The sequence below is a fragment of the Hemiscyllium ocellatum genome, chromosome 28 (assembly GCF_020745735.1).
Source record: "Hemiscyllium ocellatum isolate sHemOce1 chromosome 28, sHemOce1.pat.X.cur, whole genome shotgun sequence".
NCBI classification, from domain to species: Eukaryota; Metazoa; Chordata; class Chondrichthyes; order Orectolobiformes; family Hemiscylliidae; genus Hemiscyllium; species Hemiscyllium ocellatum.
The window spans coordinates 41071890-41143978 of record NC_083428.1 but is presented as its reverse complement, the minus strand read 5'-3'; the positions used below and the strand labels follow the sequence as shown (position 1 = coordinate 41143978).

The 72089-nt window shown below is 42.7% G+C and overlaps 1 protein-coding gene across 1 annotated transcript; it reads left to right on the top strand.

The window, feature by feature from the left end:
* Nucleotides 1–23229: 23229 nt before the first annotated feature.
* On the top strand, nucleotides 23230–46320 carry LOC132828998 (procathepsin L-like). The gene is made up of 8 exons (XM_060846256.1): nucleotides 23230–23259; nucleotides 27667–27808; nucleotides 29301–29423; nucleotides 34877–35029; nucleotides 38257–38472; nucleotides 38598–38763; nucleotides 42075–42180; nucleotides 45329–46320. Exons 2-8 carry the CDS (start codon nucleotides 27668–27670, stop codon nucleotides 45447–45449), a joined length of 1026 nt encoding a protein of 341 aa, XP_060702239.1. The 5' UTR covers nucleotides 23230–23259; nucleotide 27667; the 3' UTR covers nucleotides 45450–46320.
* The last annotated feature ends 25769 nt before the right edge of the window (nucleotides 46321–72089 follow it).

Here is a 72089-nt window from a genome sequence, read left to right as displayed (position 1 = left end):
TTAATACAAGTCACGGGGGTTAAATGAATACTTTGCATCTGTCATTATCTCTGTGGGAGATGCTGCCCAAGGTGAGGGATGTGAAAATGCAGTCACTATACTGTTGTGAAATTAATCAGTGAGAGCATAAGCTGTTGGTATTTTAAGACCATAAGATATAGGAGCGGAGGTAAGCCCATTTCGCCCACTGAGACCACTCTGCCGTTTAATCATGGCCAATGGGTATTTAAACTCAATGTACCCGCACTCTCCCTGTAACCCTTATTTGCTTGTGAGATCAAGAATTTATCAATCTCTGCCTTGAAGGCAATTAGCATCCCAGCCTCCACTGTGCTCCATGGTGATGAATTCCACAGGCCCACCCCTCTCTGCCTGAAGAAATGTCTCCTCATTTCCGTTCTAAGTTGACCCCATTTAATTCTAAGGCTGTGCCCACAGATTCTAGTCTCTCTGCCTAAAGGAAACAATTTCCCAGCATCTGCGCATTCTAAGCCATGCATGATCTTGTAAGTTTCTATTAGATCTCCCCTCAACCTACTAAACTCTCATGAATACAATCCCAGGATCCTCAGCCATTCATCGTATGTTAGGCCTACCATTCCTGGGATCATCCATGTGATTCTCCTCTGGACACGTTCCAGTGCCAGTATGTCCTTCCTGAAATGTGGGGCCCAAAATTGGACACAGTATTCTATGTGGGGCATAACCAGAGATTTATAAAGTCTCAGAAGCACATCACTGCTTTTATTTTCCAATGCTCTTGAGATAAATGGCAACATTACATTTACTTTCTTCACCAAGGACTCAACCTGCAAGTCAACCTTTAGAGAATCCTGGACCAGCACTCCCAGATCCCTTTGTACTTTGATTAATGAACTTGCTCACCATTTAGAAAATCGTCCATGCCTATATTCTTTTTCCCAAAGTGCAAGACCTCACATTTGCTCACATTGAATTTCATCAGCCATTTCCTAGACCACTCTCCTAAACTGTCTAAATCTTTCTGCAGCCTCCCCACCTCCTCAGTACTACCTGCCTGTCCTCCTAACTTTGTTTCATCGACGAACTTCACCAGAATGTCCCAGTCCCTCTATCCAGATCATTAATATAGAAGGTGAACAACTGCAGCCCCAACACTGTACCCTGCGGGACACCATTTGTCATTCCAAAAAAGAGCCTTTTATCCCAACTTTCTGTCTTCTGTCAGACAGCCAATCCTCAATCCATGCCAGGAGCTCATTTCGAACACCATGGGCCCTCACCTTAACCAGCAGCATTCCATGAGGCAACTTCTCAAAGGCCTTTTGGAAGTTTGGATAGATAACATCCACTGGGTAACCTAGTTGTTACTTATTCAAAGAATGCTAACGACCTCCCCTTATTAAATCCATGATTTGGAGATGCCGGTGTTGGACTGGGGTGTACAAAGTTAAAAATCAATCCATGCTGACTTGTTTTAATGCGACCCTGCACTTCTAAGAATTTAGAAACCTCATCCTTAATGATGGATTCTAGTATTTTACTGACAACTGAAGTTAGGCTAATCGGCTGATAATTTTCCATCTTTTGTCTTGATCCTTTCTTGAACAAGGGGTTTACAACAGCGATTTTCCAACCATCTGGTGCTTTTCCTGACTCCGTGACTTTTGAAAGGTCACAACGAATGGTGTCTGCTATTGATAAGGCACTGAGACTGAATAAGATACATCCATGGATATTGATGGAAAAGGGAATAGATATTTCAGAGGAAGTTGCAATAATCTTCAACCTTCCATGGATCTGGGAGTGGTGGTGGAAGATTGGCAACCTGAAACATTATTCCTTTGTTCAAAAACAGTTGCAAAGGTCAATCCAGCAATTAGAGTGTAACTTCAGGAGTGGAAAACCCGCAATGCTGAGAAATGTGAGGTATTTGTTTTTGGCTAAACGGCAAGTGTATTACCGAGGATTATACCCTGAAGAACTACTGCAGAGATATCCTGGGCTGCAATAATTAGCCCACAACAAGAACAACTCTGTAATGTGTGCTGCAATTTCACTGGGTTGGCCTCTCATTTGTAAATGTGCCTAATGTGATTCCCGGCCTGCTCTCCCTGCTACAATTATAATTTAAATGGACTATTAATATTAGACTTATGTTTTGAATTTAATGAATTAAAATTGGTTTTAAAAAAGGACTGTTCTGACCAAAAATGGCTGCAATGATCACCTGACAAACGCAGACCAATCTCTACAATCTGCTGGTTAGGAATTATCATTTTAATCAAGAAGCATTGAAACTCAGTGAGGTGTCAAGAAATGTGCATTTCTTGTTACACTCACACTTGCACGATAAATATAAATAATTATATAATTCCCCAGATGGCATGAGAATCGCTTGCAAAACCTCTTTTGAAAATACCTTCCAAACCCCACAATATCTACCATTCAGAAAGTCAAAGGGTGCTAATGGATAGACCCAGAGCATAGAGACTGTGTGATTTGAAAAGGTGACTTACCCTCACATTCCCAAGGGCAATCTGGGATAGGCAATAATGTTCATATCTCTTGAATGAATTTTTAAAAATTCTCATATCGACTTCCAATCGCCCATCAAATTATTGACCAGCATTTGTTCCTGGTCAGTATAAAAACTCTCGCAATTGTTTTCAAAACTCCCCACAACCCCACCCTCATTATCTCTGGAACCTCCCATCGCCCACACCCACTGAATTATCCTCCACTTCTGGCCTTTCGCAAATTCCCCTTTCCTCATCTTGCTCCAGCTGCCTTGGAGCTCAGCAATGGGGATGTTGTCCCTCATCCTCTCCATCTCTTTATCATTCTCTTCCCCTCTTGGTTTCTTCTCCTTTAAGAAACCTCTTACAACCAGTCTCTTTGATCCGAACTGTACCAATGTTAAGAAGGTATTCAGTGTGTTTGGTTTTATTGTGGAGGGATTGTGTTTCAGCGCCATGAGGTCATGCTGCAGCTGTGCAAAACTCTGGTGCGGCCGCACTTGGAGTATCCCAAGTACAGTTCTGGTCACCGCATTATAGGAAGTGCACAGAAGCAGTGAAAAGGGTGCAGAGGACATTTACTAAGATGTTGCCTGGTATGGAGGGAAGGTTTTGTGAGGAAAGGCTGAGGGACTTGAGGCTGTTTTCGCGAGAGAGAAGAAGGATGAGAGGTTACTTTATAGAGACATACAAGATAATCAGAGGATTAGATAGGGTGGACAATGAGACCCTTTTTCATTGGATGGTGATGGATATCATGAGGGGACATAGCTTGAGATTGAGGGGTGATTGATATAGGATAGATGTTAGTGGTAGTTTCTTTACTCAGAGTATTACGGGCGTGGAACACCCTGCTTGTGACAGTAGTAGAATCGCCAGCTTTAAGGGAATTTTAAATGGTCATTAGAGAAACGTATGGAAGACAATGGAATAGTGTAGGTTAGATGGGCTTCAGATTGTTTTCATAGGTCAGTGCAACTTTGAGGGCTGAAGGGCCTGTACTGTGCTGTGATGATCTAAGTTCAATATTCAATATGGCTCAATGTCAAATGTTATTTGATTACATTCCTGTGGCAGCAGTTAGGATGTCTTGCCCAAATTGAAGGTGATGTGTAAATCAAAGTTGTTGGAGAAAACAGCGTAGTGATGGTGCTGTGGCTTGAAGAGGTTATTGTGTCCTGGTTCTTTTTGAAGAGAGGTTGTAAGGCAGAGGCACAGAGCAGCCTACCAAAACCACTGGAGCAAACAGTTTGTGAGGCCTTGGGGTTTTTTAAAAATTGGAACAAGAGAGGCAGCCTGGCTGGGTGTGGCCATCTCTCACAGACCAGGATTCCCAGGTTTTTTTTAGATTTTCAGTTTAGCTTTAAGCAGTTGCTGCTGTGGGCATCAGGAAGTAGAAGCTATCTTTTCCCTCTCTCCCGTTACAGCTAAAAGCTGGGGTAAGTGTAACCCCTGCACTTAAGATTAGAACAAACGATTGACATAAATAGTGGGGAAAACATCCAAGTCTGCTATAAATTTTATCATATTTGATATTAAAAGTCTAACAACCATCTAACTGCTGTGTAAAAGTTTATCTAGTTCACTGATGTCCTTTAGGGATTGATCGAGATGTAGAACAATGTGGTTGCGTCTTAAGTGCCCTCTAAAATGGTCTAACAAGCCACTCAGTTGTGATAAGCCATTACAAAATCTAAACAAAGAAATGGAGCCAGACATATTACCTGGCTATAATCTAGGCTCTAGAAACAACAATGGCAAACATGGCCTTATGGACCCTGCAAAACCCTCTCTAGCATCATCTAAGAGCTCTTGCCAATATTGGAATGGCTGCCCTCTGAACCAGCTGAGCAACACCCTGGTATGGTGGCAGTCACAGCAATGTCTCAAACACTACCATAACCATCCCGGGGCATCTCCTGTCCCATCACCAAGACAGATTCACCAGAAGTGACATCACAGTCATCTACAGTCAGGATGGAGGTGCCATGAGGTCCTCACTGACTTTGACTCTCACCCCACAAAAGATGATCAGATCGAGCAACTCAACAGGATGTTCATGAGGTTGTGAGCCATCAGCAGCAGATTGCTTCATGACCTATCATAGTCCCATTCTACCATTGCAGTCAAGCTTGGGTTATCAACCTTTGTTAAAGTCTGCAGGAGAGCCTCCCAGAACCAGCATCAATTACACCGAAAAATGAGGTGTCAACTTGGTGATGCTGCAGCACAGGGCCATATACATGTGAAACATTGGAAGCAATTTGCAGTCCTATCTTATCCAGTTGTGACTGGTGAAGGACATTTAAATAACTGACAGGAGGTGGGGGCTTCACAATATCCCATCCTTGATGCTGAGGAACCTCAGCACATCAGATCAAAAGATGAGGATAAAGTATTTGATCCAACTTCAGCCAGAAAGTCTGAGTTGATGATCCATCTTGGTCTCCTCCTGAGGTCCCCAGCATCACAGGGGCCAGTCTTCAACAAATTCAATTCGCTCCACGTGATGTCAAGAACCAACTGAAGGTATTGGATACTGTGAAGGGTTTGAGTCCTGACAGTATTCTGGTAACAGTGCTGAAGATTTCTGCTTCAGGACTCACCATGGTCCCAGCCACACTGTTCCACTTCAGTGACAGGCATTGGCATGTGGGAAAATGCCCAGGTATGTCCTGTGCAGAGAAGCAGCACAAATCCAACCTGACCAGTTGCCACCCTGAGTCTTTTCAGGGAACCAGGTAGACAGGGCAGTGAAGAAGGCTTTTGGCACACAGGCCTTCATCAGTCAGGGCATTGAGTATAGAAGTTGGGAAGTTATGTTGCAGTTGTACAGGACATTGGTGAGGCCGCACTTGCAATATCGTGTGCAGTTTTGATCACCTTGCTACAGGAAGGATATTATTAAATTGGAAAGAGTGCAGAAGACATTTACAAGCAAGTTGCCAGAACTCAAGAGTCTGATTATAGAGAGAGGTTGTCCAAGCTAGGACTTTTTTTTCTTTAGCGCATAAACCTAAACTTAGTCACAACACAGGTAGAAAGCAATCCAGGATGTTCCTTTTGTAACATTTTAATTTCTACATGCACTGGTTGTTCCACCATATAATCATGGAATCCCTTTGATCCATCAAGTCCATGCTGCCATTCTGAAGAGCATCCCCCACCCCACCCTATCCCTGTGACCCTGCATTCCTGATGGCTAATCCAACCAATTTGCACCTTATTAGACTGTGAGTTAGAAAGCAGAGCACCCAGAGAAAACCCACGAAGACATGGGGAAAATGTGCAAACTCCTCACACACAGTCGCCCGAGGCTGGAATTGAACCTGGATCCCTGGAGCAGTGAGGCAGCAGTGCTGCCAATAAGACACTCTTAGGTCAATATTCTTGAACCTGCCATGCAATTTCCAAAAATAAAACAAAATCTATCCATCGGAATTTGTTTCACTTCTCCCACTACAACTTCTCCACCTGCCCAGCCATTCCTTACTCTAACTCTGTATAATCAGACTGATTTGTAACCTTGTGTACCTCTAATTAACCTTCATTAACTCCCCTGGAAAAGGTGCTAGTAAAGCCAGCATCAGTGACCTGACTTGCTCCATTGTCTCTCAGTATCTTTACTGGTTTCCCTCCTTAATTCAGATCATAAGGAGCTGCCTCACTTTTTGAGATAAGATACATAGACCCTCCAGTTGTCTGATTCTCCTTGTCAATATTTAAAGAATTTTCATGACTGTGCTTTCTTAGTACATTCTAATTAAATGTGTTCTCTTTGTGTTACCATTACAGTTTTAATATCTAATTCATTTCTTGATGCACATTCGACATTCCTACTCCTGTAATCAGTCTTCCATTAATGTCCAGCAATGTGTTTTGAGATGTCAAGTCTTATTACAATGGGAAGCATATTCATTTATTTCTATGCTTTTGTTTCATTGTTTCGCCTTTATTACATTAACTTCCTTCTGTTTGTTTCTCTAAAATTAATGCCTCTTTCATCTATAGAGTTTCTGTTTCGCCTGTTTCCTTGTGGATTCTCATATGACCATCAGCCGGCCTGTAATGTTCTGCATGAGGTATCATAGATATCTGCCAGAACAACTGCTTCACTAATATTTAAAACTTAATACTTATCTGAGTAAGATTTTAAGTTTGCAGAAATGCTTTTTTTCTGAATACTGCAATGAATATTGTTATAGACCAGACCAGAGCACTCCAAAATACTTTTAAGAAAGGAGCTTAGACCTTAACGTTTTCTTATTTTAAAGACAAATGGGAAATATGTGTTCCCAATATGATGTGACTGGTCAAACAACTTGCCATTAAACCAAACACACTTTATTTAAAAACTGTAATTAAAATATGTACAAAAGAAAGTGGAATTTAGAATAACAACTATTGGCAAACTTAGCTGAATAATACAGTGGTTATTACTAATTAACTGTTCCAATGTAGGGTAGATGCTGGAGATTAGAGTCGGGAGTGTGGTGCTGGAAAAGCACAGCAGACCAGGCAGCATCTGAGGAGCAGGAGAATTGATGTTTTAGGCATAAGCCCTTCATAATCTTATGTCTGAAACATTGATTCTCCTGCTCCTCGGATGCTGCCTGACTGGCTATGCATTTCCAGCACCACACTCTACGACTCTGATCTCCAGCATCTGCAGTCCTCACTTTCTCCTGAACAAACATTCATCCCAGTGTCACTTCAGTGAAGTTGAAAATGGGCAATACTGAGAAGAACTTGATAATGACATTCAAAGGCACAGTGGCTCAGTGGTGAACACAGTTGCTCGTCTCTATTATTTGTGGATTGTGGTTACAAACATGTGTCCAAGAACTGCCTGCTCTTGACGAACAATAGTCATTAAGTTTCCTTTGTGGCTAATGGTTCGAAGTCTTTTCCAGTGTGAATTAGCTGATGAATATTAGCAACCAGAATCTTGTTGTGAGTCTCTGCAGAAATATGAAAGTATAGCAGTGCAATTACTCCACTTACTGAAAATATAGAACAAGCGTTTAAACTATTGCGAATGGCCAATGATCAAGAGTGATTTGATTTGGATCGTGCAGAGTAAAAATCTTTATTTTGTGAGCAATACAAGAAGGTCATTGCAAACAAGGACATATAGCCCATAGGAGAAAGTGAGGACTACAGATGCTGGAGATCAGAGTCAAAAAGTGTGGTGCTGGAAAAGTACAGCCAGTCAGGCAGCATCCGAGGGGCAGGAGAGTCAATGTTTCAGGCATAAACCCTTCATCAGGAATGTGGTGGGAGAAGGGTGCTGAGAGATAAATAGGAGGGGTGGGGCTGGGGGAGAGTGTAGCTTGGAAAGCAGTAGGTAGATGCAAGTGCAGGGTGATGATGATATGTTGGAGCGGAGGGTGTTTAGGAGAGGCGGGAAGGACAATGGACAGTTAGGACAGTTCAACAAGGTGGTGCTGAGTTGGAAATTTGGATCTGGGATGAGGTGGGGAAAGGGGAGATGAGGAAACTGGTGAATCAACATTGATGTCATGTGGTTAGAGTGGCCCAAGGTGGAAGACGAGGTGTTCTTCCTCCAGGTGTTGGGTAGTTAGGATTTGGCAGTGGAGGACGCGCAGGACTTGCACGTCCTTGGCAGGTGGGAGGGAGGGGGAGTTGAAGTGGTCAGACACAGGGCGGTGGGTTTGGTTGGTGTGTATGTCCAGAGATGTTCTCTGAAATGTTATGCAATTTGGTGTCCTATCACCTGAATGTAGAGTACCCTCCTGTAAAATCAGTATCCCTTAGTCCCAATTCCTTCACATCTGCCATATCTGCTCCCAAGAGGAGCAATTCCACTCCAGAACATTCCAGATGAGTCATACTTCAGCACTGTCATTTCCCCTCCCACGTGATCAATGATGCACTCCAGTGAATCTCCTTCACTTCCAGCGCCTTGATCCTTGAACCCCACCCCTCCAACGGCAACAAGGAAAGAGCTCCATGCCTTGTCCTCAACTTCCACCTCTCCAACCTCCAGGTACAACAATATTCCAGGTACAACATCCTCCAGTATTTCCACCTACAGTCAGACCCACTACCAGAGATATATTTCTCTCCTCACCCCTAGAATTAATTTAGGATATCTGGTCAGCATGGATGAGCTGGACTGAAGCACCTGTTTCCATGCTGTACAGCTCAATGACTCTATATGCACCAAACTAGTTTTCCAAACTACCATCAGTTCTGAGGAAGGGTCACTCAACCCGATACAATAACTTGTATTTCCCTCCACAGTTCCTGTCAGACCTGCTGAGCTTTTCCACAATTTCTGTTTCTGTGTCTGTAATATTGTTGAATTACACATTAATTTTGAAAATCTTGTAGTTCAGTCTGAAACTAGAGTCTTAAATCTAAAAAGAAACTACAATGGCATGAAAGGCAAGTTGGTTGAGGTAGATTGGGAAAATATGGATGACATGGTGACTCAGTGATACAGCGCCAGGGACCCAGGTTCGACTCACCCTCAAGGTGACTGTCTGTGTAGAGTTTGCACATTCTCCCTGTGTCTGCGTGGGTTTGCTCTGGTTTCATCCCACAGTCCAGAGCTGTGCATGTTAGGTGGATTGGCCATGCTAAATTACCCATAATGTCCAGGCCATGGATTAGCCATTGGAAATGCAGGCTTACAGGGATAAGGTAGGAGGGGATGGGCCTGGGTGGGGTTTTCTTTGGAGGGTGAGTGCAGACTCAATGATTGTGGGTTTGAATGTGGTATGTGTAATCGACTATAGAGAGAGAAAAATGATCTGTTAGCCTGACATCAGGAGGAGAGGAAACCTGAAAGAACTGTGGATGCTGTCAATCAGAAACAGAGCAAGAGTCACCAGACCCAAAATGTTAACTCTGATTTCTCTTCACAGATGCTGCCAGACCTGCTGAGGTTTGTCAGTAAGAGAGGAATTGCTAGAATCTAAATAAAGGGTGTGTTAACTGGACACTAAAAATAACGGCAGGGTTGGACATAATCAGCATGCACTTAAGAGAGGGAATTTATCTTTTAAAGACTGTTGGATTATTTTTAAGGATTTAACCACCAGAACAGGTAATGGGGAAGCAATGAATATGGTGCATTTAGATTTTCAGAAGGCTAGTAAGCAAAAATAGAGGGCTTGGGATTGGGGATAATATACAATGATTGAGAATTAGTTTCAGGACAGTAGTGGGAATAATTAGGTCATTATCAGATTGGCAGGCTGTGATCAGTGGAGTACTGGAATGCATTTGGATGAGTATATAAATAGGAAGAGTTTGGAAGGATATGGGCCAAATGCTGGCAGGTAGGACTAAATTGGGTTGGGATATCTGGTCGGCATGGATGGGTTGGACCGAAGGGTCTGTTTCCGTGCTGTACATCTTTATGACTCTGTGGATCTTCAGCTATTCACAATCTGACAATATTTGGATGTGGAGAACAAATGTATTATGACCAATCTTGGTGAACCACAACTAGGTTAGAATGTGAGTTCTGAGGAGCATGAAAAGATTCTTCAAGGGGATTTAGCCAGGTTGAGTGGGCATGAACATGGCTAATGAAACATGAGAAATGTTCAGGTTTGTCAGGAAAGCATTAGTGTAGAGTACTTCTTACATGGTGAGAGGTTAGGCAGTGTTGACATGCAAAGAGAAATCCTGGTTATCCATGTTCATAAATTACTGAATGTTAACATGCAAACCCAACAAGCAATTAGGAAGAGAAATGGTATCACCTTTATTGCAGGATATTTTGAGTAGAAGGGTAAAGATATTTTGTTGTAATTGTATAGATCCTAGATGGCACCACACATGGAAATGTTTGCACAGTTTTAACCTCCTTACTTGCCATAGAGGGAATGCAGTAACAAATGCTCACCATTTTGATCCCTGGGATATTGGGATGGTGCTTTAAGAACAGATGGACCAGATTGGGCCCATATTCTTCAGATTTTCAAAGAATACAATGAGATCTCACTGAAAGTTACAAAATTCTTAACAGGGTAGATGAAGGAAGGATGGTCTACTAGCTAGTGAGGCTATAACCAAGGTCTAATAATACAAGGTGGATCATTTTGGGTTGATAGGAGGAATTTCTTCACCCAGAGGTTGGCAAACAACATTCCTCAAAGTTATTACCATGCAGCATTCTGAGGGTCTGCGCACGCTACCACATAGGTCCTCAGACGTCCATACACAAGAAAGTAGTTGACAAATCTTTTGAATTCTCTAACCTTGGTGAGTGATTTTAAGATCAAGCCATTCTTGACCAGGGCCATCTTTAGGTAAGAGTGTCAAAAGTCACACTTGTTGCAAGCAAGGACACTAGTAGTGGGTTTTTAGATTACTTCAAACTTACAGAGGGAGGTAAGACATTTGACACCTGTCTGGGATGTGTTAAAATAGTCGAGAGATAATAAAGGGCCTCAGCAGATGAACTAAGACGTTCGTGAAGTTTGGGTGATGTTATGGAGGTGGAAATAAGCAATTACCCTATATGCTGAGGAGACTGCTTGGCCAATCACTAAGATCTGTCTTAGTTGTATCTGCCAAATAATGTGGAATTTATATTTTGTAATCAACCGTTGTTTGGCTGGTAATTCAATACAAACAAGTTGATTCGAGATTTGTGATGAAGGAAGTTACAGAAGACAATAATTAGTCTTTCTTTTGTTGGAGTCTTGTACAATGATTTTAAACCATGGAATTGTTTGACTTGGTTCTTTTAATAAAAAAAACTGGCGTTTCGGATTTCTTCTGCATTTTAAAAAATGAAGTTATACAGTCTCTACTGAGATTTTCATGAAGGGGAAATTGCTGGCCCCCAAACAGTGGAACCCAGAGGAGAAGTGGAATGGTGAGAATAGAGCCAAAGGGGCAGGCAGCAGATTTAATGCAAAAGATCACATTGAAAATGGCATGATGGTAAAAAGAAAAAAGCCAGAGAAGGATGTGGGTTCAGGGCTAACAAGAGAAGGACATTCAAAGACAGTTGTGGAATACTGGAAGGGAGGGATGGAGAAGAGGGACATCAGGGGAGCAAAAAGGGCCCAAGAGACAGTATTGGCAAATCGGCTTAAGGAGAATCCAAAGGGATTCTACAAATATGTTAAGGACAAAACGGTAACTAGGGAGTGAATAGGGCCCCTCAATGATCAACAAGGCAGCCTATGTGTGGAACTGCAAGAGATGATTGAGACACTAAATGGGTATTTTGCATCAATGTTTACTGTGGAGAAGGATATGGAAGATTAAAATTTTGTCCAATGGTAAAATTCTTGGCAGTGCAGATGAACAGGGAGATCCCAGTGTCCAGGTGCATAACTCCCTGAAATTTGCCACCCAGGTTGATAGGGTTGTTAAGAAGGTGTATGGTATGTTGGCATTTATTGGTAGGGGCAATTGAGTTTCAGAGCCAGGAGGTCATGCTTCAGCTGTACAAGACACTGGTAAGGCCACACCTGGAATATTGCGTACAGCTCTGGTCCATTCTAGGAAGGATGTGGAAGCTTTGGAAAGAGTTCAGAGGAGATTTACGAGGATGTTGCCTGATTTGGAAGAAAGGTCTTACAAGGAAAGGCTGAGGGGACTGAGGCTATTTTCGTTGGAGAGAAGAAGGTTGAGAGGTGACTTAATTGACATGTATACGATAATCTGAGGGTTAGATCAGGTGGACAGTGAGACCTTTTTTCCTCAGATGGCAAAGGCTAACACAAAGGGACATAACTTTAAATTGAGGAGTGATAGATTTAGGACTGATATTTAGGGTATCTTTTTTACTCAGAGAGAAGTAGGGGTGTGGAACGGCCTGCCTGCTGCAGTAGCAGACTTGCCGACATTAAGGGCATTTAAATGGCATTGGACATACATATGGATAATAGTGGAACGGTGTAGGTTAGACGTACTTTAGATTATTTCACAGATTGGTGCAACATCAAGGCCAAAGGGCCTGTACTGCGCTGTAACGTTCTGTGTTCTACATTTAGAGAACATGTGGAAATAAATAGCAACATCTTGAAAAATGTCCATATTACCGAGGAGGAGGGGCAAGGCGTCTTGAAATGCAGACAGGTGGATAAATTCCCAGGAGCTGGTCGGGTGTACCCTAGAACTGTGTGAGAAGCTAAGGAAATGATTGCTGGGCCCCTTGCTGAGATATTTGTATCATCAATAGCCCCAGGTAACGAAGACTGGAGGTTGGTGAATGTGGAGCCACGATTGAAGAAAGGTGGTATGGAAAAGCCAGGGAACCATAGACCGGTAAACCTGACATCGGTGGTGGGAAAGTTGTTGGAGGGGATCCTGAGGGACAGGATTTACATGAAAAGCAAGGATTGATTAGGGATACTCAACATGACTATGGGAGACTATGTCTCACAAACTTGATTTGTGAAGACTGAGAAGGGCAGAGTGGTGGATGTGATTTATCCGGACCTCAGTAAGGCATTCAAGAAGGCTCCTCATAGTAAACTGGATGGCAAGGTTATATCTCATGGAACACAGGGAGAAGTGGGAATTTGGATGCAGGTAGAGGTGGTGGTGGAGTACTGCTTTTCAGAGTGGAGGCCTACGACCAGTGGTGTGCCACAAGGACTGGTGCTGGGTCCGCTACTTTTCATCATTTACATAAATGATTCGGATGTGAACATAGTAAGTTTACAGATGACACCAAAATTGGAGGTGTAGTGGACAGCAAAGAAGGTTACCTCAGACAACAACGGGATCTTGGTCAGATGGGCCAATGAGCTGAGAAGTGGCAGATGGAGTTTAATTTAGTTAATTGTGAGGTGCTGCATTTTGGAAATACAAATCAGGACAGGATTTATAACTTAAAGGTAAAGTCCTAGGGAGTGTTGCTGGACAATAAAGGCTTTGGAGAACCTGCAGCAAGTTCATAGCTCCTTGAAAGTGATGTCACAGGTAGATAGGATGGTGAAGAAGACATTTGATATAGAGTAATTGAGTCAGAGAGATGTACAGCACAGAGACAGAACCTTCGGTCCAACTCGTCCTTGCCTAAACTAACCTCGTCGCATTTGTCAGCACTTGGCCCATATCCCTCTAAACCCTTCCTATTCATTTACCCATCCAGATGCTTTTTAATGTTGCAATTGTACCAGTCTCCACTACTTCCTCTGGCAGCTCATTCCACACATGCATCACCCTCCACGTGCAGAAGCTGCCCCTTAGGTCCCTTTTAAATCTATCTCCTCTCAACCTAAACCTTTGCCCTACCATTCTGGACTCCCCCACCCAAGGGAAAAGGCCTTGTCTGTTTATCCTATCCATGTCCTTCATGATTTTATAAACCTCTATAAGATTACCCCTCAACCTCCAACCCTCCAGGGAAAACAGCCCCAGCCTATTCAGCATCTCCCTGTAGCTCAAATTCTCTAACCCTGGCAACTTCCTTATAAATCGTTACTGAACCCTTTCAAGTTTCACAACATCTTTCCGATAGGAAGGAGACCAGAATTGCATGCAATATTCGAAGAGTGACCTAACCAATGTCCTGTACACCGCAACATGACCTCCCAACTCCTGTACTCAATACTCTCACCAATAAAGGAAAGCATACCAAACGCCTTCCTCACTATCCTGTCTATCCGTGACCCCACTTTCAAGAAACTATGAACCTGCACTCCAAGGTCTCTTTGTTCAGCAACGCTCCCTAGAACCTTACCATTAAGTGTATAAGTCCTGGTTTGATTTGCTTTACAAAAATACAGCACCTTGCATTTATCTAAATTAAACTGCATCTGCTACTTCTCAGCCCATTGGCCCATCTGATCAAGATCCCATTGTACTCTGAGTTAACCTTTTTCACTGTCCACTGCACCTCTAATTTTGATGTCATCTGCAAACTTACTAACTGTACCTGTTATGCTCACATCCAAATCATTTATATAAATGACAAAAAGTAGTGGACCCAGCACCGATCCTTGTGGCACTCCACTGGTCACAGGCCTCCAGTCTGAAAAACAACCCTCCACCACCACCCTCTGTCTTCTACCTTTGAGCCAGTTCTGTATCCAAATGGCTATATTCCATGAGATATAACCTTTCTAATCAGTTTCCATGGGGAACTTTATCAAACGCCTTACTGAAATCCATATATATCATGTCCACCACTCTGCCCTCATCAATCCTCTTTGTTACTTCTTTAAAAAACTCAATCAAGTTTGTGAGACATGATTTCCCACACACAAAACCAGGTTAACTATCCCTAGTCAGTCCTTGCCTTTCCAAATACATGTACTTCCTGTTCCTCAGGATTCCCTTCAACAACTTTCCCACCACTGACATCAGGCTCACTGGTCTATCGTTCCCTGGCTTGTCCTTACCGCCCTTCTTAAACAGTAGCACCACATTACCCAATCTCCAGTCTTCCAGCACCTCACCTGTGACTATCGATTATACAAATATCTCAGCAAGAGCCTAGCAATCACTTCCCTAGTGTCCCACAGAGTTCTAGGGTACATCTGATCAGGTCCTGGGGATTTATCCACTTTTATGTGTTTCAAGACATCTCATTTCTGAAAGCTTCCCATTTTCCAGCCGACCCTTTACCTGGGAACATCTGCCTCCAATCAGCTTTTGAAAGTTCTTGCTAATACCGTCAAAATTGGCCTTCCTCCAATTTAGAACTTCAACTTCTAGGTCTGGTCTATCTTTTTCCATCACTATTTTAAAACTAATAGATTCATGGTCACTGACCCCAAAGTACTCCCCCCACTGACACCTGCCCTGCCTTTTTTCCCAAGAGGAGGTCAAGTTTTGCACTTTCTTTGGTAGGTACGTCCACATATTGAATCAGAAAATGTTCTTGTACACATTTAACAAATTCCTCTCCATCTAAACCCTTAACACTAAGCTGTTCCAGTCTATATTTGAAAAGTTAAAATCCCCTACCATACCCATCCTGTTATTCTTACAGATAACTGAAGTCTCCTTATTAATTAGTTTCTCAATTTCCCGCTGACAATTAGAGAGTCTATAATCCCTTTTTCATTTCTCAGTTCTATCCAAATAACTTATTGGAGATGTATTCCCATGAATATCTTCCCTCAGTATGGCAGTAATGTTATCCCTTATCAAAAGCACCACGCCCCCTTCTCTCTTGCCCGCCCCCCCCCCCCGCCCCTCTACACTTGCTATAGCATTTGTATCCTGGAACATAAAGCTGCCAGTCCTGTCCATCCCTGATCCATGTAATTACTATAATAGCCCAGCCCCATGTTCCTCACCATGCCCTTAGTTCATCTGCCTTCCCTGTCAGGCTACTTGTATTGCAATAAATGCAGTTTAATTAGAACATAGAACATAGAACATAGAAAAATACAGCGCAGTACAGGCCCTTCGGCCCTCGATGTTGCGCCGATCCAAGCCCACCTAACCTACACTAGCCCACTTTCCTCCATATGCCTATCCAATGCCCGTTTAAATGCCCATAAAGAGGGAGAGTCCACCACTGTTACTGGCAGGGCATTCCATGAACTCACGACTCGCTGAGTAACGAATCTACCCCTAACATCAGTCCTATACCTACCACCCCTTAATTTAAAGCTATGCCCCCTTGTAATAGCTGACTCCATACGTGGAAAAAGGTTCCCATGGTCAACCCTATCTAAACCTCTAATCATCTTGTACACCTCTATCAAGTCACCCCTAAACCTTCTTTTCTCCAATGAAAACAGCCCCAAGTGCCTCAGCCTTTCCTCATACGATCTTCCTACCATACCAGGCAACATCCTGGTAAACCTCCTCTGCACCCGTTCCAGTGCCTCCACATCCTTCCTAGAGTATGGCGACCAAAACTGCACACAATACTCCAGATGCGGCCGCACCAGAGTCTTATACAACTGCAACATGACCTCAGGACTCTGGAACTCAATTCCTCTACCAATAAAAGCCAATATGCCATATGCCTTCTTCACAGCACTATTTACCTGGGTGGCAACTTTCAGAGATCTGTGTATGTGGACATCAAGATCCCTCTGCTTATCCACACTACCAAGTATCCGACCATTAGCCCTGTACTCCAACTTCTGGTTACTCTTACCAAAGTGAATAATTTCACACTTACCTATATTGAACTCCATTTGCCACCTTTCTGCCCAGCTCTGCAGCTTATCTATATCCCTCTGTAATCTGCCACATCCTTCCTCACTGTCAACAACTCCACTGACTTTCGTATCATCTGCAAAGTTGCTCACCCAACCTTCTAGCCCCTCCTCCAGGTCATTTATAAAAATGACAAACAGCAATGGTCCCAAAACAGATCCTTGCGGAACACTGCTGGTAACTGCACTCCAAGATGAACCTTTACCATCAACTCTGTCTTCTTCCAGCCAGCCAATTCCTAATCCAAACCTCCAACTCACCCTCAATGCCATACCTCCGTATTTTTTGCAGTAGCCTACCATGGGGAAACTTGTCAAATGCCTTACTAAAATCCATATACTCCACATCTACCGCTTTACCTTCGTCCACCTCCTTAGTCACCTTCTCAAAGAATTCAATAAGGTTTGTGAGGCACGACCTGCCCTTCACAAAACCATGCTGACTATCCTTGATCACATTATTCCTATCCAGATGTTCATAAATTCTATCCCTTACAATTCTCTCTAAGACTTTGCCCACAACAGAGGTAAGACTCACCGGCCTATAGTTACCAGGATTATTCCTACTCCCCTTCTTGACCAAGGGAACCACATTTGCTATCCTCCAGTCTTCTGGCACTATTCCTGTAGACAACGAGGACATAAAAATCAAGGCCATTAGCTCTGCAATCTCCTCTCTTGCTTCCCAGAGAATCCTAGGATAAATGCCATCAGGCCTAGGGGACTTATCTATATTCATCCTTTCCAGAATTTCCAACACCTCTTCCCTACATATCACAAAGCCATCCATTCTAATTAATTGTGACTCAATATTCACATCTGCAACAATGTCCTGTTCCTGAGTGAATACTGACGCAAAGTATTCATTCAGTGTCTCCCCAATCTCTTCAGCCTCCACACGCAACTTCCCACTACTATCCTTGACTGGACCTATTCCTACCCTAGTCATTCTTTTATTTCTGACATACCTACAGAAAGCCTTTGGGTTTTCCCTAATCCTACCAACCAAGGACTTTTCATGTCCACTCCTTGCTGCTCTTAGCTCTCTCTTTAGATCCTTCCTGGCTACCTTATAACTCTCAATCGCCCCAATTGAACCTTCACGCCTCATCTTTACATAGGCCGCCCTCTTCCCTTTAACAAGGGATTCCAATTCCTTATTAAACCACGGCTCCCTCACACGACCCTTTCCTCCCTGCCTTGATCAGTCCTACCTTTTTGTCCCTGACTGTTTGGCTCATTTCTTTTCTCAACTGTACCAGTCTCAGGATGATCTCTTTCCTCACTATTTCTCTGGCTCCCAACCCCCCACCTTACTAGTTTAAATCCTCCATAGCAGCTCTCGAAAATCTCCCTGTCAGTATATAAGTCGCCTTCCAATTTAGGTGCAATCTGTCCTTCTCGTACAGGTCATCTCTACCCCAGAAGGGATTCCAGTGATCCAGAAATGTGAACCCTTCTCCCCTGCACCAGCTCCTCAGCCACGCATTCATCTGCTCTGTCCTCCTATTCCTACCCTCACTAGCTCATAGCACTGGGAGTAATCCAGATATTACTACCTTCGAGGACCACCTTTTTAAATTCCTGCCCAACTTTCTATATTCTCCCTGCAGAATTTCATCCCTTTCCCTTCCTATGTTGTTTTTTTCCAATGTGTACAATGACCTCCTGCTGGTCCCTCTCCCCTTTGAGAACATTCTGCACCCTCTCTGAGATATACTCAATCTTGGCACCAGGGAGGCAACACACCATTCTGCTTTTTCACTGCTAGCCACAGAAACAGTTCTATGTGCCTCTGACTAGAGAGCCCCCTATCACAATCGATCGCTTGGAACCCGACATACACCACATTGCATTTGAACTACTTTCGACACCAGATCTACCTGACTGTATCAGCAGCTTTTCTCCCTTTCTATAACTGCCATCCATCACATCCCCTTGCTCTTGTAAATTCCTCATTGCCTCTTCCTGCTGCTCCAACCGATCTATGCGATCTGATTGGTTTCACTGCCAAAGACACTTCCTGTAGACATGATCATCAGTAAAATGGAAACTCTCCCTAAATCCCACATCTGACGGGAAGAGCACATCACTCTACTAAAGGCCATATTTGTTCCTTCACAATTTACAAACCCAGAAAATATCACTATCTTATTGCTCTAAAAAAAAGTGCTCCAGGCTAACTTAGTACTTATAGTTTATCGTTAAAAAATTTAATCAGGAAATAGATCTCAATGAAACATATAATCAAGAAAGAATCCACTCTACTCACTACTGTAGACTTACAGCAAGGTTACATGTAAAAACTTACCTGTTCCTATGCTGTGAGCTCTCCCACACAAGTTCCTCCAAGGTCAGCTGTGAATTTTGCTGTTTGTTCATTTTTCCTAGGCACACTCCGATGTACAGAGGCACATAAACTCAACAGTAAAGGCAGTAACTGGGCAAATTCACTGCTGTGTCAGTCAGCAGTGTAGGTTTCTTTCTCTCTTTCCCTCCCTGACCATGTAGTCACTGCCTTTTGTCTGTCTTCCTTCTTTTAAAAGTGCCGTTGTTTTGATTTTTTTCCCCAAAGTTCCAAAATAATACAGCAGCATTTAAAACAGTAATAGCTGTTCCTGGAATTCGAGGAAATCACCTCCAACTCCTAAAATACCTCAAAAAAGGAGCAGCTCTTACAGTCACAACTTTTTCCCATTCTCCATCTTGGATTCCCCAGATTCCTATATTGGTTTGCCTTTATTGGTCAGTGCATTGAGTATAAGAGTTGGGAGGTCACATGCAGCTGTACAGGACATTGGTTAGGCATCTTTTGGAACAATGTGTGTAATTCTGGTCCCCTTTCTATAGGAAGGATGTTGTGAAACTTGACAGAGTTCAGAAAAGATTTACAAGGACATTGCCAGAGTTGGAGGATTTGAGCAATAAGGAAAGGCTGAATAGAGTGGGACCGTTTTCCCTGGAGCATGAGAGGCTGAGGGTGACCTTATAGATGTTTTTAAAATCATGAGGGGATCATGAATCGGTTAAATAAACAAGGTTTTTTTTGCCGGGTGGGGGAGTCCAAAACCAAAGGGCATAGGTTTAAGGTGAAGGATTTAAAAGAGAGCTAAGGAGCAACGTTTTCACACAGAGGGTGGTACGTGTAAGGAATGAGATGCCAGAGGAAGTGGTGGAGGCTGGTACAATTACAGCATTTAAAAGGCATCTGGATGAGTATATGAACAGAAAGGGTTGGCCGGGATGTGGGCCAAATGCTGGCAAATGGAACTAGATTAAATTAGGACATCTGGTTTGCATGGGCAATCTGGACTGAAGGGTATGTTTCCATGCTGTATACCTCTATGATTAGAGGTAGCCATTTGAGCAGTCTCAATCTCATTGATAAGGAAACCCATGAGCTCTCTGAACACTCTGACCACTCTTGCCTCTTTGCTTCATGAACAAACTGACCACAGTGTGTACGTGTGAACAAACAATTGTTATATGTTTTTGCAGTAACTATTTATTTGACAAAAAAGCGCAAAGTAACCAAAGTAATTTCTGTGGTTTCATCACTACGTGTGAAACATATCTTATGGTTAAGACAATGTGCACTCACAAGCAGAATGTGCGATTGGTTAAAGGTTTCATCTCGTCCTTTACAGACCATAAGATAATCACAAAGGTTAATGGGACCACTTAATTCACCTTAACCTTCTCACTCCAATAGTTTCAAGGTTTTTGCCAATTCTACTACAACAACAAAAATGTAAGATTCGTCAACTTGATGCAATCATTGTGTTGCAAATGAGTATTGCTCAGTTCAACTAAGCTTAAAACACTGAGTAAAATTGAATGAGTGATCAGGTAGCAGAGTGTGGGATTCTGCCACTCTAAGGCCTGTTTCCATTCAAGTCCAGAAGAGCTTTCTGACAGTCTTCCTGCCCACTGACCAATTGATGGCTTCAGGGATGCACTTAAGGGCATAATTCTACTGCTGCTGATGATAACCAGTGCTGTGTTCTTCATCCACGGAGACTCCCCACCCCTAGCAAAACTATCATGTAATGAGATAGAATTTAGTAATGACCTCATACTAAAGGACCTAACTCATGATATTAATGAATCCTTTGAAAAATCCAGAATTGAATTTGCATATTTGTAAAAGACCAATGATTAAACCAGATCAGAATTTCCTCGGGTCATAACTCATGCGTGCCAAGTTTCATTGAAATCCATCCATTCATCATGTTGTTAATAAATAGACTAAAACAGGGATAAAAGTAATGGCTCCACCAGCCTCAAGTCTGATAGAAACCCCTCCCCACACAGAGCTGTCACCAAATCGAACATCAGCAGGGAGGTGTGGCCACTGTTGGTACGACAGTGGGATTGCTGATTGTTTCCCAGATATCAGTAAATGTTATTAGGGGTAAGGGGGAGTGTTATTGACAATGGAAATAGGGGCCAACAGAGAGGACTCTGAAGCAAGGGGGGGGAGGGGAAGTGCTTCCTGCTGAAACCTACCAAGTATAACATGATAAAATTGCCCATTCAGTTTGAGAGTGAGTATAGGTTTGAAACTAGTATTCTAAACCTAAATAATTACAAAGCGTATGAACATATAATTTGATAAGGATAACTGGAGAATGAGAGGAAACTAGAAAGAAACATGAAAATTATTAGTTAAAGCTTGACAAATGATATAGTGGGAAAGAATAAGTAAAGTGAGCACTGCTGTCTTGAGTTGAGATTGCAACATTAGTAATGGAAAATAAATGACAGAGACTGAATCAGTATTTTCGATCTATTTTCAAAGTAAAAGAAACATAGAAAAGTCAAGAGGGAGAGAGAAACTTACAATCAAGATCACCCAGGCTAATGCAATGAGAAACCTGGTCCCCCTGTTCATGGGCGTTTAATGCCTAATCAAGGGAGCAGACAACGGACATTGGCTCAGCAGGAAGCATTTCCCCTCCCCCACTCTTGCTTCAGAGTCCTCTCCTTCGCCCCCTAATTCCACTGCCAATGACACTTCTCCTTGCCCCTAATAACAAGCTGAAGCATTCAGCAAGCCCACTGTGGTCCCAACAGTGGCCTTATCTCCCTGCTGATGTTTGATTTAGTGACAGCTCTCTGTGGGGGTGGGGTTTCTATCAGACTAATGAACGTTAAGGATCCATTAGATACTACCAGCAAAACTAACGTCATCTACAAGATACCATGCAAGGACTGTAAAAAACACTCCATCGGACAAACTAGCAGGAAACTTGCCACCAGGATACATGAATATCAACTGACCACCAAAAGACACGACCCACTATCAATAGTTTCTATACATACAGACAAAGAAGGGCACCACTTTGCCTGGGACAGCGCACACATCCTAGGACAGGTGAAACAAAGACATGCACGAGAATTCGTAGAGGCGTGGCATTCTAACCAGAACTCCATCACCAGAACACATCGACTTAGATTCCATCTACCTTCCCTTGAAAAAAAGAACCAGAATTTACACAATCCACCTAAAGAAACCAAGACCAAAAATAGGGAGGCTTCACCGGAGACTCTCCCTGATGATGTTACCTAGTCTGGTGACGAAACATCTGAAAACCAACCTTCCAGTTCAGTGAGCTAACTTACAGATTTATCATCAACCTGAGCTACAAATCTTCTCAAAAATCACGAATATTTAATTGTCTCTTTCGACTCTGTTTTAATTAAATGGCACAAAATTTTTGAAGCTTCCATCATATTTATATGTCGAATTATTGTATCAAAGAGTTCAGTTATGTTTGAAAAGTGAACTCATGAATTTAAGTTCTACAGTTTTGAGAAAACCCAATGCATTGACTTTGTAAATTGCGAAGATGTGGAGATGCCAGTGTTGGAACGGGGTGTGGACAAAGTTAAAAATCACACAACACCAGGTTATAGTCCAACAGGTTTATTTAAAAGTACAAGCTTTCAGAAAGCTGCTTCTTTGTCAAGTAGCTTGTGGGGCAGGGTCATCAGACACAGAATTTATAGTAAAAGATCCAAGTGTTCGACAACTGATGTGATGTATTGAACAAACTTAGCTTGCTGTGAAGTCTTTAATCATTTCAAATGGCTTGCAGATTTTGATTCATTAATCTATAAAACTCAGAAGTTTTTAAAGTCACATTCCTGAGGTAACTTAAGGTTTTATAAAAGAAAGTGACATCTCAGCTCAGACAATTCATTAAAGGTGTGAGGCTAGATTCTGTCTGTATTCCAACCTTGAGTCAGACTGGTTCTATTTCCAAAATAGGAATTTATAAAATGTCACATGGACTGACTGCCTACAGATTGTGTGCTTTTTGAACAAAATAGAATGTATCTGCAAATACAAATCTGCAAATTCACCCCATATATGTATTTGCTACAAATATAAGAATGGTTAATCCCATTATCTATATCCAAGATATTGCTTTATTGTAAGAAAGCATTGTGACTTTAATGTTATTGCTGACAAAACAGTCTTTTACATTAAAGTAGTCCTTCTTGAACCTGTCAATCACATTCAAAAGGGGATGGTCCAAAACATTAAGGTATGGTATAAAATCACAGATCAGCTCACTCTGAGTACACTTCTTGAGGAAGACCAGACTAGAAGACGACAAACTGTTGAGGTAGGATGGCAATTGGGTGAATATATTCACCTCCTGTATTTTAAGACAAATAACATGCATGCTGACAGTAGAAGCAATTGGGAAGGTTTACTACTAGTTTAACAGAGAATGTAATGCACACAGTATAATGAGTGGGAACCATTCACTGATTTTTGGGGATGGTGAACTACCATGTGAATTAACTTGTTCGATGTTTTGTGCCACTCTGCTGATGGCTCTGTATAAACAGCTCATTATGACCTCCCTTTCGAGTTTCACAAAATTACTGCATTTTTTGCTGTAAGTTAAAGCTCGCGCTTACCAGGGGAAGGGCTGTTTTTAATGAGATGCGGGTTCTTATAATGGCATTCAATATCACTGGGCCAAAAAGAGGACAACTGAAACTGATAATTCTCCTTCTTTGCAGAAAGTAAATTGTTCTTTACTGATTTTTTGAACTGAATACGTTTGCACTTGCTATTATTCTGGACCTGACTTGACTCTTACTCACTTTCCTTCCTTTTCCATTGTCCCTCTGTTGTTTGGAGATCCTTAAATCTAATTGATTGAGGGGAGTTAAAATTGACCCAGATATTCCTATTTCCAACAAATAGTTTTTGAGCTGAAAAATAACTGGGAGACGTTAAGGAAAACAACCTATCCCCGCACACCCAACCATCTCCTGTAAGAAAAGAGAAACCTGGAAGAGCTATGAATACTGGAAGTCAGAAACAAAACCAAAATTGTTGGAAAACGTCAGCAGGTCTGGCAGCATCTGTGGAGAGAAAGCAAAGTTAATGTTTCGGATCCAGTGACCCTTCTTCCATTCAAGCACATTAACTCTGATCTCTCTCTACTGATGCTGCCAAATCTGCTGAGTTTTTCCAGTCATTTCTGGTTTAGTTTATGCCTTGTTTGATAAGTTTTGATGCGATCACAACAGCTGAAGCCCTGAGTGAGCACACTTGCTCCTGAGATATGGAATAACATCTGTAAGCAGGTTAATTTTAAAAATATCCAGAATGTACCAGTGAAACTTGAAAAGGAAATTAGAAGATCAAAAGGAGCCATGAACGAATAGTGGCAGGTGATAGAGTCAGAGAGATGTACAGCTCAGAAACAGACCCTTCGGTCCAACCCGTCCATGCCGACCAAATATCCCAACCCTGTCTAGCCAGCACCTGGCCCATTTCCATCCAAACCCTTCCTATTCTTATACCCATCCAAATGACTCTTAAGTTTGCAATTGTACCAGCCTCCACCACTTCCTTTGGAAGCTTATTCCATACACGCACCACCCTCTGTGTGAAAAAGTTGCCCCTTAGGTCTCTTTCATATCTTTCCCCTCTCACCCTTAACCTATACCCTCTATTCCTGGACTCCCCCACCTGAGGGAAAAGACTTTGTCTATTACCCTCTCCATGCCTCTCATAATTTTGTAAAGCTCTACAAGGTCACCCCTCAGCCTCCGATGCTCCAAGGAAAATAGCCCCAGCCTGTTCAGCCTCTCCCTATAGCTCAAATCCTCCAATCCTGGCAACATCCATGTAAATCTTTTCTGAACCCTTTCAAGTTTCACAACATCTTTCCGATAGGAAGGAGACCAGAATTGTATGCAATTTTCCAACAGTGGTCTAACCAATGTCCTGTACGGCCGCAACATGACCTCCCAACTCCTGTACTCAGTACTCTGGCCAATAAAGGAAAGCATACCAAACGCCTTCTTCACTCTCCTATCTACCTGTGACTCCACTTTCAAGGAGTTATGAACCTACACTCCAAGATCTCTTTGCTGAGCAACACTCCCTAGGACCTTACCATTAATCCTAAGTCATTTCACATGTATAGTAAAGATAAAAGGATAACTAGGAAAAGAGTGGGACCACAGTGGTAATTTGTGCATGGAACCAGAGAATGTTGGGAGCGTTCTAAATTAATACTTTTTGTCAATGTTCACTATCGAGAGGGACAATGGGATATAGAAATCATGGAGCAGGACTGTGATACACAAAGAAATTAGCACAGGGAGCAAGGAGGCTATCAATGGTCCAGCAGGCTTAAAAGCAGATCAATCTCCAGGATTGGGCTCAATGTATCCTAGTCTCTTGGGTGAGACAGTAGAGGAAAGAACAGGGTTATTGGCAGTAACTTTCAATTCCTCTTTAGCTACAAGAGAAATGCCAGAAGATTAGAGGAGAACCAATCCTGGTCCCATTATTTAAGAAGAATGCCAGCAATAAACCGGGAAACTTCAGGCTAGTTAGTGTTACCTCAGTGGTGGGGAAACTATTGGAAGTGATACAGAGGGACAGAATTAATTTGCTTTTGGAGAGACAAGGATTAATGAAGAACAGTCAGTATGGTTTTGTCGAGGGAGGTCATATCCAACCAAATTGAATTTTTGGAAGGGTAATCAGGTGTGTAGATGAGGGCAATGCTTTTGATGTTGTCTACCTGGAATTCAGCAAGGTTTTTGATAATGTCCCATGTGGGAGACTGATAGCCAAGGCAAAAGCTTACGGCATCCAAGCATCCATCATTGGCTGAGTGGCAGAAAGCAGAGGGTAATAGTCAAGGGGTGTTTTTGTGACTGGAAGCCTGTGTCCAATGGGCTACCTCAAGGGTCAGTGCTGGGGCCCTTAATATTTTGACATATATAAACAGATTAGATGTGAACGTAGGAGAGTTCATCAATAAGTTTGCAAATGATACTAGAGTGTGTGTGGTGATAGATTGGAGGACAGCCTGAGATTACAAGATGATATAGGTGGCTGGTCAGATGGGCTGATCAGCTGAAAATAGAATTCAATTCGGGTAAGTGTGAGGTTATGGGTAGGACAAATAAAGCCATGGAATAATTGACAAAGAGTAGAAGCCTGGGAACCACTGAGGATCAGAGAGACCTTGGCGCAAATGGTCCTTTATGGTAGTGGGACAGGTGGATAAAATAGTTAAAAGGCTCTTTATGATACTTACCTTTATTAGACAAGGCATAGAGTTTAAGAGCAGGGAGGTTATATTGGAACATAAAACATTAGCTATACCACAGTGAGAGTATTGTGTGCATTTCTGGAATCCACATTACAGGAGGATGTGATTTCACTGAAGAGGGTGGAGAGGTTTACTGGGATGCTGCCTGGGCTGGAGAGTTTCAATTATGAAGAGAGATTTTTTAGGCTGGTTTGTGTTCCCCTTGAGCAGAGGAGACTGACGGTGCACATGATTGAGGTATATAAACAAACATTGACAGGATAGACAGAAAGAAACTTCTCCCTATGGTGGCTCAGTGGTTAGCACTGCTGCCTCACAGTGCCAAGGACCCAGGTTCAATTCCCACCTCGGGCAACTGTCTGTGTGGAGTTTGCACATTCTCCCCGTGTCTGCATGGGTTTCCTCCGGGTGCTCCGGTTTCCTCCCACAGTCCAAAGCTGTGCAGATCAGGTGAATTGGCCATGCTAAATTGCCTGTAGTGTTAGGTGCATTAGTTCAGGGAATGGGTCTGGGTCGGTTGCTTTTCGGAGGGTTGATGTGGACTTGTTGGACTGAAAGGCCTGTTTCCACACTGTAGGGAATCTAATCTAATCTAATCAATGTTTGGGGGCATGACATAGATTGAAGGTAAGAGGCAGCAGGTTGAGAGGGAATGTGAGAAAAATGTTCTCATTCAGAGGGTGGTGGAGGCAGAACCACCTCTTAATGTTTAAGAAGTATTTATCTATACCTTGTAATGCCAAGCTGACAGAGCTATGAAATGGAAAATGGGATAATAATGGTCAGATGGTTGTTTTTGACTGGCATAGACTCAATGGCCAAAGGGTTTTTGTTTGTGCTGTAGACCTTTCACCAAAAAGTCTTCAAAATTGTAACTACTGTCAAGGTTTCTTCAATCTCTCATCACAAAAACAATCCTTCAATCCCAGTGATTAGGCAATTAGATGCCCAATGAACTTTCTGTATGGATAGCATATTCTTCCTTTCCAGGAGACCCAAGCTGTGCACAGTTATCCAGGTCCAGTCTCACAAAGACTCTCAACAATTACAACAAGACCTCACTACACCTCCCAACATGATGTTTATCTTTCCCAATCTTTCAGCATTTAAGAGTCTACCAAGGTGGATATTCAGTCCACCTGAATTTTCACTAAACTCTTTACATTGAATTGATGCCAGACCTGTCTGTGGTCTATTTTCTCCCAATATTGTCTCTCTATCCTTTTCCTGCTTCCCTCTTGCCTTGACACTGTGGCTGCCATCTGCCCGTTGTCTTTCCCTAACTGTTCCAAATTGAATGGTGATTTCTACAGAGGGGGAGATTGAAAGGAACCACAAGCAATGTAACATCCTAGTTTTAAAATGTAATTGGTTCAGATGCAGATTTCACAAATTCTGTGTTTACTGAAAATAAGGTTGAAGGTTTTGTTCCATCAGAATGCCCATCATGAGGTGCTCTCTGTTTGTGGACTGGGTTTTGGTCTCCATCTTGGCTGCAGCCACTGTTTCCACATTTGATTCAACATTGGATGAAGCCTGGATCAACTGGAAATCATTGCATGGGAAGCAATATAAAATGGTAAGAGCTGGGCAACTGCAGTTCCACTGGGCAATTCAAAGCAGAAGTCGTTTCTCAAGTTTTAAATTGTTTCAGAAAGGCCTCTCTTTTGTAGTAAAACTGGTTTGTGTTCCCCAGGAAATGGCTCTATTTGCTTCCTCTTTTATATCGAAGACTTCTCTTCAGTAATTCTTAACTCTGTATAAAATAAACTGAGAATTAGAATTCTTAATCTACTTTCTCATGCTTTGTTTCAATTTTGCCCTTTGTAACTCTCACACATCACTTCTAATTGCTCTTTCTTCTTCACCTCCTCTCTTTTTTCCTTTTTTGTTCTTTCTTACTCAAAATTATTTGTTCACTCCTCTTTATCTTACCTCCCTCCTCCTTTCTAGTATTTCAAAGTGCTGGTGTGATGATAATAATTTATTTATCTTTTCATTTGTCCTGATTAATTCAATTGTTTCCATTGTGCTTAATGCATGCCTTCCCCTGCTCCTGGGATTCTTAATTCAAAAACACTGACTTCTTATAATATTAGTTGGAAATTGACAAAGAGACAGTTGACGATGGTGAACGTGTGCAAATTCTAAAAAAACCTATTATGGTGTTGGGCAGTTGATTTCCAATCTAGATAACACATATTTTAACCTGTGCAGCTCCTCTATACAAATGTCATATCAATTCTGGTCACCACATTATGAGAAGGATCTGATTCTTTGGACAGAGTACAGAAGAAGTTCATCAGGATGTTGCCTGGTATGAGGGATTTTAGCTGTGAAGAAAGGTTGGCTAAACTGGGTTTGTTTTCGCTGGAATGCAGCAAGTTGAGGGCGACCTGAAAGAAGTTTATAAGATTGTAAATGGTATGGATATAGTGGAAAGTATGAGGCTTTTTCTCAGGGCAGAGGGGTCAATTACTAGGGGACACAGGTTCAAGGTGCAGGGGGACGTTTAAAAGAGATGTGTGAGGTGAGTTTTTCGCACAGAATGGTGAGTGGAACGCATTGCCAGTGGAAGTGGAGGTATACACAATAGCAGATTTCAAGAAATCTGGATGAATACATGTAGAGGAAGGGAATAGAGGAATGCAGATCCTGTAAGTGAAGACAGTTTTAATATGGAAGGGCAAAATGTGTCGGTGCAGGCTTGGAGGGCTGAATGGTCTGTTCCTGCACTGCATTGTTCTTTGTTCTGTGTTGTTTGTTCTTTGTTCTGTGTTCTGAAAGTTTTTCATCAATTCTAAAAAATTGGTTTAAAAATAATATTTTTTGGGTTTCCAAAACCTACCTGTGCAAAGCTTGATGTATATTCACTGTTTGTAATTGATTAATCGCCTGTGTTCCAGTCATCTGCATCTACCTGAATCGTGATTGTTTGTGTCTGAATAATCTTTACTGCCTGTGAGCTGGAGCCCATCAGTTCATGGTCAGTGTTCAGTTGTAGCACTGTCTTTGTACTCAGTGACAATAACAGCTGGGTCTTCAACTGACTTGATGTAACCTTTTTTCAGGCTGAGGAGGCCTACAGAAGAGCATTATGGGAGGACACTGTGAGATACATTGAACGGCACAACATGGAGTATGCAATGGGAAAGCACACATTCACTGTGGGAATGAACCAGTTTGGAGATCTGGTCAGTATAAATATGTTTGGGATCTGTCGTGACTGGTCACTGAACAAACACTTCACCTTGATATATGGTTTCATTAGTTAGTATCACTGAAAGCCGCTAGCTGTCAGGCCTAAGGTTTTATTCAAAAGAAAGTCACATCTGAGCTCAGACAATGCATTAAAGGTGTGAGGTTAGAGTTTTTCTGTGTTCTGTAGTCAGACCGGTTCTATTTCCAAAGTAGAATTTTCTAAAATGTCACGTGCACTGACTGCCTACAGATTGCGTGCTTTTGGAACAAAATAGAATGTATCTGCAAATACAAATCTGCAAATGCAAATTCACCCCATAGATTTCTGAGTGTGTGTGTGTGTGTGTGTAAGGGAGAGAGGGAGTGAGAGAATGTACGTGTTTGTGTGTGGGAGAGAGGGAGAGAGTGTGAATGTGCACGTGTGAGAGGGTGTGCACATGAGTGTGAGTTTGGGTGTTTGTATGAGAGAGGCTCTGCATGAGTGTGTGAGTGTGATTGTGTGTGAAAGTGTGTGTGTGTATGTGTGCTTGTGTATGTGTGTGTGTCTGAGAGTGTCTCATGTAGTGGGGTGACTTGTAGTGAGACATGAACCTAAGGTCCCAGTTGAGGCCATGGGTACCAAACTTAGCTATAAGCCTCTGCTCAGAGACTCTACATTGTTGCCTATCCCGAAGTCTGCCTTGGAGGACAGTCACCCAAAGATCTGAGGCTGAATGTCCCTGATTGCTATAGACCTCCTGATAAGGAGGGAACATCCCTGTCTGGCGATTGTTTTTTGGTGTCCATTCATCCATAGTTGTAGCTTCTGCTTTGTGTTGCCAATGTACCATGCTTCAGGGCATCCTTGCCTGCAGTGTATGAGAGAGACAACGTGGGCCAAGTCACATAAGTACCTGCTGGCTAAATTGAGGGGGTGGTGGGAGTCGGGTGGTGTCCCCACAAGTAATGATGGTATCTGTGGCAACACTCTGACATGTCTTTCAGTGATTGCCTTGACAGGGTTGTACAGTTGATGTTGTCCTGAAGGCTGGGCAGTTTGCTGTGAACAATGTTCTGTTTAAGGTGGGTTTAAAAGTGAGAATTGGAGGTGCAAGGAAGATCTTGGTGAGGTGCTCATTCTCAATGATACTGGGTTCTTGTCACTCTACAGGTGACCCCACTACACTATACATTCTCACACACACTCTTACACATGATCACACTCACACACTCATGCAGAACTTGTCTCATAAACACGCTGTTTGACACACACATACTCACAGCCCCACACTCACATTTACGCATTCACCCCCTCACAGGCATATACTCACACTTGCGCATACATTCTCACACACATGGACACACACACACGTACACACTCTCTACCCTCACTCTCTCTCTCTCCCCCTCACATACACAAATAAGTCGCTGGGGTGAATTTGTATTTGTAGATACACTCATTTTGTTCAAAACCCACATAATCTGAAGGAAGTCAGTCCATGTGACATTTTATAAATTGCTACTTTGGAAATGGAGCTCCAGTCTGACTCAGGGTTGGAATACAGACAGACTCTAACCTCACACCTTTGATGCATTGTCTGAGCTGAGATATCACCTTTATTTTTAAATAAAACCTGAAGTTACCCTGGGAATGTGACTTGAAAGAAGTTCTGGGATTTACATATTAATGAATCGAAACCTGCAACCCAATTCTAAGTGATTAAAGACTTAACAGCAAACCAGGTTTGTTTAATACATTGCATCAGTTGTGTGTGACTTTGATCTTTAACTATAAATTCTGTGTCCGATGATCCTGACTCATTACGAACCAGATGAAGAGCAGTGCTCCGAAAGCTAGTGCTTCCAAATAAACCTGATGGACTATAACCTGGTAATTTGTAATTTTATCCACCCCAGTCCAACTCTGGCATCTCCACATCATAGTTAACATAGGAAATGTAGGATCCATAATCATCTTTACAAGTTAACATACAGAAACCACAGCACCCCTGCAATCCAACCATTTACCATGTAATGTTCCTCACACCTCTCTTCTAGCTTTAGCAATCAATCCTTTTCCTTTCTCCAATCGACCCTAAGAACATAAAGTATAGGAGAAAGATGTATTTGGAAAGGCAAGGACTGATTAGGGATAGTAAACATGGCTTTGTGCATGGGAAACTATGTCTCTCAAACTTGATTGAGTTTTTGAGGAAGTAACAAAGAAGATTGATGAGGGCAGAATGGTAGATGTCATCTGTATGGACTTCAGTAAGGCGCTCGACAAGGTTCCCCACGGGAGACTGATTAGTAAGGTGAGATCTCACGGAATACAGGGAGATCTAACCATTTAGAAACAGAACTGGCTCAAAGGTAGAAGACAGAGGGTGGTGTTGGAATGTTGTTTTTCAGACTGGAGGCCTGTGACCAGTGGAGTACCACAAGGATTGGTGCTGGGTCCTCTACTTTTTGTCATTTACATAAATGATTTGGATGCGAGCATAAGCGGTACAGTTACTAAGTTTGCAGATGACATCAAAATTGGAAGTGTAGTGGACAGCGAAGAGGATTACCTCCGCTTACAACAGGATCTGGACTAGATGGGCCAATGGGCTGGGAAGTGGCAGATGGAGATTAACTCAGATAAATACGAGGTGCTGCAATTTGGGAAAGCAAATCTTAGCATGACTTATATACCTAATGGTATGGTCCTAGGGAGTGTTGCTGAACCAAGAGACCTTGGAGTGCAGGTTCATAGCTCCTTGAAAGTGGAGTCACAGGTAGATAGGATAGTGAAGAAGGCGTTTGGTATGCTTTTCTTTATTGGTCACAGTATTGAGTACAGGAGTTGGGAGGTCATGTTGCGACTGTACAGGACATTGGTTAGGCCACTGTTGGAATATTGTGTGCAATTCTGGTCTCCTTCCTATCAGAAAGATGTTGTAAAACTTGAAAGGGTTCAGAAAAGGTTTACAAGGATGTTGCCAGGGTTGGAAGATTTGAGCTTTAGGGAGAAGCTGAACAGGCTGGGGCTGTTTTCCGTGGACCTTCGAAGGCTGAGGGGTGATCTTATAGAGGTTTACAAAATTATGAGGGGCATGGATAGGGTAAATAGACAAAGTCTTTTCCCTGGGGTCGGGGAGTCCAAAACTACAGGGCATAGGTTTAGGGTGAGAGGGGAAAGATATAAAAGAGACCTATGGGGCAACTTTTTCACACAGAGGGTGGTACATGTATGGAATGAGCTGTCAGAAGAAATGGTGGAGGCCGGTACAATTGTAACATTTAAGAGGCATTTGGATGGGTATATGAATAGGGAGGGTTTGGAGGGATATGGGCCAAGTGCTGGCAGGTGGGACTAGATTGGATTGGAATATTTGGTTGGCATGGACGGTTTGGACCGAAGGGTCTGTTTCCATGCTGTGCATCTCTATGACTCTATTAGTCCATTCAGCCCATTGAGTCTGCTCCATCATTCAATCATGGCTGGTATTTAATTCAAACCAACCAACTCCCACAGCTACCTGGACTATACCACCTCCTATCTCACCTCATATAAAAATGATCCCTCACTCCCAATTCCTCTGCCTTCACCATACCTGCTCCCAGGAGGAGCCATTCTACTCCAGGACATCCCAAATGCTCGCCTATTTCAAGGATGCCCAATTCCACTTCCACATGATCAGTAATGCCCTCCAGTGCATCTCCTCTACTTCCTGCACCTCCGCCCTTGAAACCCATCCCTCCAACAGCAAAAAGGATAGAACCCCCTTGATCCTCACATTCCACCCACTCATCTCCGGATGCAGAACATTATCCTCCGCTATGTTCGCAACCTATAGTCAGAACGCACCACCAAAAATATATTTCCCTGCCCAGCCCTATCTATGTTCCATAGGGACCATTCTCCCTGTGTCTCCCTTGTTAGGATCATGCTCCCCACTAACCTACCCTCCACACCCGGCACCTCACCTTGCCGCCGCAAAGCCTGCGCTCATACCTCCGTCCAAGGCCCTAAAGGATCATTTCATATCTGGCAGAGATTGTCCTGCACGTCCTCCTATCTCAATTACTGCAAGTGTTGTTCGCGATGTGGTCTCCTCTCCATATGAGCATCTCAGGAAACATCTCTGGTCTGCACACACCAACCAACCCTGCCACCTTATGACCAACCACTTCAATTCCACCTCTCCCAAAGGACATGTAAGTTCTGGGCCTCCTCCACTGCCAAATCAATGCCATCTGCTGACTGGAGGAGGAAGACCACATCTTCAACCTTGGGACCCTACAATCTCATGGCATCAACATTGACATGACGAGTTTCCAAATCTCTCCTCCTCTCACCTCATCCCTGATCCAACCCTCCAACTCAGCAAACTCTCTTGACCTGATCAACTGTCCATGTTCCTTGCCACCGATCCACTCCACCCTCCCCACCAACCTGTCACAATCATCTCCTACCTGCATCCACCTATCACTACCTTTCCACCAGCCTCCCTTTCATCCCCCTATTTATACCTCAGCACCACAACCCCCACACACAATCCTGATGAAACACTTATGCTCAAAACATTGACTCTCCTGCTACTTGGATGCTTCCTGACCTGCTGTGCTTTTCCAGCACCACACTTTTCACATCTGACTCTCCAGCATCTGCAGTCTTCACTTTCTCCTGTTAGTTTCCCACTCCTGTTCTCCTGCCTACTCTCTGTAACCATTGATTCCCTTACTAATCAATAATCCATCTCTGTCTTAAATACATTCAATGACTTGGATCCACAGCCTCTGTGGTAATGATTCACTACCTCTAGCTGAAAGAATGTCTCCTCCTCTCAGTTCGGCAGGGTAGTCATTTGTATAGGTCCAGTCAATGGACCTGGGATTCCTCCTCCCACTGTGCACCCAACCCAGGAACACAAGCAAGGACTTCATTCTCTCAGCAATCTGTGTCAGACAGTCATACAGATGTTCAGCACAGAAACAGACCCTTTGGTCCAACTCATCCGTGCTGACCGGATATCCCAACCTAATTTAGTCCCATTTGCCAGCATTTGTCCCATGTCCCTCTAAACCCTTCCTTTTCATCTATCCATCCAGATGCCTCTTAAATGTTGCAATTGACCCAGCCTCCACCACTTCCTCTGGCAGCTCATTTTATCTTTAATTTTTCCTACCAAAATGCACCAGCTCACACTGACCCGTACAGAAATGAATGTGCCAGGTGGATGCTTAATTTGCAAGTTTGTTAATGGTTAATTATATCATATTGCCACCTACATGAATATAAGCCAATTCATCCAGTTTGGTGTGATCAGCAAAGTTTGAATTTGTACTTTCAATTTTAGATTCCAGATTATTCACATAAATATTGATTCTTGTGGGACAACTTCCCAAATGATGGATACTCCTATTCCATGATTTCTGATACTTGTAATCGATTAATGACCTTTTGTCTTGATTTTTCTAGACCTCGGAGGAGTTCAATCAGCGTTTCAATGGATTTAAAGAAAAGGAGATTGATCACACAACGTGTGAACTTTTTGCAGCAGGGAATCATGTTAAATTGCCTCAAAGCGTTGACTGGAGAACAAAGGGTTTTGTTACTGAAGTGAAGGACCAGGTGAGATTGAACAAACTTCATATAAATCTTACTCAATATCCATGTAGAAAATCTGAAATCTATGTTATTAGCTCAACATGGAATACAATGGCAAGGAAATGCGTAAAGAAACTAAACAAAAGCAGCAAATTCAATGTGGTAAATTGAAGATTGTGTTTCTAAACCTTTTTCACAGGGAAGGAGACAAATTCCAATGTTCCTTCTCTCTCGGACGTGTATTGTAGATGTGTATTTGGGTCTGGAAAAGGAGGGGAAGGTTAGAGTAAGGGATAAGGAATGACTTGCTCCATCCTAGGGTTTATGATTTGGAGATGCCATTCTTGGACTGGGGTGTATAAAGTTAAAAACCACACAACACCAGGTTATACTTCACCAGGTTTAATTGGAAGCACTAACTTTCAGAGTGGCTGCTCCTTCATCAGGTGGTTGTGGTGTATAAGATTGTAAGACACGGAATTTACAGCAAAAGTTAGTGTGATGTAACTGAAATTACACATTGAAAATGTCCTGGATTGCTTGTTAAGTCTCTTATCCGTTGGAATGACCATGTTAGTTTCAGTTCTTTCGTATGTAAATCGCAAAACGTTTTTTTAAAAAGTTACATTCTCAAGTGAACTTTAACAATTGGTGTCAGCCCAGATAATATATTGAAGGTGTGAGCTCCCCGTGTGATGCTGTCTGTGCCACAATGTTTAGACTGATTCTTATCTAAAAAATGAATTTACAGAAACTTACATGGATTCATTCAGTTTTAGAGCAAAGTAAAATGTAACTCTGCAAGTACAAACTCACCCCACAAACATAATGCGTCTGGTGCATGTGGGTGTTGTGTGTGGCGTTGGGGGGGGTGGGGGGGGGGTTGTATGTGAATATCTGTGAGAGACTGTATGCATGTGTGTGAGTGTAAAGTGTTAGAAATCTGTGAGAGGGTGCATGTATGAGTGTGGGAGTGTATGAGAGAGTCTACATCAGTGTGTGTGTCTGTAGGAGTACGAGACTGTATGCATGTGTGTGAGTATAAAGTGTTATAAATCTATGAGAGGGTGCATGTGTGAGTGTGGGAGTGTATGAGAGAGTCTACATCAGTGTGTGTGTCTGTAGGAGTGCCTGTGTGTGTGTTTAGAGCAATGGTGGTCACCTGTAGTGTGACATGAACCCAAGGTCCCAGTTGAGGCCCTCCCTATGAGTAACGAACTTAGCTATCAGCTTCTGCTTGGCCACTTTTCATTGCTGCCTGACCCAAAGTCCGCCTTGGACTACAACCTGGTGTTATGTGATTTTTAACAATTTCACAAAAGGATGTGTAGAAATGAAATGTAGTGCCATCTGGTGGCCAGGAAGAAGATCTGCAATTGTTGCAGTCAGATCTGTGGGCCCCAGGCTGGTATTCACAAACCAATACATTAAAATGTCTGAGCAGAATTCAGACAAGAAGAGTAATGGAGGTATACTCGAGGTGTCAGTTGATAGACACCCTGGAAAAAGTTTGACATGCACGATTAATGAAGGACAAGTCGAATCCTGTTTGGGTCTGATCCTCTTGTTGGAGCACTGTTATAAGATTTACTTTGCTTATTGACTCCTCCCTCTTGCACAGCTCAAAACTAAATGTTGAAACAGAAGCTAAATACCATGGATGCTGAAAATCTTAAGTTAAAAATGAAAAAAATTCTAAAGCGTTCAGCACATCACCCAGCAGCTACAGGGCAGTTAACACTTCAGATCAATAACTTTTTCCAGTTATGTCTGGAAAATGTTCTGTCTCCTGAATGCTCCATGCTAATTTTTTTCCCTCTTCATAGGTACTGCCAGACTTGCTGAGTGTTTGCACCAGGTTCTGTTTATTTCAAAACCAACAGTTGTCTATTTCAAATAGTTAAAGAGTATTACAGTTAAGAATAATTTAAAATTAAGTCTTTGTGCTTTAATTCATGTGATTTGTGGCTGACTTCAGAAAGTCTGTGACCAGCGGAGGTTCCTGTCTGTTGGGTGATCTTGCCAAGTCCCACCTCCCAGTGGTTGGAGACGCAGCAATATGTTTGGGCCATTTTTCACCTGAATGTAGGATTTCTTCTGGAAGTCACATTTGAGAAAGATTGACACAGAAATTGGCTTAGCTGAGCACGGGGTCTGGTTTGCCGTAGAGAGAGAGAGACACCTGCAGTTACTAATGTTAATAGAAGACTAGTTTTTTCCGACTGCCACGTTAACAGGTGAGTAGAGTTTTACAGACTGTTACTGAACGAGCTTTCCCCAGACTAAAACATGACCATCCAAAGTTGGTTAAATTGTTCAGGAGCCAGGGGTTTTGTTCTCATGACTGTGCTCCTGGGTGAATCACTTTAGTTCACGAGATAGTTTCTATACTAACACTACTGACACTTATCCATTGGTATGAGATAAATGACCCCGTTTGTGCCTCTTACAGCACATTAAGTTCAAATAACACTCTGTTCCGAAATTGCCATCTCATCTGTTGGTCTTTTTTTATGTCTGTGGACTGCAAGGTCACAGTGCAAAGTGTGTCACATGGGAGAATCATATAACCTCTGTTCTGGTTACAGCTGATTGAAACTTTCCCTCCTTTTATTGTGGTGAGGATTTCCCTCTTATTTCTGGTCTCTGACTAAAGTGGAACAATTATAAGACAAAGGACCCTCTGCACAAACTTGACACCTGAGGCATTTTTGGCAGAAGGGGATCGGTTAGTGCAGTTGGCTGGACAGCTGGTTTGCAATGCCGAATAATATTAACAGCTTGGGTTCACTTCAGCAATAGCTGAGGTTACCATGAAGTATTTTCCTCTCTATGTCTCCCCTTGCCTGAGGCCTGGTCACACTCAGATTAAACCATCTCTCTCTAACAAGGGAGCAGCCCCATGGTCTGATAAAACTAGGACAACTTTACCTTTACCTTGGCACAGTCCGATCCTTGAAATGTACACAATAAAAAGGATTTGATGTGAGAATGGTCTAATGAAAAAGCTTATTCTAGTAGCAGGCTGTATCACAGGTTTATTTTGATATCATTTACAGCATATGGTTTGACAGAGAAAAACCCCAAAGCACTTTGTTGGATAAGATCAATTAAATGTGTGGTTTACAAGTGCCCCTCATGTGAGGGTTAAGAGGCCTGTCTGGATTAGAGCTTCCAACAGGTTAAATACATTATATGGTTTCTATGTAGATGATAACACAAATGTTTGTCTACTCTCTGTCATTATTCAGAGACAATGTGGCTCATGCTGGGCTTTCAGTGCAACTGGATCACTTGAAGGACAGCTTTTTAAGAGAACAGGAAAGCTGATTTCTCTGAGTGAGCAGAACTTGGTTGACTGTGATTGGGAAAGCTGTAGATGTTGTGGTGGACATCCATTTTATGCTTTGGATTACGTTAAAAAACATGGTATTACTACAGAATGTTCCTATCCCTACACAGCAAAGGTAAGCTTTAAATTAATTCATCCTTTTTTCAGAAGTAATTGAAATTGTATCTCATTACTTAATAAGTTGTCTCTTTTTAACTTAAATATTGAGGTGTGAATGTTTTGTTTTTTAATATACTTTAGAATGGTAAATGCCACTTTAACAGAAGTGATATTGTCACCTGTTGTACGTGTGTGAAATGCATTCAACAAAATTCTGAGCATCAACTCGCTGAAGCAGTGGCTCAGGTTGGGCCCATTTCTATTGCTATGGATGCAAGCCACAAATCTTTCCACCTTTATAAAAGTGGTAAGATACAAATTCATTCATTCTGTTCAAAAGTAAAGATTTTTCATATTCAATGTGTTGTCCATTTAGAAGATATTTGACATCATCGTTGTAAAAGCAAGACAAAGGTTCATGGGAATGTGTTGGAAATACAATTTATTATTAAAACTCAGAATGCCTTTATCAGTCAAAACACAAATCTCCCTTTTGTTCCCCCCAATTGGTGAAATATTCAGTCGGATTTCCCATGATTCAATGCTAAAGACACTGATGCTTTCAGTCTGCATTCATGACTTGGCCTCGACTTGGAGATGACTTGAAATGGAGTGAACAATCCAAATAATGGCTTGTTGTGGGTAAATCATCCCAAGTTGCTTTTAATTCAGCTACTTATTAGGAAATTACACAGGCAATCACGTACTGAAACAATGTTTTAAAGTTCATTCCATCTAGCAACCAAGATAAGATCCCTCAAGTAAGCAAGTTAATCCTCACAACCTGACTTGGTGACTATCTGATTAATGGTGGAATCTAGCCCGGATTCCAACTAAAAGTGTCTGTCTGTGGAAGTGCTCAAGGTTTGATCCTTGTACAGTGTTGTTCTTCAAAGGTCACTAAAGTGGAGTTCTGGAGTTTGATTTTTTTCACACATTTTCGTCCTTCAGTCTCTGTGGGCTCATATTAATGATTTTAAAAAAATGTTTTTTCATCCAAGTTACTGCAAGTCTGCAGCTTGCCTTATTATCAGAAGTAGCTTCTTTGTTCCTTGTTACATTTGGCGTTGACTGTCTGTTCGAAGACACAGCTTTCCTGTAGTTAACTCCTTCAATCCTTCTGCATGACAATCAGTTGCCCTTGTGACATAAAGTATCCAGTTTCTCAAGCAGGCACCAAAGCAGTTTTGTCAAAATAATCGTGACTCCCTCCTTTCCAAGACATGATGAACTCGTGTATAAGTTTGTCCTTGTCCTTTATCAGTTTAATCCAGTTGGATTTATTGCTGATTCTTTCCAGACATAAGTTTATCTTTTGTTGACTCATTCCATCCTCGCACAGTTATTAAAGTTCTGAAGTCAATAAGACTTAAAGAGGACATGGGTTAAAATGAAAGAGAGAAACGGGCAGATGCAACAAAACACACAAAAAGCATTTTCTTTGGAAGAATGAGCAGAGATCACTGATACACAATAATGCCATTTTACAGGGGAGAAAGTAACAGAGACTTAGCGCATTTTGTCTGTTAATTTTGAAGATGGCAGACAGGTTTAAAAAAAAAGATGATAAGCACATCACAACCCTGAGCTTTATGAATAAAGGTATAAATATGATGAGATGAAAGGAGACTTTGTCTGTGATGCATGTCAGATTAATTCTACAAGCAAGGGCCAGGTCAAATATAATAAGTTTAGAGAGAAAATGAAGAGGGAAGTAAAATTGCCAAAGACAGAATGAGAATAGAATTGCAGTTAACATCATAGAGTCATAGAGATGTACAGCACGGAAACAGACCCTTCAATCCAACCCATCCATGCTGACCAGATATCCTAACCTAATCTAGTCCCATTTACCAGCATTTAGCCCATATCCTTCCAAACCCTTCTTAGTCATAGACCCATGCAGATGCCTTTTAAATGCTGCAGTTGTACCAGCCTCCACCACTTCCTCTGGCAGACTGCACACACCACCTTCTACATGAAACGTTAGCCATTAGATCCCTTTTATATCGTTCCCCTCTCACCCTAAACCTATGCCCTCAAGTTTTGGATTCCCCCCACCCCCCCACAACCCCAGGGAAAACACATTGTCTATTTACCCAATCCATGCCCCTCATGATTTTATAAATCTCTATAAGGTCACCTGACAGATTCTGACGCTCCAGGGAAAACAGACCCACCCTATTCAACCTCTCCCTATAGCTCAAATCCTCCAATCCTGGCAACATCCTTGTGAATTTTTTCTGAACCCTTTCAAATTTCACAATATCCTTTCGATAGGAAAGAGACCAGAATTGCACGCAATATTCCAACAGTGGCCTAACCAATGACCTGTACACCTGCAACATGACCTTCCAACTCCTGTACTCAATACTCTGACCAATAAAGGGAAGCATACCAAACACCTTTTTCACTAGCCTATCTACCTGTGACTCTCCTTTCAAGGAGCTATGAACCTGCACTCCAAGGTCTCTCTGTTCAGCTACACCCCCTAGGACCTTACCAGGAAGTATATAAGTCCTGCTCTGACTTGCTTTTCCAAAATGCAGCACCTCACATTTATCAAAATTAAACTCCAGCTGCCACACATCAGCTCATTGACCCATCTGATCAAGATCCCGTTTACTATGAGGTAAGCTTCTTCAATGTCTACTGCACCTCCAAGTTTGGTGTTGTCATCTGCAAACTTACTAACTATACCTCCCATGTTCACATCCAAATCATTTATATTAATGATAAAAAGTAGTGGACGCAGTACCGATCCTTGTGGCACTCCATTGGTCACAGCCTTCCAGTCTGTAAGGCAACCCTCTACCACCACCCTCTGTTTTCTACCTTTGAGCTAATTCTGTATCCAAATGGCTAGTTCTCCATGTTTTCCATCAGATCTCACCTTGGTAACCCATCTCCCATAGAGAACCTTGTCGACGGACTTGCTGAAGTCCATGTAGATCACATCCACCACTCTGCTATCATCAATCCTCTTTGTTACTTCTTCAAAAAACTCAATCAAGTTTGTGAGACATGATTTCCCACACACAAAGCCGTGCTGACTATCCCTCATCAGTCCTTGCCTTTCCAAATTCACGTGAATATTGTCCCTCAGGATTCTCTCTAACAACTTGCCCACTGCTAATACCAGTCTGTAGAACCCTGGCTTTTCCTAACCACCTTTCTTAAATAGCGGGACCACATAAGCCAACCTCCAGGCTTTCAGCACCTCACCTGTGTCTATCGATGATACAAATATCTCAGCAAGGAGCCCAGCAATAAGTAAACCTAAGAATTTTTAGCGAACATATAAAGCAAGTGGTAAGACATGTTAGTTATAAACAAAAGGATGTCATCTGATGAAACTCCTAACACAAATTTACCAATCTTAGACACTGCCCTTTCCTGACTAATTACTGACAGATCCCAAAAAGGATCAGTCGAGTTAACCACAGACAATTTAATTCAGCTCCAGTTAGGAGATCAGAATGTTCTATTTGATTGTTATCTTATCAGTTACTCTGTGACTTCCATGTCCTTTGATGTAAAGGTTCAAAGCCTGGGAATTTTCTGAAACGTGTTTAAAATTAATTTCTTGCACAGATAATATATTTGTACACTTTGCAGGTATTTATTATGAGCCAAAATGCAACAGCACAAATCTTAATCATGCAATGCTAGTGGTTGGATATCAAGACGATAAACAGGGGAATTATTGGATTGTTAAAAACAGGTAAACTCATAAAAATATTCAGAAACACATAAATGTGTATTAATTCTCACTGTGTTTAACTTACCTACAATTACATTTTTCTTTTGAAATATTGTATCTCATTGAGTCATAGAAAGGTTTATAGAATCATGCAGCAGAGGAGCAGGCCCTTTGGCCCTCCATGTCTACACTGACCACCACACACCAAACTACACTGATCCCATTTATCTGCTCTTGGTCCATAGCCGACTATGCCCTGGTATTTTGAGTGCGTATCCAGATGTTTCTTAAATATTGTAAGACTACCTGCCTTCACCTCCCTCTCGGGCAGCACATTCCATTCTTCTACCACACGTCGGATGATTTTTCTTTTTACAGATGTCCCCTAAACTACTTATTCCTTAAACATTTTGCTATCTGGTCTTAGAAATGTCTGCCATGAGGAAAAGGTTCTCACAATCTGCCCTGTCTGTGTCTGTCATAATTTTCTATATCTCAATCAGATCTCCCTCAGCCTCCTTCGCTCCAAGGAAAACAAACCCAGTCTCTCCTCATAACTGAGGCTTTCCATCCCAGGCCCCATCCTGGTGAATCTCCTCTGCACCTTTTCCAGTGCAATCACATCCCTCTGATGGTGTGGTGAGCAGAACTGCACTCAGTGTTCCACCTGTAGCCTAATAAATGGTTTATAGGGAGGAACCATATCTGTACAGGTTTTGGAGTTTAATGTTTTCAGTGTGGGTTAGCACCAGGACTGCACAGTGTGTGTTGTTACCTTGCTTCCTCATTTTCCTGTTCAACTCCATAATTTGTGACTTCCCCTCTTGCCCTAAACCATCCATCGAACTTCCAGCGATTATCCAAGCCAACCCGAGCCGTAACAGCCAGTGGTTCACTCGGAGAGAAAGGTTCATATTTCAAGTGCAACATGACTTAGTTGCTCTTTTTAATTGTTGACAGAGGGAGAAAGTGAGTGGACTGGATGGTAAGGGTGCATAAATCAAAAGATAAAAGCTGGTAAAGGAGGGATTGAGATACAAAATCAGTCTAATGATAGGTGTGAATTGAAGGAAATAGGTTAGTCCTGTTGAGAACAAAGACAATGACACACAAACAAGACATGGGGGTGGGGGTGGGTGTTGGGGAAGGAAGTGGTGCAGTGGAGGTCGAATCAAAATGGAGGTCGGTGTTCACACCTTGAAGTTGAATTCAATGTTGAGTCCTGAAGGCTGTAAAGTGCTTAAGTGGAAAATAAGGTGTCGTTCCTCACTGCAGCAAATCTGAGATGAAGATATTACCATGGGAGCAGCATGGTGTATTCAAATGGTAAGGAACGAGAAAATCAAGATCATCGCAGCCTGCTTTTAGTTTGGCCGATGTTGAGCAAACCATATTGTGAGCAGTGAACACAGTCGGGTAGATTGGAAGAAGTACAAGTGAATTGCTGCTTCATCTGGAAGGTGTGTTTGGGGCCTTGGACAGGGAGTAGGTAAAAAGACAATGTTATACCTTCAGTGATGGCATGGGAGTGTGCCAGGGCAGGGGAGAGTGTGGTGACATGGGATAGGAGGGCTAGGAGTAACGGAAAGGGGCAGATTGGTCCCAGTGGAATGCTGACAGTGAAGGGGAGGGGAAGGTGTGTTTGGTGGTGGTATCCTGCTGGAGGTGGTGGAAATGGCAGAGGATGATCGTTGGAATGTAGAATCTAGTGGGATGGAAAGGGAGAACAAGGAGAATTCTGTCATTGTTCTGGGAAGGAGGGGAAGAGGTGAGGACAGAAGTGTAGGAGATGAGTCGGCCCCAGTGGAGAAAATCCTTTGTTGACCTGTTGGAGCCACCATCTCGCTCAGACCCCACCACCTGCACCTAAAGTACTACTGCCTTTCATCTCCCATACTACCCACCTCTCTCTCTCTCTCCAGGAGAAAACTATCCGCAGCAGGGGAGAAGACTCAAGGAATTCGGTAGATTTCCTGACATTAAGCCCCACCCTAAAGTCCCCCATAGACTGCACGGCCATTACCACTGCCTTTCATCTCCCATACTACCCACCTCTCACTCTCTCTCCAGGAGAAAACTATCCACAACAGGGCTGAATGGTTCAAGGAATGCGGGATATTTCCTGACATTAAGCCCCACCCTAAAGTCCCCCATAGGCTGTACGGCTGTTCCAGTGTCCCATGCACTATGATTGGCATTAACAAACCGATCATGGCATTACCTTCTGATTCCCAAGATTACGACTGCACTTCGATCTCAAAGGCCTATGCAGCTGGAAAGAAAATTCAAAGGACTGCTGTCTTCCCTATCTCTTTATAAGGAGAGGATGCTTCTGTGACCATCCCAAGCAGCTGACCATGACCAAGCCCCTCAACTGGTATCAGAGGTTGTCTGAGGTTTCATGCAGAGACCCCCCGACTGACTGAAAGTGGTCACCTTCCAGACTGAGACTGCTGACAACCCTGACAATCTGCTCTGTGTGTGTTTGTCTGTGTCTGTGTGTCTGTGTGTGTGTGTCTGTGTGTGTGTGTGTGTGTCTGTGTGTGCATGTGCTAAATCAGACAGCAGTACTGTGAGCCTTGTACCTCCACATCCAGGGAGGCTCAGAGTCAGTGAGCACTAAGAGAGTCCTTTTAAGATTCCACCTGATGGTTTTTTTGCAATTCATTGAAATGTTGTACCAAATCTCGATGGATTTCAATTGGACTTCCTGTCCATTTGTTTTAATGACTGAAGAGAGACCATGTGGCTCAATTGATCTCCTTTTGATATTCCAGTTGGGGGAAGATGAGGTCGATCCAAATTGAAAGCCAATGTTACTCAATGCTGCTTTGCAAAAGTAGGTTTGGTAAATCTGATTCAGTATCAAACTTGTATCAAACTCTCTTCACATCCTGATATCAGTTGCCACCGTTTACAAGAGCAACCAGGGTGTATAAGCATCTACCTGCTCCAACCCTGAGCTGCTTCTTCTGAACATTGTGTCACAATGAGAACAACAAGGCCCAGGCAGACACTCGAGTGATGCACTGAGCGCGAGTGCTACTCAATGTCCAGCTTTGCTCTTTGGGAAAACAGTAATCTGATGTTGAAACGTTCAGTTAGTTAAATGTTCTGTTTAAAGGTGTGTTTGAGTGGAAATCTAACATAGTGCTCTCTTACATTTTAGTCATGGAACAGGCTGGGGCATGAAAGGCTATATCAAAATGGCCAAGGACAGGGACAATCACTGTGGAATCGCCGAAGATGCAGTTTACCCTGAGATGGAAATCTCAAAGTGCCGACGCTAACACTGGATAAAACCAACCAAAAAGAATCAATTGCTTGCCTAGTGTTGCTGAGTTTCTGTCTACTCTTTATTAGTATCTGTCTTGCTGCATCTCTACATTGATAATGCTGCTTTAATCACTTCTGGATGTTCCAAAAGGCTTTGATTAATGAAGGATAGTCACAGTTGGAGTGTGAGAAAACATACCATCTAATTTGCATAAAAAACATAATCATGATATTAACTGCCCAATAATCTGTTTTATTCAGAAAACATGATGTGAGGAAAACCTGTAAGTCCTTCTCTGAATACTGTCATGGGACTTTGTATCTTCATCTGAAAAAGTTTCCATTTAACAGCGAACCTGGAAGTGAACATGTCTAATCCTGCACTACTCTTGTAGGAGCTGCAATTATATGATCAAATCTTGAAATCAAATTTGACCTTCTGACTTTCTGCTTTAAAAATAACAACATTATCTCCTTGACGATAGTGATAAGGCACTGACCTGTACAGAGGAACCTCAATTATCCAAAGGACACGGGTGGGGAGTAATTTGTTCGGTTAATCAAATTCCAGATAACCAAATACCAGATTATATAGTTCAGCCAAGCATCGGGACCTTGTAACATTGCTGGACATTCCAATATTTGGATAATCGAATGCTGGATAACCGAGGTTTCTCTGGAAATGTTTTATTGGTAAAGAGGGTGAAAATCTGTTTTCAATAAATGAAACATAATAAATGCATGTGCTTGAATAGTAAGATAAACAGCAAGGCCATTGCCCGTTGTGCACAGTAACAGGGAATGACTGCATTGTCTAACATTCAGGTAATGGCCTGAAGATGTTATTTGTGCAAAGCATTGGATATAAAGTGTGACAGCAATCAATTTGTGGGTCTTGGTTTTCTCTTCAACATTGGATTGTTCACAAAATGCAACAAATAGTTTTTCAGCAAATCAGCCTACGTTGCTTATTCCCCAGGAGAGGCATAGTTCTAATTTCATCCAAATAGTTCCATATTCCGACATCCCATTTCACTCAACCCACCAGCTAACCACTTCTGGAATGTTAACATGCCAAACCCAGAATTTGTTGCACTCAACAACTTCACAACCTTCACCTTAAGCATTTGCCTGTTCTAATGTAGTTGTGCATCTATGTCCATTTTGTCCCCATCTTCACGATTATAAACACAAAATTACTGAATAATCTTCAATATCACAATATAAACTGATCCAATTTTTCAAGTCATTCTGTGCACACATATTCTTACACAGCAGGTAGTACCCAATCTATTATTTCAACATCCTTCCTGAGGGTGGAAGGCACTGTTACATAGAATTAACCCAACTATGTTTATTGGAAGTAGCTTCAGTTCCATTCCAGCACAAGTATTTCTGGTGTTCCCTGAGGGTCTTCCTTGGCTTTTCCCCCTCTGCCACCTATTTCTAATCTATTTGAATCCCCATGGTGATAACATTGACAAACACTGTTAAATTCCACTTATACACTGAAGCAACTCAATGTACCTCAGCAGAATGTTTCCCAATCCCACCACTGTCTTTAACTTGTCAGATTTATTGCAATACTAGAAGACAGAGCTATCCTCCAGCTAAATATTGTGATGTCCAAAATATTGCGGGTTCTGCCACAATCTTGAATTCAGAGCCACCAATTCCTTCCCTCTCCCTGACGACTGTGAAACCAAACTGCACTCTTCTCAATCCAGGTGTTGTATTTGACTCCAAGCTGAGCTTTTGCCTGCACATATGTGCTAAGCTCTGTGCTCCTATTGCCTCTGCCTGACTCACCCAATTGAGCTTCTGCTCATCTGCTGAGACTGTCATCCATGTCTGTGCCTTCTGGTTTGTACTGTTCCAGCACACTCATGGCTAGCCTTTCACTTTGTAACTTCCATCATCTTCAATTCATCCAAAACTCAGATGCTTTCATTTTGATTTACACCAAATTCTGTTCACCTATCAGTCCTGTGCTCATTGACATACAGTGGATTTGGTTAATCAGTGTCACTGTTAAAATTCTAACTTTTATTCACAGATCTCTCTCTACCCTCACTATCTATATCCTTCACTCCACAACCCTTCAATGTATCTGTGCCTCTCCAATACAGGGTCTATAATCTAGAAAGACATTTGTAGGTGTTTCACAGGAATTGATTGGACAAGAATTGACAGCAGCTTGTAGTGGACATTAGGAGATTAGATTAGACTTACAGTGTGGAAACAGGCCCTTCGGCCCAACAAGTCCACACCGACCCGCCGAAGCGAAACCCACCCATACCCCTACATTACCCCTTACCTAACACTACGGGCAATTTAGCATGGCCAATTCACCTGACCCGCACATCTTTGGACTGTGGGAGGAAACCGGAGCACCCAGAGGAAACCCACGCAGACACGGGGAGAACGTGCAAACTCCACACAGTCAGTCGCCTGAGTTGGGAATTGAACCCGGGTCTTCAGGCGCTGTGAGGCAGCAGTGCTAACCACTGTGCCACCGTGCCGCCCACTAAAAGCTTGGTTAAAGGGGATTCTAGTGGCTGGAAGCCTATTGACTGCTAATGGTAGGGCTCTGTTATAACCCTGGAGCAACTTTTTAACTTTGTCCATCCCAGTCCAGCACCAGCTCCTCCAAATCATAACTTCTGAGAAATAGACGATGATTAAACTCCACCCTGGCCCCAAAAAACCTGCACATCAAAGTACAAATGTGATCAAGACATAAATCTCTGATTTCTAAACAATTTCCGAGGTGGTACTGACATTATGGGTCCCAAATTTCATTAACAAATTAATTATCTCCAGGAATTTTCTGCAATTACCAGGAAATATGTTCTGGAATATGACACTCCTTGTCATTTATGAACATCCTAGCCAAGCCAATACAAAGCAGTTTGTCGATGGGACATTTACCTCTGTCAGTTCTGAATAAAGGAGACCATTAAAACCCATTGTCACCTAACCTTAATGTAAATGTCCTCACAGTTATCTACTGCAAAACACAATGGTTTCTGATCAGGGGAATCGATTGATCTTGTTTGTTAAGTGTCTCTAACCAAATGATGGAAGCTGTTGGTTTGTCTGAATTACTTTAGACCAGCCTTGTCCAATACTGTGGCCCACCAAGGGGTTCTGTCTGGTCTGCCAACAGCTTTGCAAACACAGAAGGTACAAGTGGACGACTCTGTGAAGAGATGCTTCTGCTCTCAGAGACCGTGTACCTCCCATGGTTGATCAGGACAGGCTCAATAGTGAGTGTGCAAAAGAGAGTATGTGTGAGTTTGCAACAGAGTGTGCATAAGGGAGGGTAAGTGGGGGTGTGTGAATGTGAGGGAGTGTGTATGTATGAGAGTGAGGGACAGTGTATCTGTGTGAGTAAGAAATCATGTATTGTGGGGTTGGTGAGGGAGAGCATGTATGAGGGAATGAGGAAATAAGAGAGGGTGAATGAGGGTTCACAGTGGGACTAGAAGAGAGTGATTGTGAGCAGGAGAGGGAGAGAATGTCCACATGAGTGGGAGAAGGAGGGGATTTCTGGGACATAGCGAGTTATCCCTTAACTCCTATCCTAACCTTCTCCTCCTTTTCCAAACCCAAATATATGTCTACAATACACATCTGAGATAGAAAGAACATTGGAATTTGTCTCCCTCCATGTAAAAAAGGTTTGGAACTGCCTTACTCAATTTCCCACATTGAAGTTTCTAGCCTTTGATTGGTTTATTTACACATTTCCATGCCATTGTTTTCCATGTTGAGCTAATAATATAAATTGGGGATTTTCTACATGGGCCTTGAGTAAGGTTTGTATGAAGTCTGTCCAATCTCACCTGATTTGGAGATGCCGGTGTTGGACTGGGGTGTCTCCACAACCACCTGATGAAGGAGCAGCGCTCTGAAAGCTAGTGCTTCCCATTAAACCTGTTGGACTATAACCTGGTGTTGTGTGATTTTTAATCTCACCTGGCTCTTCACTCTAGTAACAAAACCCTTTGTTCTCCAATCAACTCTCTGAGGCAATTTAACATGATTTGCTGCTGCAAAGGGCTCACACGCTGTGTGATCAATCTCCTATTCTTTACATCCATTGAAACGCTGATTGAACTCCTCCGTGGTCTAGAAAAATCAAGATAAAATATTATTAATAAATTAGAAGTGTCATAAAGCATGGAATAAGAGCAGATATAAGCTGGGAAGATACCCTACAAGAATCAATATTTATGTGAATGATCTGGAATCTATTTTGAAAGTGCAAATTCCAAATTTGCTGATCACATCAAACAGGGTGAATTGGCTTATATTCATGTAGCGTGCAATATGATATAATAACCATTAACAAACTTGCAAATTGAGCATCCACCTGGCACATTCATTTCTGTACGGGTCAGTGTGAGCCGGTGCATTTTGGTAGGAAAAAGTTAAAGAACACATACTGCTGAGAGAATGAGGTCCTTGCTTGTGTTCCTGGGTTGGGTACACAGTGGGAGGAGGAATCCCTGGTCCACGACTGGACCTATACAAATGACCACCCTGTCGAACTGACAGGAGGAGACATTCTTTCAGCCAGAGGCAGTGAATCATTACCACAGGAGGCTGTGGATCCAAGTCATTAAATGTATTTAAGACAGAGATGGATTATTGATTAGTAAGGGGATCAACGGTTACAGTGAGTAGGCAGGAGAACAGGAGTGGGAAACTATCAGGAGAAAGTGAGGACTGCAGATGCTGGAGAGTCAGAGTTGAAAAGTGTGGTGCTGGAAAAACACAGTTGGTCAGACAGTGTCCGAGGACTAGGAGAGTCAAAGTTTCAAGCATAAACCCTTCATCTGGAATGTAGGGGGAAGGGTGCTGAGATATAAATAGGGGGATGGAGGTGAGGCTGGGGGAAAGGTGGATAGTTGGGAAGGAAGATGGATAGGGAGGATGGTTCAAGAAGGCGGTGCTGATCTGGAGGGTTGGATCTGGGATAAGGTGGGGAGGAGGGGAGATTTGGACACTGCTGGAGTCAATGTTGATGCCGTGTGGTTGTGGAGCCCCAAGACAGAAGATGAGGTGTTCTCCCTCCAGTCAGTGAGTGACTTTGATTTGGTGGTGGAGTAGGTCCAGGACTTGCATGTCCTTGGGGGACTGGGAGGGGAAGTTGAAGTGGTCAGTCACAGGGTTGTTTGGTTTGTGTGGCCTGGAGATTTCCCTGAAATGTTCCTTGAGTTGGCTCTCGGTTGGTGGGGAGCGTGGAGCTAACAAGGGAGTCACGGAGGGAATGGTCTCTGCAGAACGCAGATAGGCGTGAGGAGGGAAATATATTTCTGGTGGTGGGGTCTGACTGAAGTTGGTAAAAATGGCCAAGGATAATGTGAGGTCAGGGAGGTTTTATTCTTGTAGTCATTGGAGAGATGTGGTCCAAGAGTAAAGGTGCAGGAAGTGGAGGAGTTGCAATTGAGGACATTGTTGATCATGTGGAAGCAGAGATAGTGGTCCTTGTAACAAGAGGACATTCCAGATGGAGTGAAATTGCTCCTCTCGGGAGCAGGTACGGCAGAGGCAGAGGAATGGTGAATGATACAATGATGGAGCAGACCCAATGGGCCAAATGGCCTAATTGTTCTCCAGCAATTTGAGAAATAAGGAGCTGATGTTTTTGTATTGTAGCAGCTTGACACAATGACTCTGTGGTTAGCACTGCTGTCTCACAGCTCTGCGGACCAGGGTTCAATTCCAGCTTTGGGCAACTGTCTGTGTAGTTTGCACATTCTCCCAGTGTCTTTGTGGGTTTTTTCTGGGTTCTCAGGTTTCCTCCCACAATCAAAAGATGTACGTGTTAGGTGAAATGGCCTTGCTAAACTGCCCATAGTTTTTGGGGATGTGTAGGCTAGGTGCATTGGTCAGGGGTAAATATAGGATAATAGGGGAGGGGAATGGGAATGGGAATGGGTCTGGGTGGGTTACTCTTCAGAGGATCAGTATGGAATTGTGGGACCAAAGAGCCTGTTTTCCAACTGTAGGGATTCTGGGACTTAAATCTTATGTTCTTAGGGTCGATCGGAGAAAGGAAAGGGAGTAGTTGCTCAGGCTAGAAGAGGGGACTGAGGAACATTACACGGTTGGATTGTATGATTTTTCTGGTTTCTGTATGTTACCTTATAAAGACAACTACGGATCCTACGTTTCCTGTATTAAATATGATGTGGAGGTGCCAGTGGTGGACTGAGGTGGACAATGTTAAAAAAAAATCACACAATATCAGGTTGTATTCCAACAGGTTTATTTGGAAGTACAAACTTTTGGAGTGCAGTTCCTTTGTCAGGTAGCTAGTGGGGCAGGATCATAGGACATAGAATTTATTGTAAACAATCACAGTGACTTATAAGTGATGCGATGAATTGAACAAACCTAGCTTGCTGTTAAATCTTTAATCACCTCGAATGGTTTGCTGGTTTCTATTCATTAATATGTAAATCCCAGAACTTCTTTCAAGTCACAATCGTGAGATAACATTTCATAAAAAAAACCGTTTTTATAAAAAAAGATAAATTTTTATAAAAAAAGGTGGCATTACAACTCAGACAATGCATTAAAGGCGTGAGGTTAGAGTCTGTATGTATTTCAATCTTGAATCAGACTGGTTATATTTCCAAAGTAGGAATTTATAAAATGCCACACGGACTGCCTACAGATTGTGAGTTTTTTGTACAAAATAGAATGTACCTGCAAATACAAATCTGCAAATGCAAATTCACCTCAGAGGTGTGTGTGTGTGTGTGTGTGTGTGTGTGTGTGTGTGTGTGTGTGTGTGTGTGTGTGTGTGTGTGTGTGTGTGTGTGTGTGTGTGTGTGTGTTTGTGTGGACGCGCGCGCGAGAGAGAGAGAGAGAGAGAGAGAGGGGAGAGACAGACAGAGAGAATGTGTATGTGTGTGTGCATGCGCTTGTTAGAGTGTGTTCCTAAGTGTAATGGAGCACATGCTTGTGAGAGGTTGTGAGCGTGAATATGAGACTGGGCGGGGGGTTGAGTGCGTGTCTGAGAGAAAGCATGTGTGTATGAGAGAGGGTTTGCGAGAGTATGTGAGTGTGATTGTGTGTAAGAGTGTGTGTGTATATGTGCTTGTGTGTGAGTATGTGTGAGAGAATGTATAGTGTAGTGGGGTCACCTGTAGTGTGACATGAACCCACTATCGATGAGGATGAGCACCTCGCCAAGATCTTACCTACGCCTCCACCTCCCGCCTGTAAGTAACCTCCTACCTTAAACAGACCATTGTTCACAGCAAACTGCCCAGTCGTCAGTAAAAAATGAGGTCTGCAGATGCTGGAGATCACAGCTGAAAATGTGTTGCTGGTTAAAGCACAGCAGGTTAGGCAGCATCTCAGGAATAGGGAATTCGACGTTTCGAGCATAAGCCCTTCATCAGGAATGAGAGAGAGTAGCCAAGCAGGCTAAGATAAAAGGTAGGGAGGAGGGACTTGGGGGAGGGGCGATGGAGGTGGGATAGGTGGAAGGAGGTAAAGGTGAGGGTGATAGGCCGGAGTGGTGTGGGGGCGGAGAGGTCAGTAAGGAGATTGCAGGTTAGGAGGGCGGTGCTGAGTTGAGGGAACCGACTGAGACAAGGTGGGGGGAGGGGAAATGAGGAAACTGGAGAAATCTGAATTCATACCTTGTGGTTGGAGGGTTCCCAGGCGGAAGATGAGGTGCTCCTCCTCCAGCCGTCGTGTTGTTATGTTCTGCCGGTGGAGGCGTCCAAGGACCTGCATGTCCTCGGTGGAGTGGGAGGGAGAGTTAAAGTGTTGAGCCACGGGGTGGTTGGGTTGGTTGGTCCGGGCGGCCCAGAGGTGTTCTCTGAAGTGTTCCGCAAGTAAGCGGCCTGTCTCCCCAATATAGAGGAGGCCACATCGGGTGCAGCGGATGCAATAGATGATGTGTGTGGAGGTACAGGTGAACTTGTGGCGGATATGAAAGGATCCCTTGGGGCCTTGGAGGGAAGTGAGTGTGGAGGTGTGGGCGCAAGTTTTACATTTCCTGCGGTTGCAGGGGAAGGTGCCGGGGGTGGAGGTTGGGTTGGTGGGGGGTGTGGATCTGACGAGGGAGTCACGAAGGGAGTGGTCCTTGCGGAACGCTGATAGGGGAGGGGAGGGAAATATATCCTTGGTGTTGGGGTCCGTTTGGAGGTGGCGGAAATGGCGGCGGATGATACGTTGTATGCGGAGGTTGGTGGGGTGGTAGGTGAGAACCAGTGGGGTTCTGTCTTGGTGGCGGTTGGAGGAGCGGGGCTCAAGGGCGGAGGAGCGGGATATTGGATAGAGTGTCTGCATTAACACTGATAAGGCACCAAGATCAGATGAAATACAAGCAAGGATATTGAAGGAGGTGACAGTAGAAATTGCAGAGATATTATCCAAAATGTTTCTGTCTTCCTTGGACTCAAGTATGTCGTCAAAGGACAGAGAATTGCAAACATTATGCCTTTGTTTAAAACAAAATGATGTAAGGATAAGCCTAGCAGTTACAGACCAGTTTAATGTCAGTAGCTTAAATATTATAGAGCAATAGAATAATCGAGAAATAAGCATGGAAACAGGCCCTTCGGCCCATCCTGATCCATGCTGACCATGGTGCCCACTCAGCTAGTTCCAATTGCCCACATTTGATCCATATCCTCGAAAACCTTCCCATCCATGTACCTATCCAAATTAGTGAGTTTTGAGAAGATTTGTAGGTCAGGTTGAGATTCTGAATATTCTAATACCATAGTTTGGGACAGAATGAACAGTCACAGGAACAAGTGTGGGTTAACTAAACTAGAATGGATTTCTTATTGGAAAGTTGTATTTAACTAACTCACTGGAATTTGAAGAGAATAACAGCAGGTTGATGAAGGGCAGGTTGTTGATGACCTACACATGAACTTCCAAAAGGTGTTTGTGCTGCACAACAGACTTGAGCAAAATTATAACACCTGGAATAAGAGGGCTAGCAGTAATGTGGATTGGAAACAGAGAGTAATTTTTTAAAACAGAAATCATTGGAGGAACTCAGCAGGTCTGGCAATATTTCTGAGAGAAAACAGAATTAACATCTCAAATCCAGTGACTCTTCTTCAGAACTGATGGCATTTAGGGAAAATGGTCTTTATATTGATGATGGACGATGTGGTGGGGCGTGGATAGTGAGCAGATAGGTCAAGAGAGATAAAGAGGGGGAGGCAGAGCGGGAGAGAGAGAGAGAGGGGTGAAAGAGAAGGAGGGAGGAGAGGAAGGGAAGTCAGCAAAAAGATGGTTGAAAGTAAGCCAGGGAAGAAGAACGTCTGGAGAGATGATAATGGAGACTGAGTGGGCGAAATTGGCTAAAAGCAACCCATGGTATGATCAAAGACACGGAAGGAAGGGCTCAGCTTCTAAAATTATCAAACTCAATCATGATTCCTGAAGACTGCAGGAGCCCCAAGTGGAAAATGCCATGCTGTTCTTTGAGCTTGCACTGAGCCTCACTGGAGAACATATTCAGAGAGACTTATCACATGTTTAGTGGTATTTAATTATGCTGACAAACCACTTCTAAGTGAGTATTGTCTGTCATATAATTGTCTGAAGAGGCAATATAGTGGCACAAATGGATTAAATCCAAAGAATTTGGTGCACCCCAACCCGAATATGGTGGAGACCATGATGTTGATCAGTAATCCTGCTACCAATCGGTTCTATCTTATTTTGCATGAAAGCTGGTCTATGTCTTACATCGAAGTTGGAGGGGAAAACCAAAGGAATTTGTGGATGCATTGCACCTTTTTCACAGTGACAGGCAATCACTGCAATATCCCTGAGGTAACACCCTGACCCAATAGAATCTCTCTGCCAGGACTGAGAATTAAGATTGACAGATAACTGCTCTTGTGGCATCATCATGCCAATGCTGACCTAACCAATCAGCATTTTGTTCACATGCTGCATAAAATGCTGTCCCTTTATTCAAGCCTGATTCTTGCATCCCCCTTCTGAGGTGTGCAAGTTGAAGCATTTCAATCTTTTGTCTCCATTTACTAACATTTAAATTCCATACTACCAAGCAAAAATGTAGAGTCCTTTGTTGAGGATATATCAAGCAGGAAAGATAAAGGAATACCACTAAATGTGGTGTATATGGATTTCCAAAAGGCATTTAATAAGGACATTTCACAAATTGGTTCCTGTACAAGGTAAGGGCTCTGAAGTTTCAGGAAGATGTATTCGGAAGAATAGAAGATTAGTTAGCTGACCTGTAACAGATAAATTGGGATAAACTGCTCGTCTTCAGCTTGGCAAATTGTAACTAATGTAGCCCTGCAGAAATTACTGCTGAAGCCTCAAGCGACTAAATTGCTGAATTTGAGGAAGGCAGCTCCTGTATTGTAACCAGATTTGCAAATGATACAAAGATCGATTGGAAAGTTGAGGTTCAGTTGTGATGAGGATACAAAGAGTCGACAAAGACATTAAGTGAATGGGCTACATTGGGCAAATAGAGCATATTATGGGAAAATATGAGGTTGCTATTTGCATAATAATATTTGATGGGGAGAATGTGTGGTACAGAGAAACCTAGGCATCTTTACCTGAATCACAAAATGTTAGAAATCAGGTACAGCATGTATCAAGTGAAGACAGCACTCAGAACACATACACTGATCATACTGTGTGAGCTCATCAACAGTGTCAATATTATTAGAGAGATGGATCTCTTCATCGAGGCTTTTGACTGCCTGGCTGATGTTCTATAACTATAAAAAGAAGTCTCTTTATCAAGAACTTCACATCGCACTGGAACAGCTTGATGTTAATCCATATTTAACAACCTGCTATGAAACCTCCCCTCTCATTTTCACACTGAAACATGCAGCAACATTCTAAAACAATCAACATTTTAAATTGAACAACACTGTAAATTCTTTAAAAACACAACATTGGTCTATTTCATGATATTAATAGATTCTTTTTAAAAATCCACAATTAAATTGGCATATTAGTGAAAAACAATTACTAAAACTGACCAAACGTTCTTTGGGCCATAACACATTCACCAAGTTCCATCAACATTCATCCATTCATTTTGGGTTATGTTGTTAAGAAGTAGACTAAAGCAGGAATAAAAGCATTGGTTCCACCAGCCTCAAGTCTGATAAAGCTCCAGTTAGACAGAAACCCCATATCATGAAAGCTGTCACTAAATTAAACATCAGCAGTTCGCCAGTACCAGCAGTGCCACAGGGAGATATGGCCACTGTTGGTACTACAGTGCGAGAGCTGATTGTTCCCAGTTAGAGGCAAATGTTACTTGGGTGAAAGTTGCAAGGAGTGGAGTTATTGGCAGTGGGAATAGGGGCCAGGCAGAAGAGCAAGTTGAGGGAGAGGGCTAAGGAATAAGAGGAGGGGAAATCCTTCCAGCTGAAACCAGTATCCTGATGCCTGTTTCCTTGATTAGGCAGAGAACGCCCATGAACAGGGGAACGAGGTTTCTCATTGCATTAGCCTGGGTGATCTTGATTGTTTTGAGTTTCTCTCTCCCTCTTGACTTTTCCATGTTATATTGTGAAAATACATCGAAAATACCGTTTCATTCTCTGACATTACTTTGTTTCCCATTATGAATTTATCAATCTCAACTCAAGACACAAGTGCTCACTTTAGCTACACTTTCCCATTATACATATTTGTCAAAGCTTTCACTATCCATTTTTATGTTTTTTTGTTGCAATTTTCTAACTCTTTTACCCCCTTTTCAAAAGTCATATTATCTGGTTTCTAAAATGTTCTCTTTACTCAGAGTATCACTAATCTTTGTGGCATTATAGGTCTTTACTTTCAGTTGGATGCAATCCTTACATCCCGAGTTCACCAAAGATGGTACATCTTTCTTTCTCAATGGAGTATGTTTTACAGCATAGAGTCAGAGAGATGTACAGCATGGGAATAGACCCTTCGGTCCGACTCGTCCATGCTGACCACATATCCCAACACAATCTAATCACACTTGCCAGCACTCGGCCCATATCCATCCAAACCCTTTCTATTCATACATGCATCCAGATGCCTTTTAAATGTTGCAATTGTACTAGCCTCCACCACTTCCTCTGGCAGCTTATTCCACACATGCACCACCCTCCCGGTGAAAATGTTGCCCCTTTAGTCTCTTTTATATCTTTCCATTTTCATCATAAACCTATGCCCTCTAGTTCTGGACTCCCCCACAACAGGGAAAAGACTTTGTCTATTTATCCTATCCATGCCCCTCATGAGTTTATAAACCTCGATAAGGTCACCCCTCAGCCTTCGATGTTCCAGGGGAAACAGCTCTAGCCTATTCAACCTCTCCCGACAGCTCAATCTTCCAACCCTGGTTATTTCCTCAAATGTCTGTCACTAGTTATCTAGAACAATATCTTCTAACCTATTTTCCCACTGCACTTTCACAAATTGAGTATTCATACTCTTTGTAATTATTTACATTTAAACCATTGGTTTCAGACCTCCATTCACTCTCAGACTGAATGTGCAATTCTATCATGTTGTGAGACCTGTCACTGACAGGATTGTTTTGTATGAGGTCATTACTTAATTCTATCTCATTACATGGTAGTTTTGCTGGGGTGGTAGTGGGTGCAGGGGAGGGGGGAAGTGGAGGGGATGCTGTTTCCTTCAAAGGAGAATCACCACCACAGCACTAGTTATCACCAGCACCAGCAGAATTAGGCCCTTAAACCGAGACCTGAAACCATCAATTTGGCCCTGGGCAGAAAGGCTGCCAGCAAGCCATCCTGTTCTGGACCTCAATGGAGGGAGGTCACTGAATGGCAGAATCCCACACTCTCTACCTGATCACCGACCTCCAACTTGTTGGGCTCATTAAATTCCACAAAGGATTTTAAGGTTGCATCAATTTAAGAACTTACATTTTACACTGCAGAAGCATTGCTAAAAACCTTGAAACATCTGTGTCCTGCTGGGGTTAGGAGGCTGAGGTGAATTAAATGGCCACATGAGCTTTTGTCATTATCTAATGATCTGTAAAGGACAAGATGAAATCTTTAACCAGTCACACATTCACACTTGTGAGCACACACTGTCTTAGCCATAAGATAATTTCTACACATACTGATGAAACCACAGAAATTAGTTGCGTGACTGTGCTTTTTTTTTGTTAAAGAAATGGGTACTGCAACAAGCCCCAAACATATAACCATTCTTTCTCCAGACTGTAGGCAGTTTGTCCATGTAACAAAGGAACAATAGTAAATATAATGTTCAGAGAGCTCATGGGTTTCCTTGTCACTAAGATCGAGACTGGCCAAACAGCTCACTCTGCTACATCCCGCCCTTCCAATATCCCACATTGTAAAATGTCCTTGAATGCCCTTCCCTCACTCGCCCGAACCTGCATCTTTTTCTAACTTCTGTTCTTTTTACTGTTGTGCTATTTTCAAGTTGACCTTTTCCATTCAATCAACTCCCTGCTCCTGTGGCTCTATTCTGACCACTCAGCCTCTCCTCTGGGTTCTCCCTTTAACTGTTAATGGTGTCCTCTGTTTTGGGGCCAGCAATTTCTCTTTTATGAGAATCTCAGTAGAGACTGTATAACTTTGTTTTTATAAAAATAGCAGAAATCCAAAGCTCCAGTTATTAAAAGAACAAAGTCACACAATTCATGCTTTTAAAGTTATTGTACAATAATTAAACCAGACACACATTAATTACTCTCTCCTGTAACCTCGGACATCAGGAACCCAGAATCCAGTTTTTAGTACTGAATTAATAGCCAAACAATGGTTTATTACAAAATGTAAATTCCACATTAATTGCCAGTAATTGGACAGTAATTGGCTAAGCAGTCTACTCAGCACATAGGTTAATCTGGTCACAAAGTGCTGAAAACTCTGTCTTCCTCATTCAGCTCCATTCCTGCATTGTGAGCCTGATCCCCAGCCGACAGCATTGTACAATGAATCCAAGTTCCATGGGCCTAGTCTTCATGAAAAATGGCAGAGACCTGCAGAACCTCCATAACTCTGCTTGTGACCTCTTGGATGGCACAGATCCACCAATGCTGTGTTCCAGTAACAGAAATAGCTGTAACTACATTCATTTTAAAACAGTAATGGAAGGGACAAAACTGGTCCAGAGGTTCAAGTTCTAAACTGGGGCAGGGTGAATTTTGATGGAATTAGACAGAAGCTTGCAGGGAGCAATTGAAGTCATCTGTTTGCAGGAAAAGGGACCTCTGACAAGTGGGAGACCTTTAAAAGTGAGATAGTGAGAGTTCAAGGTCTATATGTTGCTGAGAGGGTGTCGAGCAAATTGACAGGAATAGTGAACCCTGCATGACAAGGGATACTGAGGCTTTGACCAGAAAAAAGGAGGTGACATGGATCAGGTATAGGCAGCTGGGATCAAGGGAATCCCCGGAGGTATACAGGGAATACAGGAGTTTACTGAAGAAGGATAACAGGAGGACGGAAGGGGCACAGGATAGTCTTGGCTGGGAATTTAGAATGAATCCAAAGAGGCACTTTGGAAATATGAAAGGAAAAAGAATAACCAGAGCGAGAATAGGACCCCTCAAGGATTAAAGTGGACACGTATGTGTAGAGCCGCAGGAGTTGGGCAAGGTCCTCAATAAATATTTCTGTGTTTACCAAGGAGAAAGACATGAAAAAGACTTGGGAACTTAGGGAAGGTCGTGATGATATCTTGGGGACAATCCAAGGTGTTGGATGTATTAGAACGTATGAAGGTGGATGCGTCTCTTGGTCCTGACCAGAGATATCCAAGAACACTACAAGAGGCGAGAGAAGGAATTGGAAGGATCCTGAATGATTTTTGTGCATCATTGTTAGCCAAGGGTGAGGTCCTGAAAGACTGAAGAGTAGCAAATGTTGTGCCATTATTCAAGAAAGGCTGCAAAGAAAAGCTTGGGTACTATGGACCAATGGACCTAACATCTGCGTGAGGTAAGTTACTTGATAAAATGCTGAGGGATAAGATATCCATCCCCTTGCAAAGACAGGGTTTGATTTGGAGTAGTGAGTGAGAGATCATGCCTCACAAATTTCTTGGAGTTCTTTAATAAAGTGACCAGGAAGGTTTACGAGGGCAGAGCAGTAGGTGTAGTCTATATGGATTTCAGTAAGGCCACTGATAAGGTTCCACATGGTAGACCACTCTGGAAGGTTAGATTGCATGGAATCCAGAGGACCTTGGCAAATTGGATGCACAATTGGCTTGATGGTAGGAAGCAGACGGTAATAGTGGAAGGACGCTTGTCAGACTGGAAGCTTGTGACTGGTGGTCCCTGGTACTGTGAGGCAGCAGTGCTAACCACTGAGCCACCATCCCACCCCTGCCATAGATGTTTTGTATACATCCTTCACCATCTTTTGTCCTCACTGGGATGTATTTTAGTTGTGGGGATTTAAGTAGCTCCTTAAACAACTGCCACTACTCATCTACCATCTTACCTTCTTGATAAACCTACTCAGGCCAAATCTGTCCTCATGCCGATGTAATTTTCTTTGTTTAATTCTAGAACACAACTGTGGGACTCCACTTTCTCACCCCAAAGTGAATTTTGAATTCGATCATCCTGTGCTCAGTATTCCCCAGAGTATCCTTAGCCATGATGTGATCAATTAATCTCTCCTCATTATACAATACCACATCCAAAGTAACTTGCTCCCTGGTTGGTTCCACAACATACTGCTCCAATAAACAATCTCTCATACATTCAATATACTCTGTCTCCAGGCTTCCTTTACCAATTTCATTCTTCCAATCTGTGTGCATGTTAAAATCACCCATGATTATTGCTGTACTTTTCTTACAAGCCTCTAATATTTCCTGTGTCCCAAGCAGAACTACTGTTTGGGAATCTATAGATTACTCCTACCAAGTACTTCTTCCCTTTGATTTTTCCTATTTCGACCCACATCTCTGATTCCACATCTTGATCTCCCGTGCATATGTCATTTCTTATTACAGCACTGATCCCTTCCATCACCAGTGAAGCTAAATCACCTCCTTTTCCATTCAGTCTATTTTTCCGAGGCCTGGTCTCCTTGTAACCATATCTCAGTAATCGCTACCAAATCATCCCCTTTTGCGTTTTTTTTGCAGCTTTAACTCATTAGTTTTGTTTCAAATTAGTTCTACTGGTAAATTTCTGTACTTTTTTATAATTCCTTAGTACGTGAAGATTTTCACCTGTTCTGTCCCTCACCTTTCATAGTCTGCCACATCACTAACCTGCACTCTCACCTCCTCTTTGGGTAGTACTTGGTAGGAGTAATCTATAGATCCCCAAACAATAGTTCTGCAGTGGGACACAGGAAATATGAGAGGTTTGTCAGAAAGGTACAGCAATAATTTGTGTTATCTAATTTCCCCTACAACTGAGTCCCCAACCTACACCACCACAACCACCCCTTCCATTTCCCAAACACCACCCAATTAGTTTCTGAGACAGATTGAAACAAAATAACTGCCTGCCAACAGCGAGGCACTGAAAACGTTAGGGACTTTGCGGAGCATTTTCTCAATATTTGGATGGAACACTCAGCGCTTGGTTTTGATGATGGGGCAGACGATATAGAATAGCAGACACTCACTCCATTAAAACCAGCCTTTGTGGCCGGCCTTAAACCCGAGCTTGTGGCAATGTTGAAGTGACATTGCTGCGATTGGGAGCAGGGCAGCATCTCCCTCAGAGACCTGATTGGAGAAGGAAGAAAGCTGGAACTGTACATGGAATGGAAACTCAGAGTCAGGCATAGTGTTGTCCCAACTGACACCGAGAAACCACCTGGAAAATACCACAGTTATGGAAAGCAACAACATTTGGACCAAAAATGGCAGATAAAGGGAAAAGGATCCAGGAGGAAAACAGAACCCCAACCCACCTAAAATGACTCCTGGATGGAATAAACTTGTCCTGATGGAACACATGACTCTACTTGAATAACTTAAAGGGGACTCGGAGTCTCAGTTGAAGCAACTCGTTGATCTTACAAAAAAAACTAACTCAGCACCGCCCCCGCACCCAGGAAATTGACTATCTCCTTGACTCAGGTGCCCTCGAGTTAACTTGTCTGTCTTTGTTTGATGGCCATGGCCTACCCCAACAGGAAGGGAATAGGACTGATTTGGGGACTGGGGGCAAAGACCTCAAGACTGAGAAAACAGAACCCCTTCTGATCTGGCTGGGCCCCTGTGAAATAATCACCTCAGTGTGGGAGGGTTCCATCAGACAAGCCTTACTGGGCACAGGTGTCTTGACCCAGATAGACCGGTTGAAGCATTTTGAAAATGGTCAAGTTACCTGGTCCATAAGGCACCTTACCCAAGTGGAATGATGAGACCATTTGGGCAAAAGATTAAGCATCACTATGGCCGATAAAGATGGCACCAGTAACATACACCGGTGTCACCCCACCATGTACCAAACAATATTTTGTTTGTTCTGGATCTATTGCTGTCATTTTACCCGTCATTGCCCAATTAAAACAGCAAGGGGTTCTTGTTAAAATGCATAGCTCCTCAAACAGTCTGGTGTAACTGGTTAAGAAACCCAATGGTACATGGTGCCTGACTGTTAACCACCAGAAAGCTAACCAGTGAGTCGAACAGAAAGCGGTAAGTGTACTTTATATGGATTTCAGTCAGGCCACTGATAAGGTTCCACATAGTAGACTGCTCTGAAAGAAATAGATAATATAGAAACAGAGAGGTTGTTTGCATTGGCATATGGAACATTTGTCATGGTCCACGTAGGTACCAATGACGTAGATAAAATTAAGGTAGTAAGAAAAGCTAGGAGCTAAATTTAAAAGCAGAACTAAAAAGGTAATAATCTCTGGATTACTACCTGAGCCACAAGGTAATTGGCACAGGGTCAATAAGATCAAACAGGGCAATACGAGGCTCAAAGATTGGTATGGGAGAAATGGGTTTGAATTCATGGGACATTGGCTCGGGTACTGGGGAAGAAGGGACCTGTTCCGATTGGATGGTCTTCATCTGAAACGTGCTGGGACCAGAGTCCAAGTGAACTGCGTAACTAGGGCTGTCGACAGGCCTTGAAACTAATTGGGTGGTGTTTGGGAAGTGGGAGGGGTGGTTGTGGTGGTGTAGGTTGGGGACTCAGTTGTAGGGAAAATTAGATAACACAAATTATTGCTGTACCTTTCTTACAAGGCTCTAATATTTCCTGTGTCCCACTGCAGAACTGTTGTTTGGGGATCTATAGATTACTCCTACCAAGTACTACCCAAAGAGGAGGTGAGAGTGCAGGTTAGTGATGTGGCAGACTATGAAAGGTGAGGGACAGAACAGGTGAAAATCTTCACGTACTAAGGAATTATAAAAAAGTACAGAAATTTACCAGTAGAACTAATTTGAAACAAAACTAATGAGTTAAAGCTGCAAAACAAACAAAAGGGGATGATTTGGTAGCGATTACTGAGATATGGTTACAAGGAGACCAGGCCTCGGAAAAATAGACTGAATGGAAAAGGAGGTGATTTAGCTTCACTGGTGAAGGAAGGGATCAGTGCTGTAATGAGAAATGACATATGCACGGGAGATCAAGATGTAGAATCAAAGATGTGGGTCGAAATAAGAAATAGCAAAGGGAGGAAGTCCTTGGTAGGAATAATCTATAGATTCCCAAACAGTAGTTCTGCTGTGGGACACAGGAAATATTAGAGGCTTGTAAGAAAAGTACAGCAAGAATCATGGGTGATTTTAACATGCACACAGATTGGAAGAATGAAATTGGTAAAGGAAGCCTGGAGACAGAGTATACTGAAGGTATGAGAGATTGTTTCTGTGGTATTGTATAATGAGGAGAGATTAATTGATCACATCATGGCTAAGGATACTCTGAGGAATACTGAGCACAGGATGAGAGAATTCAAAATTCACTTGGGGGGGAGAAGGTGTAGTCCCCACAGTAGTGCTCTAGAATTAAACAAGAAAATTACATAGGCATGAGGACAGATTTGGACTGAGTAGGTTTATCAAGAAGGCTAACAGTTAAGATGGTAGATGAGTAGTGGCAGTTGTTTAAGGAGCTACTTAAATGCCAACAACTAAAATACATCCCAGTGAGGACAAAAGATGGTGAAGGGTGTGTACAAAAACATTTATGGCAGGGGTGGGATGGTGGCTCAGTGGTTAGCACTGCTGCCTCACAGTACCAGGGACCACCAGTCACAAGCTTCCAGTCTGACAAGTGTCCTTCCACTATTACCGTCTGCTTCCTACCATCAAGCCAATTGTGCATCCAATTTGCCAAGGTTCTCTGGATTCCATGCGATCTAACCTTCCAGAGCAGTCTACTATGTGGAACCTTATCAGTGGCCTTACTGAAATCCATATAGACTACACCCATCGCTCTGCCCTCGTAAACCTTCCTGGTCACTTTATCAAAGAACTCCAAGAAATTTGTGAGGAATGATCTCTCACTCACTACTCCAAATCAAACCCTGCCTTTGCAAGTGGATGGATATCTTATCCCTCAGCATCTTATCAAGTAACTTACCTAATGCAGATGTTAGGTCCATTGGTCCATAGTACCCAAGCTTTTCTTTGCAGCCTTTCTTGAATAATGGCACAACATTTGCTACTCCTCAGTCTTTCAGGACCTCAACCATGGCTAACGATGATGCACAAAAATCATCCAGGATCCTCCCAATTCCTTCTCTCGCCTCTTGTAGTGTTCTTGGATATCTCTGGTCAGGACCAAGAGAGTCATCTACCTTCATACGTTCTTATACGTCCAACATCTCCTCGACTGTGATATGGACTGTCCCCAAGATAACATCACAAACTTCCCCAAGTTCCCAAGTCCTTTCCATGTCTTTCTCCATGGTAAACACAAAGAAATATTTATTGAGGACCTGTCCAACTCCTGCGGCTCTACACGTACTTGTCCACTTTAATCCTTGAGGGGTCCTATCCTCTCTCTGGTTATTCTTTTTCCTTTCATATTTTCAAAATGCCTCTTTGGATTCACTCTAATCTTCCCAGCCAAGACTATCCTGTGCTCCTTTCATCCTCCTGTTATCCTTCTTCAGTAAACTCCTGTATTCCCTGTATACCTCCGGGGATTCCCTTGATCCCAGCTGCCTATACCTGATCCATGTCTCCTCCTTTTTTCTGGTCAAAGCCTCAGTATCCCTTGTCATGCAGGGTTCCCTATTCCTGTCAACCTTGCCCGACACCCTCTCAGCAACATATCGACCTTGAACTCTCACTATCTCACTTTTAAAGGTCTCCCACTTGTCAGAGGTCATTTTTCCTGCAAACAGATGATTTCAATTGTCCCCTGCAAGCTTCTGTCTAATTCCATCAAAATTCACCCTGCCCCAGTTTAGAACTTGAACCTCTGAACCAGTTTTGTCCCCTCCATTACTGTTTTAAAATGAATGTAGTTACAGCTATTTCATTTACTGGAACACAGCATTGGTGGATCTATGCCATCCAGGCGATCACAAGCAGAGTTATGGAGGTTCTGCAGGTCTCTGCCATGCCCATGGAACTTGGATTCATTGTACAATGCTGTCGGCTGGGGATCAGGCTCACAATGCAGGAATGGGGCTTTAGTGACAAGGAAACCCATGAGCTCTCTGAACATTATATTTACTATTGTCCCTTTGTTACATGGACAAACTGCCTACAGTCTGGACAAAGAATGGTTATATGTTTGGAGCTTGTTGCAGTACCCATTTCTTTCACAAAAAAAAGCACAGTCACTAAACTAATTTCTGTGGTTTCATCAGTACGTGTAGAACTTATCTTATGGCTAAGACAGTGTGTGTCACAAGTGTGAATGTGTGACTGGTTAAAGATTTCATCTTGTCCTTTACAGATCATAAGATAATTACAAAAGCTCATGTGGCCATATAATTTACCTCAGCCTCCTAACCCCAGCAGGACACAGATGTTTCAAGGTTTTTAGCAATGCTACTGCAATGAAAAATGTAAGGTTCTTAAATTGATACAACCTTAAAATCCTTTGTGGAATTTAATGAGCCCAACAAGTTGGGGGTCGGTGATCAGGTAGAGAGTGTGGGATTCTGTCACTCAGTGACCTCCCTCCATTCAGGTCCAGAACAGGATGGCTTGCTGGCAGCCTTTCTGCCCAGGGCCAAATTGATGGTTTCAGGTCTCGGTTTAAGGGCCTAATTCTGCTGGTGCTGGTGATAACTAGTGCTGTGGTGGTGATTCTCCTTTGAAGGAAACAACATCCGCCCCCCATACACCATCTCCCCTGCACCCACTGCCACCCCAGCAAAACTACCATGTAATGAGATAGAATTAAGTAATGACCTTATACAAAACAATCCTGTGAGTGAGGGCAATACGAGTCTCAAAGATTGGTATGGGAGAAATGGGTTTGAATTCATGGGACATTGGCACGAGTACTGGGGAAGAAGGGACCTGTTCCGATTCGACAATCTTCATCTGAACAGTTCTGGGACCAGAGTTCAAGTGAACTGCGTAGCTAGGGCTGTCGACAGGGCTTCAAACTAAATAAATGGGGTGTGGGGAAGTGGGAGGGGTGGTAGTGGTGGTGTAGGTTGGGGGTTCAGTTGTAGGGGAAATTAGATAACCCAAATTAAAAGAGGTGGCAAGAGTGCAGGTTAGTGATGTGGCAGACTATGAAAGGTGAGGGACAAAACTGGTGTAAATCTTTATGTACTAAGGAATTATAAAAAATTATAGAAATTTACCAATAGAACAAATTTGAAAGCTTTGCATCTAAATGCACAAAGCATTTGAAGCAAAACTGATGAATTAATGGTGCAAAAAGAAACAAAAGGATATGATTTGTTAGTGATTACTGAGATATGGTTACAAGGAGACCAGGCCTAGGCATTGAATATCCAAGGGTAATCAGCATTTGGAAAAATAGACTGAATGGAAAAGGAGGTGGTTTAGCTTCGCTGGTGAAGGAAGGGATCAGTGCTGTAATGAGAAATGACATAAGCACGGGAGATCAAGATGTGGAATCAGTCTGGGAAGAAATAAGAAATAGCAAAGGGAAGAAGTACTTGGTAGGAGTAATCTATAGATTCCCAAACAGTAGTTCTGCTTGGGACACAGGAAATATTAGAGGCTTGTAAGAAAGGCAATAATCATGGGTGATTTTAACATGCACACAGATTGGAAGAATGAAATTGGTAAAGGAAGCCTGGAGACAGAGTATATTGAATGTATGAGAGATTGTTTCTTGGAGCAGTGTGTTGTGGAACCAACCAGGGAGCAAGTTACTTTGGATTTGGTATTGTATAATGAGGAGAGATTAATTGATCACATCATGGCTAAGGATACTCTGGGGAATACTGAGCACAGGATGAGAGAATTCAAAATTCACTTTGGGGTGAGAAAGTGGAGTCCCACAGTAGTGCTCTAGAATTAAACAAGAAAATTACATCGGCATGAGGACAGATTTGGCCTGAGTAGGTTTATCAAGAAGGCTAACAGTTAAGATGGTAGATGAGTAGTGGCAGTTGTTTAAGGAGCTACTTAAATCCCCACAACTAAAATACATCCCAGTGAGGACAAAAGATGGTGAAGGATGTGTACAAAACATTTATGGCAGGGGTGGGATGGTGGCTCAGTGGTTAGCACTGCTGCCTCACAGTACCAGGGATCACCAGTCATAAGCTTCCAGTCTGATAAGCGTCCTTCCACTATTACATTCTGGTTCCTACCATCAAGCCAATTGTGCATCCAATTTGCCAAGGTTCTCTGGATTCCATGCGATCTAACCTTCCAGAGCGGTCTACCATGTGGAACCTTATCAGTGGCCTTACTGAAATCCATATAGACTACACCTACCGCTCTGCCCTCGTAAACCTTCCTGGTCACTTTATTAAAGAACTCCAAGAAATTTGTGAGGCATGATCTCTCACTCACTACTCCAAATCAAACCCTGCCTTTGCAAGGGGATGGATATCTTATCCCCCAGCATCTTATCAAGTAACTTAACTAACGCAGATGTTAGGTCCACTGGTCCATAGTAATCAAGCTTTTCTTTGCAGCCTTTCTTGAATAATGGCACAACATTTGCTACTCTTCAGTCTTTCAGGACCTCAACCATGGCTAACGATGATGCACAAAAATCATCCAGGATCCTCCCAATTCCTTCTCTCGCCTCTTGTAGTGTTCTTGGATATCTCTGGTCAGGACCAAGAGAGTCATCTACCTTCATACGTTCTAATACGTCCAACATCTCCTCGACTGTGATATGGACTGTCCCCAAGATAACATCACAAACTTCCCCAAGTTCCCAAGTCCTTTCCATGTCTTTCTCCATGGTAAACACAAAGAAATATTTATTGAGGACCTTTCCAACTCCTGCGGCTCTACACATACTTGTCTACTTTAATCCTTGAGGGGTCCTATTCTCTCTCTGGTTATTCTTTTTCCTTTCATATTTTCAAAATGCCTCTTAGGATTCACTTTAATCCTCAAAGCCAAACCTGTCCCGTGCCCCTTTCATCCTCCCTGTTATCCTTCTTCAGTAAACTCCTGTATTCCCTTGTATACCTCCGGGGATTCCCTTGATCCCAGCTGCCTATACCTGATCCATGTCTCCTCCTTTTTTCTGGTCAAAGCCTCAGTATCCCTTGTCATGCAGGGTTCCCTATTCCTGTCAACCTTGCCCGACACCCTCTCAGCAACATATCGACCTTGAACTCTCACTATCTCACTTTTAAAGGTCTCCCACTTGTCAGAGGTCCCTTTTCCTGCAAACAGATGATTTCAATTGCCCCCTGCAAGCTTCTGTCTAATTCCATCAAAATTCACCCTGCCCCAGTTTAGAACTTGAACCTCTGAACCAGTTTTGTCCCCTCCATTACTGTTTTAAAATGAATGTAGATACAGCAATTTCTGTTACTGGAACACAGCATTGGTGGATCTATGCCATCCAGGCGATCACAAGCAGAGTTATGGAGGTTCTGCAGGTCTCTGCCATGCCCATGGAACTTGGATTCATTGTACAATGCTGTCGGCTGGGGATCAGGCTCACAATGCAGGAATGGGGCTTTAGTGACAAGGAAACCCATGAGCTCTCTGAACATTATAGTCACTATTGTCCCTTTGTTACATGGACAAACTGCCTACAGTCTGGACAAAGAATGGTTATATGTTTGGGGCTTGTTGCAGTACCCATTTCTTTAACAAAAAAAAGCACAGTCACTAAACTAATTTCTGTGGTTTCATCAGTACGTGTAGAACTTATCTTATGGCTAAGACAGTGTGTGCTCACAAGTGTGAATGTGAGACTGGTTAAAGATTTCATCTTGTCCTTTACAGATCATTAGATAATTACAAAAGCTCATGTGGCCATTTAATTCACCTCAGCCTCCTAACCCCAGCAGAACACAGATGTTTCAAGGTTTTTAGCAATGCTACTGCAATGAACAATGTAAGGTTCTTAAATTGATGCAACCTTAAAATCCTTTGTGGAATTTAATGAGCCCAACAAGTTGGGGGTCGGTGATCAGGTAGAGAGTGTGGGATTCTGCCACTCAGTGACCTCCCTCCATTCAGGTCCAGAACAGGATGGCTTGCTGGCAGCCTTTCTGCCCAGGGCCAAATTGATGGTTTCAGGTCTCGGTTTAAGGGCCAAATTCTGCTGGTGCTGGTGATAGCTAGTGCTGTGGAGGTGATTCTCCTTTGAAGGAAACAACATCCGACCCCCCCACACACCACCTCCCCTGCACCCACTACCACCCCAGCAAAACTACCATGTAATGAGATAGAATTAAGTAATGACCTTATACAAAACAATCCTGTGAGTGAGGGCAATACGAGTCTCAAAGATTGGTATGGGAGAAATGGGTTTGAATTCATGGGACATTGGCACGAGTACTGGGGAAGAAGGGACCTGTTCCGATTCGACAATCTTCATCTGAACAGTTCTGGGACCAGAGTCCAAGTGAACTGCGTAGCTAGGGCTGTCGACAGGGCTTCAAACTAAATAAATGGGGTGTGGGGAAGTGGGAGGGGTGGTAGTGGTGGTGTAGGTTGGGGGTTAAGTTGTAGGGGAAATTAGATAACCCAAATTAAAAGAGGTGGCAAGAGTGCAGGTTAGTGATGTGGCAGACTATGAAAGGTGAGGGACAAAACTGGTGTAAATCTTTATGTACTAAGGAATTATAAAAAATTATAGAAATTTACCAATAGAACAAATTTGAAAGCTTTGCATCTAAATGCACAAAGCATTTGAAGCAAAACTGATGAATTAATGGTGCAAAAAGAAACAAAAGGATATGATTTGTTAGTGATTACTGAGATATGGTTACAAGGAGACCAGGCCTAGGCATTGAATATCCAAGGGTAATCAGCATTTGGAAAAATAGACTGAATGGAAAAGGAGGTGGTTTAGCTTCGCTGGTGAAGGAAGGGATCAGTGCTGTAATGAGAAATGACATAAGCACGGGAGATCAAGATGTGGAATCAGTCTGGGAAGAAATAAGAAATAGCAAAGGGAAGAAGTACTTGGTAGGAGTAATCTATAGATTCCCAAACAGTAGTTCTGCTTGGGACACAGGAAATATTAGAGGCTTGTAAGAAAGGCAATAATCATGGGTGATTTTAACATGCACACAGATTGGAAGAATGAAATTGGTAAAGGAAGCCTGGAGACAGAGTATATTGAATGTATGAGAGATTGTTTCTTGGAGCAGTGTGTTGTGGAACCAACCAGGGAGCAAGTTACTTTGGATTTGGTATTGTATAATGAGGAGAGATTAATTGATCACATCATGGCTAAGGATACTCTGGGGAATACTGAGCACAGGATGAGAGAATTCAAAATTCACTTTGGGGTGAGAAAGTGGAGTCCCACAGTAGTGCTCTAGAATTAAACAAGAAAATTACATCGGCATGAGGACAGATTTGGCCTGAGTAGGTTTATCAAGAAGGCTAACAGTTAAGATGGTAGATGAGTAGTGGCAGTTGTTTAAGGAGCTACTTAAATCCCCACAACTAAAATACATCCCAGTGAGGACAAAAGATGGTGAAGGATGTGTACAAAACATTTATGGCAGGGGTGGGATGGTGGCTCAGTGGTTAGCACTGCTGCCTCATAGTACCAGGGATCACCAGTCACAAGCTTCCAGTCTGATAAGCGTCCTTCCACTATTACATTCTGGTTCCTACCATCAAGCCAATTGTGCATCCAATTTGCCAAGGTTCTCTGGATTCCATGCGATCTAACCTTCCAGAGCGGTCTACCATGTGGAACCTTATCAGTGGCCTTACTGAAATCCATATAGACTACACCTACCGCTCTGCCCTCGTAAACCTTCCTGGTCACTTTATTAAAGAACTCCAAGAAATTTGTGAGGCATGATCTCTCACTCACTACTCCAAATCAAACCCTGCCTTTGCAAGGGGATGGATATCTTATCCCCCAGCATCTTATCAAGTAACTTAACTAACGCAGATGTTAGGTCCACTGGTCCATAGTAACCAAGCTTTTCTTTGCAGCCTTTCTTGAATAATGGCACAACATTTGCTACTCTTCAGTCTTTCAGGACCTCAACCATGGCTAACGATGATGCACAAAAATCATCCAGGATCCTCCCAATTCCTTCTCTCGC

What these genes read in the sequence shown, in the direction of transcription:
- LOC132828998 (XM_060846256.1), top strand. Translation starts at nt 27,668, where the DNA reads ATGCCCATCATGAGGTGCTCTCTGTTTGTGGACTGGGTTTTGGTCTCC. An exon ending in ATGGGAAGCAATATAAAATG is followed by an intron (nt 27,809 to 29,300) that starts GTAAGAGCTGGG and finishes ACCTTTTTTCAG; the next exon opens with GCTGAGGAGGCCTACAGAAG. An exon ending in TTTCCACCTTTATAAAAGTG is followed by an intron (nt 38,764 to 42,074) that starts GTAAGATACAAA and finishes TACACTTTGCAG; the next exon opens with GTATTTATTATGAGCCAAAA.